Genomic DNA, 72089 nt, shown 5'->3' on the forward strand with positions numbered 1-72089 from the left:
CAGACATTCAAATAGAAACTATACTGGGAAAAAAATCATGAATAAGCACAAAAACAAATATCTTGAATTCTGTAGGGAGAAATAAGTTTTCGATTTTATAAAATTTGGAAATGTCACAATTATCTGACTTGTCCTACCTGCTACTCTTTGGCATAAGAATAAAGAAATCCCAGTATCTGGAAACATGTATATCTTTACATTAATGAGAAAATTATCTTCTAAATTACTGAATTCATGGCCTCTTGTGCTTTATATTAACTTGACTTTTTTTCTTGTTAAGTCATGGTTCTTTTTCTAGCATCTGAAAGTATGCCAAAGTAAATGTCAGTGACTCCATAAGGAAGATTTAGAGTTCCTTTTGGAGCAGAGAGAAGACTCAAATGACAAACATGCCCATTCTGAGTGCCCCTCCTCCAGGGGTGACTTACCTCCAGAGCAAGGTCATAGAAGCCAACAGAGGATAGCTAGGATTTATTTGTTTTAACCTTCCTTGTCATTTCCCTACATTATCTTGTATTATCCTTTTGTGACACAGAAAGAGAGGCAGGTACTTGCTTTCAGGTCTCTCTGACTGGTAGCCCTACATACCACAGAACTGTGAATTTTGCTGTGTGAAAAGCTTCCATGTGACTCAAATGCTGTGGAAACAGCGATGGGGCAAAATTGTTATCTGTATTCATGCAGTTAAACATCCAGCCTCATCCTACCTTTGTAAAAATCTTACAATCTAGCCTCAAAACTAAACTTCAGCAAACCACACACTATGGCAGAAGGACCGGTGTGGTCATTCCATTGTGTCCATTACTTCTTAGTCTAAAAGGTTAAAGGACACAGAGTCAGGCATGGGGTCCTTTTGTAATCAGCCAATGAACACGAAAAGTTTACCTATTAGAGGACAAAATTTCATTTGATTCTTTGGGGAATACCGAGTCATGAAATTGTGTTTCCAATCTTCAGTGTTTATAGACACAGAGTCATGGTCACGGCAATGCTACTAACTATTGGATTGACTTGCCTTTGGGATTACCTCCACTTAAGGACAAAGGGAACAAGAAACTTATCTCACTGAAAAGCCATTTCTTTCCTTCTTGAATTGTTGCCTCTTCTGCCTTATCTCAGATGGTGTTACATTGATGATATGGGGACATATCAAATATACCACTAGAGAACTTAAGAACATGATATCCAGATAGATACCTGTAATTCTAATAATATTTGTTTTCAATGAACTTAGCAGAAATTTGTGAGCCATTCACCCTATGCACATTTCTTTAATTTTATGAAATTCCTCTACTCTGGGAAAAATGATCAGCTCACTAACTGTAATGTCTCAGCAACAACACATGCCACCACAGAGAATTTATTGTTTTCCTCCTTTGTCCTCTTACATCTCCCCTCAAATTCTTTCTTGACAGTTTCATCATATAACTGGACGAACCATGGCTACACTACTTAAAGAGACATATACAATCACCAATTTAGGGAAGGAGGACTACTTTGACAAAGAGAGAGAAATGATCTATTTTAAACTAAAGTGTTGAAAATTTCTACTGATTTTTCACTCTACAGGGGAAATAACTGGAAAAAAATGAGTCATAAAGAAAATGAATGACCTCCTCTTATCACCTATCCATTAAAGGAATGGACAATACCTGGATAATGATATTCAATTTTTTCATAAAAAGACAAAAAGCCACTTTTCTACATGTTTTCTTTATGAGAAGCTCTCTGGAAACATGAGATATAAAAGCATGAAGAACAAAGGAAAATGCTATTTTTCCCTTTATTTTTTAATTTGGCTTTGATAGGGTTTGAACTCCAGACTTGGTACTTGTTAGGAGTCACTCTGCCACTTGTGTTACACCTCCAGATTCTGTTTGTTCTACTTCTCAGTTATGCTTTTACTTTTTCCCAGATAAGTGTTCCACCGTTATACTCCTTCCTATGCCTCCTCCACAACTGGAATTACATGCATGTGCCAACACACACTGAATTCTTTCTAATGTTTTCCTCAGGGTAGATTGAAACCACAATGTTCCTCTGCCTTTCAAGTAGCTAACGTGTGGTACCAGAAATGTCTTTTTGCTGGTTTGCAAGGTCAACTTTATTTTTTCTAGAATATGCACCCCCTCTTCTTTGCAGATGAGATGGATGTTTATATACATCTTTTTTCAAATATAAATGTGAAATTTTACCTAAATCTTATAGTCTCATATACCTGGTCTTTAACTGGCAAACAATGCTGAAACAAAAACTATCCATCAACTCCTGGCACCAATATGAAATGGAATTCATTTTCCATGAAGTTTATATGTAGAAATATTAATGGCAAGATGATAGATATATGAGCAGAGTTTCAGGAAGCATCACCTCTTAGATAGTATCACAACTTGAGTTAAAGGAACAAGGGAAAACAATCATCTCAACCAATACCCAATAAGAATAGTAACTATGAAGATGAGGTAGCTTCTGTAGGTTGTATTTTTGAAGGAACACAGACATTCCCCCAAGATGCAGTGCTAAAGCAGAAGTGGAGCAGAAAAGACATCTTGGCTGCTTACTTTTCCAGCATATTGTTCTGCCAGCATATTCTGTGGGGCAAATATAATCAGTAATTTGCCAGTAGAAAGAGGAATTGAAGAGGTTGGCTTTCTGAGCCACAAAGCTGGGAAGACATGGAAGAGAGGAATTTGGGATGGGAAAATAAAGAATGCCTAGCATCCATCTTACCCTTTGCATGTGTAAGGAATAGAATCTAACCAACCACAGAATTTAACTAATGTCCATTATTATCAATGAAACTACTCTGTAGCAGGCAAGTAATACACACTGAATTGTATTTTCCTCCTCACAAATTCTTACATGGAAATTAATTTCCAACATGATGGCCCCTAGAGACAGGGTGCACTATGGTTTTGAATATGGTCTGTTTCCTCCACATTTTGTGTTGGGGTTTAATCTACATGGTTAGGTATTACAAGGTAGAACTTACTTGCTCTATGTTGCTTAGAGTTGGGATCTTGGAAGCTGATAAAGAGTGGATAAGATCATAAGGATGAGTAAATGGAGGCCTTAATAGTTGAGTACTTGGAGAATAGTCGCCAGAGAATTCATGTGTGCACATGTATACTCTCCTGCTCTGTCATAACCTATACCACCTAGGAACTCTGCCAGCAAGAGGATTATCTCCAGACACAGATATCCTCAACACTGCACTTTCAGAACTATGAGCCAAGATTGATCTGTCTTTATAACTTATCAAGTCTGAAGCAATAGAAAGTACTAGCAATAAAAAAGAAAAGTAAAGTATTAGCAATAGAAAAAGTACTAAGACTGTCTAAAAGATAATTAAGATTAAACGGTTCTCAATGTTGGCCTTAATCCAATAGTACTGGACCTTATAAGAAAAGAAGGGAGGAGGGAAGATAACTTTTCTTTCTCCTCCATGTTAGTTTTTCCACCTACCTTTCCCTCCATTTTTCCCTTTGTCCTCTATATGATGACATAGTTAGAAAGTTCTATCAATAATCCCAAGACTGGGCCTTTACCAGAATCTGAATTGGCCAGAAATTTTATTGCATTTTCCAGCCTTTAGGCAATGGAAGAAAAAAATAAATGTATATTGTTTTATGGTATATTGTTACAGAGACTTAGGCAACAAAATTAAAACAACAGGCTTTGAGTCAATAAACCAAGATATTTAAACTTACTTCCTCTTTACTTATAGACTCAGAAAAACATTCTGAACTTTAGTTTTATGGTTTGGATGACAAATACAATCATTTTTGCATCATTTGCCTTATTACAAAAATCACAGTTCTTCTTACATATTTTGTTCCTACTATATTGTTTCTCTTCCTTGAAATGATATATCCTTTATAACATCTATATTGGACATTGCTTCTAAAAACTGCAATTCCACTAAAGTTCAATGCAATCTTCTGTACCTCCATACCTCTGTTATATGCATTCAAAATTATTTGTCAGCTATAACTTTCAATACTGGTATTTCCCCAGTTGCTGCAATGTCTTGTGGAATTATAGCCAACCTTCAAACTCTAATATTCCCTAAGCTCGAATTTGTGTTTCCAAAATATTTATTTCTTTTATATGCAGGGTTATTTCTGCTTCTCAGCTTTCCAATTATGAATTCTCTGTTCAGCCATGTCTGATTATATTTTTAATTTCTAGATGTTGTGTTTATTTTTCAATTTTTAAAATTAACTTTAGTGCTTTTATTTCCTGTTGCATTTTGCTATTTTCTCTTTGTTGTGAGGTTAGGCTTGATAAAAGATTTTCCCTGAGCTAATTTGTAGGGCATTCCTTCAAAAGATTTAAATTTCTTTATACCATCCACTAACTGGCACCAGTCAGTAATTTATAAAAATTGGGAACATAAGCTGATTTTAGGATGGATGTTGTTAATGATTTCCTAGTAGGGGACTTGTCTGTATGTGTGGTTTTTTGGTAATGATTTCAAGTTGAGGCAAAGTTTATAGACCGTAAGTGTAACTAAAGTGCTCATTTATTATCACTTAGTATATTCAAGATGTTATGATGCTGTCAGCTCTATCTAGTTTGTAAAAACATTTTTAAAACTCCAAAAGTAAATTCTACACATGGTATTAAGTAATTTCTTCTCATTACTTCCCCTGCCTGTTTTCTGGATTTTTGTCTTTACAGAATTGTCTATTTTCAATATGGAATATTCCATATGAATGGAATCATTCTGGGTGTAATATTTAGAATTCGACCTTTTCCATTTAGTATAAAATATTTTCATATTCATTAATTTTATAAGAGAATTGCATTTGTTTTACAAGCCATGTTTCTATCTATTTTCCATAAATGTTCATTTATTTTTGTTTTTATTTTCTGTAGTGCACCAGATTGAACTCAGCGGGCCTTGTGCCTGGTAGCAAGCATTCTACCATTGAGCTACCCCACAATTCTATTTCTATCCTTTGACTACTGTAAATAGTGATGCTCATAGTCAAATGCAAGCTTTTGTTAGAAATTACAGATCATCTTGGATTATAAGTGCTATCTTCACATTGAATTAATAAATTCCAGTTCATAGGATGTATCTCTATTTATTGAAATCTTGCTTAGTTTTTTTCTAGTAATATTTTACTTTTAGTAAACAGGTCTGGTACATCTTTATTTAAATTTATTACAACTTCATTGTTCTTAATGCTCTTATAAAAAGATTTCTTATTGATATTTGGACTGTTCCTTACAAGTGAATAGGAAGATAGGTAAGTTTTATGTGTTGATCTTGTCTCTTGCTACTTTTACTTTTGCCTTACATCAAGATAAAGAACGGAGTCAATTTTTCATCATAGCAACCTTTGTAAGACAAAGTTTGTTTTCTTTCTATCTAATCATTTCCCTGAGGATCCTTGGAAGTTCCAGTTTTATATGAATTTCTGGCACATATTTGGAGCCTGAAGCTTTATCTCTTCCAACCACATGTGGTCCATTAGTATCAAAACTCTTCTTCAGATAACTTTGGAAATCACCTGTACTTCAGCCAGCACTCCTTGTTCTGAGTTTACACTTCTGCTCAGCTTCACCTTTGTTGCCGGCTCAGCAACATGAGTGAATGAGTATATGTGTATTGTGTTTATGTATTTTACTCAGTATTTTAAATGTTTCTCAACAGAAAAGGTTTTACAGGATATTTTCTCCACTAAATTGCCAGAAACATACGAAATTCCCAGAAATAATACAGGAAATTCCTGTATTAATTTTGCTAGAATAATCACACTGGTATATTATTTTCTATCTATGTACTTCACTGTTGTCCATTAATTAACATCAAAGCAAAACTGATGAAAAGTAGCCTGAGGCTGTGTTCAAATACGTTCCTCTGTTGTATTCTTAGGTGTGAAAATATGGTGGCAATTAAAGAGCACAAATAAGGTTGAGGGAACTTTCCAGAGATTATCTAGTAACAGGCAAGCTTAGTATAAATCAACACAAAGTTCCATGGAAATGCACTATGACCTAGCAATCCCACTCCTGGGCATTTACCCAGATGACCACAAACAAGGCCATACTAAAGCAACCAGCACAACCATGTTCATTGCTGTATTTTTTTTTTTTTACCATAGCTAAGATATGGGACCAACCCAGATGCCCTCAGTAGATGGAGCTCTATACTTCCATGAGAAAGAATGACATTGTCCCATTCATAAAAAAAATGGAAAGACCTGGAAAAATTATATTAAGGTAAGGAAGCCAAGCTCAAAGAAAAGTAGATTACATGATTTCCTTCATTTGTAATAACTAGAATATGTTTATGATATTCTTAACAGGGGATTTTGATAGTCCAATTGCTAAGTGCATAGGATCATATATAATGAAGCAAATTAACATGAACTCCAAGAATTGAAAATAAATGGTTCTTATTATGCCCTGTATGCAGTTATTTCCTTCCACCACTCTGTTTTAGTTTTCTGTAACCTTTGTGTTGTATATAAGTTTATCTGGTCTTTAGAAGTAAAGAAAATCACAGAAACATCAAGATGAAGGCTAAACTAATGTAACAATGATACTAATTTGATACTCCATTGGAAATAAACTATGCAACTTGGAGGGGAGGGCTGTAGAGAAGAGTAAGCAGGAGAAAAGGAGGGAAGGGGGTAACAGTTAAAAAAGAAATGTATTCATTACTTATGAAATGGTAAACCCCCACTCTGCCTTCAAAATAAAGATTTTAAAAAGAAATGTACATTTTTTGCTAAAATAATTAAATCCAGACTTGAAGTAGATTGAACCTCTATTGTGGAACATAAAGGTGCTGTTGAAACAGACTCATTTACTAATTTACTTATTTACTCTTAAAACAGCCCGGTGTGTTTACTTACTGATCAAGACTAAGTATGGATCATCATGTGCCTACTTGCCTCAATATTCTAATTTTGAACTATTAAAAAATTAAGAAAAAAAACTATAGTTAATGTGCTTTCCATTCAGAATTGCTAGCTTTTTATCTATTTAATATACTTTTTAGAAAATATTTTAAATATGTCAAAAATACATTTATCAAACATCAACAGGCCATAATGTTGATCAATCACATGTACAATTATGCCATCTTGTGTAAGCAATTTTAGTTATGCATTTTCTGTCTACTTGCTACTTCTTTGTGTGTAAAGGCAGAAAGTGTTATTATGTGCCATTGAGTTTCAGACATTTGGGGCTTTATTTTGTTTTCAAATTTAGTCTTGTTAGAACTATTGTTTAGGTCAGGCTTGTTGTACATGAATATAGTACTGATATCATTATGCTATAAACAGTTAATTGTATTGCTTATCGCAATAAATTATTCATGCCATAATCACATAAATTCCCTGTATGCTGATACTTCATTCTGCATACTAATTTGAACATGGTACATCGTTCACATTTTGATCTAGAGATGATCTCAGATAATGATCTGTTTGTGGTTATAGAAGTTAACACTGACCTCAATATTCCTCTGTTCTCTAAACATTGCTTCATAATGTGTATATTTTACCAGGGTAATATAGGTCATTCAGAGTCAGGACCTTGCTAAGAATGTCTTTTAAGGCCCTCTAATTATTGCTTATTAATAAGATTTCCCAAAGACCTTTTTTTTTCAACACAAAGCAAGATCTCCCAAAAATAGCCATTCTGCCTTTTTTTGTTCTCTCTCTCTTTTTTAATTTAACAAGTGTTTATTATCTTTGATGATTTTCCTAGGACGACTAAGACTATTGTTGTTACTTGTTTATTATTTTTTGTGAAGGTGATGTACAGAGGATTTTTCATTGCATAAGTAAGGTAGTGTTTAATCCTTCTCTTTAGCTCATACTTCCCAAGCTCAACATCCTTCCACAGTTGTACTCAATTCTTTGCTCTTTTCTATCTTGTACTCTAATGCATTCATGACAATAAATCTCACAGATAATAGTGAAGTTTTAGACATGGGTAATGACTCATCCTTGATCAGTGGCTAGGTATCTTCATGGTCTCCCTGACTTGGCATTCTCACCTCAAGCCTTCAGAAGGTTGTCATATTAATTATTCTACTGCCACTGATTAAAGCACATACTTTCCTTTACTGTCATCTGCCTAAGCTTACTATTGACTGCCCATGAAACAGCTCTGCTTTGCTGTCAAACCTTCTTTAAGAACAAAACAACCATGACAAGACTATTTTTTTCGCTCTGCCTGCAGTTTCCTAAGTTAACTTGCACCTGTAACACACTTACCATTCTCTCAAATGTCAGCAAAAATGCAGGATGGCTTGTGAAATATTCTTAGCTTATCACAACTTTCAATCATTTCCCTTTAACACTTACCACCCTTCAGCACTTTCTTATATACTTCTTTGTATTTTTGTCTTATTTTGTTTGATTTGATTTTGCTTTTCTTACAAGATGATAGTTGTGGTTTTTGTGTTTTGGTTTTGGTTTTGGTTTTTTTTTTAAATCTGAATCATACTGTAATGTTACTTCTCCCTTGGATGGGATGAAACAATTCTTGTGGATTGGTAGAATCGAACACATCTTAAGGGCTCATAACTGTTTATTTTATGTGTTCCATTATTAACACTTGCCATGACAGGTGTTGACATGTACATTAGACCATTAACATAGATTCAAATGACCCAGCTATATTTCACGCTGTGGGTAGTCCTGTAAGAAAACAGTTATCATAAAAAGTAATCATGATTTTTATTTATGAGGGTCTACAGGTAGAAAATTACTTGACCTTTTTTGTGAATTGGAAATATTTATCATCCTTTTAAGATGTGAGGACATTGAAAGGCTAACACTCTCTGTTGTACACTTGAGTACTGCAGTAGATTCTCTTTATTGGGCTTGGCTGTTTAAATTTTGAAAAAATAAGAGGATGAGCAATTCATATGAAGGACCAATTCCATTGTTAAGAATATGAAAGGAGATATACCTTTTCACCACTATGTTTCAGGAGACAATCACAATTGCTATATAACTAAAACTTATATATAGGACAGACACTGGTAGCTCATTCCTATAATAGTAGCTAGTAGGGAGGCAGATAAGAGAAAGATCACAGTTCTATGCTACCTGGAACAAATCAGTTTGTAAGATCCCATTTCAAACTGAAAAAAAAAAACAGAGCAACAACAGGCATGCTGATGTGTATCTAGGGAAGCATAAATAAGAGGATCACCGAAAAGACCAACCTGGGAACAACAAGACCCTATCTCAAAAACAGTGAGAGTGAAAAAAGATTGGATCTGTGACTCAGTAGTACAGGGCCTGCCTGGTAAATATGAAGCCTTAAGTTCAAAATCATAGTACTGCTTTAAACAAAAACTAACAAAGGAAACAAGCATAAATCATTTGTCTATATATAACTATCACAGATATTAAAGATTTTCAATTTTAATTCCCTGGACTTGAATTCTTCCAAGTAATGAAAAGATTATTTTACCTTAAGTTTCTCTAGAGACATGCAAGAACTAAATTGAAATTTTCACTAAGGGAGACCAGAAGTCACATGTATCTTGTTTTCAACATATACTCAGGGCACAGCAGAATGTCAAGCACCTAGGAGATATTTAGTAAATGTCTCTTGGACACATCAGTGAATAAATATGGGAATCCTGAGTTCGAATATAAACAAAGTGTGGTGACATCTGCCTACCAGTGAAGTCAAAGACATTTCCATTTTCATTAAGATCCTATATATATTTTTGCCTGAGCCAATGTCTGATTTAACTGTAGAAAGTCCATAGTTTTCTATAAATATTTTGTCCAGATATTTCTGATGTCCCCAGGGACAAGTGTTAGTCTTTGATGCTTGCTGCCAGCTAAGCAAGACAGATATTTCCAATCTTTGACCTCTGGGATCCATAGAAGAAACTGTCTAAGATTGAAATATTGTTTCCATGGCTACTGCTGTCAAGGCCACAAGGAAAGTCTTCTACCAAAATTATGCTTGTGTCCCCATGATTAAGGGGGTGTGGGAGTGGGAGTAGGTCATTGAGTAATAAAAGAGATCTTTTCTAGGTCAGACTTAATTGGTATTTCTAGTGACAATTTTGCTTGAGCCCGAGGATTAGGGCATTTAGTATTCTACATTCTTATTCAGCTAGGGAGTCAGGATCCTAAATGTCTAGGCCCTAATACCAAGGCCACTTCTAGACTGAGCCTCTGCTGTCATCATCATTCTTCCTACCTCTACTATACGGGATCTTGACATAGCCGTGTCACTGAAACTGGAATTGGCACTAGAGTGAAAGTTATTCCTTCTGTCTGGCTGCAAAATTTGTCATGATTAGAATATGACTCAAGGACAGAATGCTAGCTTCCCCTTATGCAAGGTCAGAGGGCAATGTTCCTTTCCTGGAATACCCAGCCACTGTCCAAGAGTAAGGCTGCTTGAGTTCTCCTTTGTCCAACTGATCTGTATGATGGATCATTTCAGTTACATATGGATTAGGATTCCTGGTTCACTTCCTATAATAGCCTGACAAACTTCAAGCTATGTACTAAACACTTTCTTACTGAAGATCTACTGTAGACTCCAGACTACACTTCTTCCTAAAATGAGTTCTCTCTTATCCTTCCCTATCCTGTGGAGATTGATATTACTGTCTTTTGACAAGTTGTCTTTATTTAACCTATCAGAAATGGCTGAGCCCTTCTGATGGATGGATTTATAGTCTTCCTTTCCTCTTGCTGGGTTTTTAAGAACAAATAATAAACTCAAGTGAAAAAGTGATGCTATTATTTGAATGCTTGTGTCAGCTCAAGGTTTACGTTAGGACTTAAATCTCAATGTGAGTCTGTTACAAGGTTAACACATTTAATTAAGTCTGAGATCAGAGCCTTCACAAATGAGACTGGTGATCTTTAAAAGGAATATGAGGAAATGGCTAGTCTGCTTTTACACTTCTATCTCTCATGCTATCTATGCATGGTTCCAAGTGTTGTTCCCTTTGGTGTTTTCCCTTCTAGTGTGTCACCATGCAATTACAAAAAGACTGGGCTTCAGTGGATTCCAAATCTTCTGGCACTTTCATCTCAAACTTTTTGGTCTCCTGCACTGTGAGAAAATCAATTTCTCTAATTCATATATTACTTAGTCTCAGGTATTTGATACACTAACAAATGTACTAACACAGATGCTTATTATAAATGTCAAATTTATAATATTTTTTTCAGTCATGGGGCTTGAACTCAGGGCCTGGGCACTGTCCCTAAGCTCTTGCTCAAGGCTAGAGCTCTTCCACTTTGAACCACCGCTTCACTTCCAGTTTTCTGGTGGTCAATTGGAGATCAGAGTCTCACAGACTTCTTGCCAGGCCTGGCTTCGATCCACAATCCTCAGGTCTCAGCCTCCTGAGTTTCTAGGATTATAGCATGCATTACCAGGACCCAACTCAAATTTGTGGTAGTTTAAATGTAAGCATGAAAGAGAATGTAGAAAGCATTTTGTAATGTCTAGGTCTATGATTTGAGACTGTTGAGATGGGAGAGTGGTTCTGTTGAGAGCATGAATGTTCAATGCAGCTGGTCACTCAGATATGTGGCCTACAAGGTATTTGCATAGGGAAAAGGTGGCTGCTGACAGGGCCAGGTAGCTACCATGCTGCTCATTTCATGAGTGGATTCTTTTCAAATAAATCTTTAAAAAATATAGGCATGGGTGTGACTCAGATGGTAAAATGCTTGCTCTGAGTTCAAATCCCATAAGATCCAGACACATAAAAAAATGTCACTTTTTGAGTCAAAGCAATGGTTCATACCTGTGATTCCAGATACTTGGGGTATGAAGATTAGGAGGATCATGGTTTGAGGCCAGGCCAGGAATAAAACAACAGTCTCATCTTTAGATAAAAAATGATGGTGCTGCAAGCCAATAATCCAAGAAATACAGAAGGCCACAGATAGGAAGACCAAGTCCTAAGATGGTTTTGGGCAAAACTCAAGATTAATCGGCAGGGTAATGGGTGAGGAATAACTGAAGTTTAAAAAAACGTGATCTAATATTATACAATTATGACCCTGAATTTTCTAGATAAGGCAATAAGTTATCTTTCTAGAATTAAAACTACTTTATAAATTAAAACCATTCTGTCTAGTCCACGTTGGTCCATATTTATGCATAACTTATTTAGCATTCATGGAAATTTTTATTCAATTTAAACCATCTTGAATAGAAATCAAACAAAATTTGTACAATTGGCCAATGTTTAGTGTACCAAATCATAATATTTCCCTCCAAGAATGGAGAAAAATTAGTGCATACATATTTGTTAGAGAAAACATACAGCATGCAAGATACCTGAATGTGGGAACTTTATTATATTAGTTGCTAGGTAACCTATGAAAACAGAAAACAAAGAGAAAGACATTCTCCATATATGGCTTGGAGCATTTGTGAAGAAGTGAGAGGGACATTGTAAGATCAAGAATCATAGACTACCTCAAGATCCCTTGTGAAATCTAGAAGCAGGGGCAGGTGAGCAGGAAGGCTTGAATGATGAAGCCCAGGATGCCTTGCAAGAAGGAATGTCTGTTACTCACACTGTTCTAATTGTGAAATCCTTGGGTGACTAAGTACAGTTGCATCCCTGAATAACATTTTTGGGGCACCTATTGTGTAAGGACAGAATTCTCAGGTAAGTGACTTCATATCAGCTTTATCAATGCCCAAGTACTGTGAATTCCTCATTCACATACTAGAGCTGGAGTTTAGAACATTCAAGTGATTTTTTTCCACATCCTAAGAAATAAGTTAGAATTCTAATCAAAATTGTTTTAGCTTTTTATAAAAGAATAACTCAGAATTTCAAACATGTAGTAAGAATAAAAATCCTAAAGTCCCTAATTCTAAAAAAAAGGAAAAACAAGAACACCAAAGACTATTTTCTAAAAAGCAGCATTATCACTGTCATGATTAGCAAGGAAAGCCGATCAATCATCTCAATGCACTTGGCTTAGTGCTAACAGTAGCTTTAAAAGAATTAATAGATTAATGCCCTTGCCTCTGGTCTTAGGATCAGAGAAAAAAAATTAGGGAAAAAACACCACTTTTTAAGGTAGCTTTTTAAGTATGCACTATTTTGGTAGTCACAATTTGGATATTTAGTCTTTATTGGAGACTTGTACAATTTTTTTTGTTCAAATTCTTTACTTTCTTTTTTAAAGTTTTCATTGTAGAGGTGATATACAGAGGGGTTACAGTTACATCTGTCAGGTACTGAGTACAATTCTTTGTGAACAGTGTCATCCCCTCCCTTATTTTCTCCCAGTATTTCCTCTCCCAAACTCCCTCCCCTCCAAGTTGTATAGTTCATTTCCAAATTCTTATGATTTGGATAGTACTATTTAAATAGAAATGAAACTCTCTCAAAAAAGTCAATGGTTATGCTGTGTATCTAGACACTCACACATCACTTATTAACAAAGATACATTCTGAGAAATGTATTCTTAGGCAGTTTTGTCATTATATAATGCCATTGAGTATGCTTATCCAAGTTGTAATGGCTATGATGTCATTAGGAGACATAATTTTCTGGGACTACTGTCATATATGTGCTGTGTCATTGACCAAATATTCTTATGTGGTGCCTGTACTTGTGTGTCTATGTTGTACACATGTGTGTATGCATGGGTATGCATATATTAGCCTTAATTTAATTTGTATTTAATTTAATTTATATTGTCTATATTCATGTTAAGAATTTTTTTTTGGTTGGTCGTGGAGCTTGAACTCTGGGCCTGGGCACTGTCCCTCAGCTCTTCAGCTCAAGGCTAGCACTCTACTACTTGAGCCACAGTACCACTTCCAGTTTTCTGGTGGTTTACTGAAGAGTTTCACAGACTTTCCTGCCCAGGCTGGCTTTGAACCGTGATCCTCAGCTCTCAGCCTCCTTAGTAGCTCGGATTACAGGCTTGAGCCACCAGTGCCCCACCATGTTAAGAAATTAACTTAAAAGATATTGTTCCACTATCAACCAACCTTATGTTTAGATTATTTGGACAATGGCCCAGTATGAAAGGAATCTGCTATACTTAACTGAACCTTTCCAGGAACCTGCAGGTAAGAAGGAAAGAAAATAAAGAAAAGAAGAGGAGGCTTTAATTAAGATGGCCAAATATCTAGAAAAGAAGATTTAGAAACAAAATTACAGGACACACAATTAAATGTGAATTTCAGATAAATAAGGTATCACTTTCTTAGTACAAGCCTGTCTCCAATATTGTATCAGATGCACTTAAAAATTAGCCATTGTTTATTCAAATTCAAGCTTAACTGAGTGTCCTATATTTTATCTGGTAACCTTAGAAGAATACATTTACAGGACAAATATAACTAGTGTTGGGTTCCAATTGCCACGTGTCTTTCTTGAACAGATTGGCAAACTCCTCCTGGGCTGAAGAAGAGGCTGAAAATTGAGGCCACTTTTGCTCACTGCTTAATAGTGACAAGCTATTGATAGCCAGGCATTGCCAAATTCTCATTAGTTTCTAAAAGTCAGGAACTACATTTAGAAAAAAGCCACTCACTTATAGAGAGGTCATCTCTCCAATAACCTCAAGTACCAGGAACACAGCTGAAACCCAGGAAGCAAGAGGGGGAAAAAGGCCTCTAAGGATTCAAAATAGAAACCATGTGCTAAAACTCAGGCTCTTTCCTGTGAGAAGAGGCCCTCGGTCCTGCACTCTGTGTAACTTCTCTTTTTTTCCCTTTTACATCATCTAAACAAGTTCAGTTGTCTGATTTCTCAAGCAAGAGATAAAAAGAAGGAAGTTAGCAAGTGGCCAGCATGGCCAGATAGACCATAAGCTACATTGGCTGCTTCATGGCACACAGGCACTCATTGTATAAAATCATTTCCAGGCAACTTCTGTGTTTATAAACCTTAATAATAGGTTGATAAATGGTTTTCCTCCTTACACTTAATTAATACGTTTTTCTAAACTCTTTACAGGTATATTTGCAATCATATTTTTTTGCCAGTCCTAGGGCTTGAACTCAGGGCCTAGGCACTGTCTCTGAGCTTCTTTTGCTCAAGGCTAACACTCTACCACTTCCAGCTTTTTCCGTTTATGTGGTACTGAGGAATCAAACCAAAGGCTTCATGCATGCTAGGCAAGCACTCTATCTCTAAGCCACCTTCCCAGCCCTGCACTCATATTTTTTCATTAACAAAAAGTAAAACTTATTCCTCCCCTGAGAGAGCTCTGGACTCATAGTTATTAGGAATATTTCTGCTATAGTAATTATAAGGCAAATATCTCACCATAACTGAGCTGTAAACTTCAGAAAGAAAGGATTAGTATCTTTGTAATTCTTTTAAAAAGAAAACACTAAATTGGTGCTTGTACTGGGGCTTGAACTCAGGATCTCATGCTCTTGTTTACCTTTTCCACTCTGCCACTTGAACCATACCTCCACTTGTCAACTTTGCAATCTTGTAATCTCAGTTAGTAGCATAATGTGTAGCACACAATACTGAGTAGGTATTTGTTATGAAAATACTAGAAGTCAAAATGCGCAGTGTTTCTGTGGGCAGCCAGTGTGCATTCTCCACACCAGTCATCCATCATCCTGGACTGTGCTGTGCTTATATCATTGGCTGTTATGAAAGCCTACTATGAATCCACAAGACAAGTTAGACTTAAGGTTGGACTCTTAGTTTAAGAAAGCATAAGGGAGTATAATTCATTCTGTCAAGTTTCTATTTAAAAATGGTTAATATGTTTTAAAGCCTGGCATAGTTTTGAGAATTTTCTTATGTGGAGCCGCTCATTGGCTCAGAGTCCTAGTTTCATCTATCAATTGAGGGTGGTCACAAGGGGACTGGCTGGACACTGCTACTCAGAATGGTCTGCTAGACTTTGAAAGATGTATATGTTATGTGCTAGAAGAAGAAATGATAGGCATGACTTTATGTCATTGCTAGAAAGTATCAGCATCTTTGCAAATAAATATAAACATGAAAATACTTAAATTGTACTTTCTTTGAACTCAGTTTCCACAAAGGAAACCCAATGCTGCATAGAGAACTGAAGTATTAGAATTCTGCTGCTTTCAATTTTTCATTTGGGAATGCAATCCAGTCATTTTTCTTTCTTTCTAGTAAGTTGGGTTAATTGCTGTTTGTGTTAGAACTACATCCTTTTTGCCCACAAAAATATACTTGGAGCAGAATCCTGTGGGGTTCACAGTAGAGAAGGCTGACATGAGCACTGTGATGCAGCAGCTATACCTTTTGTCTTCCAGTGATTTTGAAGCACATTTAGTAACTTGGAAGGGATTCTTGATATGGGAAAATAGTGTTCTTTTCCCCCATCACCAGACAAGGGAAACAGCTGTCTGACTTGCCCACAAATGCACCAGAGCCAGCCAGCATAGTCTCCTAACCCCAAGAGGCAGCTTTTCAAAGCTAAACTGCACATTCAGACATTTTTCACTACAATCCAGTATTGGGCCTGATGAACAACAAGGCCAGCATGTGTAAATCAATCAGACATAATGTTCTATGTTAGCCTTAAATCTGAGTCCTTTTCTACTTGATTTTTCCTCGGTTCTTTTCCATTTCCACTCCACCCAATTGAAGCTGGAAACACACACACACACACACACACACACACACACACACACACACACACACACACACACACACACACACACACACAGAAGGGGGAGGGAGATGGAGAAGGAGGAGGAGAGAGAGGGAGAAGGAGAGAGAGAACAGTCAGAGAAAGAAGGAAAAAGTGATAGAAAAATTAGTAATTACCAGATAATTTAAATGTAGTGATGCATGGATGCCATTTTCAACAAATAAAAACACAATATACTGTAAGCAGAAGACTTTAGCTATTCAATATGCTAACAGTGGTAATTCTGAAAGCATAAATGACTTTAGAACAAGTATGGAATGTTTTCTCAATTGTTCCCGTGTGTTCTCGACTTTGACATAACATGATCCTCATGTCAAGGAAGAGATCCAGAAAGAGAGTTCAGACTTCCTAGACCATAACCCCTGTGTTACTCCCAAATAGTAAATCGTGCTCTTGTGTTCCTGAAAATCCTTAACTATGAACTACTGCAATGCTGTAATCCAAGTTATCCTTGAATAGGTTGGTGACGATTGCTCAAGACAGAGCAGTGTTGTTTCTATCATGGTACCCAAGGGGTTTTTTGGTTTGGGGTTTGGTTTGGGGGTTTGTTTTGGTTTTTGTTTTTTTGGTTGGTTATGAGGCTTGAACTCAGTGCCCTGGCACTGTCCCTGAACTCTTTTTGCTCAAGGCTAGCCACTGTGCCACTTCCAGTTTTCTGGAAGTTAATTGGAGATAAGAGTCTCAGATTTTCCTGCCCAAATTGCCTTTGAACCATGATTCTGAGATCTAAGCTTCCTGAGGAGCTAAGTTTCCAGTGTCAGCCACCAGTAATCGCTGTGTCCAAGGTATGGACTGACAAGAAACCTGTTTTCCCATTCCATTCTGAGTAGGAAGTAATTTTCTCCACCTTTTCACATAGCCTCATGGGTGAGAATTTTGTTTTTCTATAGGCATCAAACAAAGTATGTGTAAGCACTGAAAATGACATAACTTCATGCAGAACTCAAAAACATAGTGAGAGAATCCAAATTGGACAGCAAAGTCATTACACTGTGTATGGAATGTGTGCATATGAATTATAGGCTTAGTTACTAATTAAGTTATATTTTTAAGAAGCACATACTCCAAGGAAGCCTTTTCAAATCAAAGAAAAAGTATTTATTTATTTATTTATTTATTTATTGTTTTTACTATTCCTGAGCTTGAACTCTGGGCGTAGGCACTGTCCCCGAACTCCTTTTGCTCAAGGATAGCACCCTACCACTTGAACCACAGCACCACTTCCGGACTTTTCTATGATTTAATTGGAGATAAGACTCTCACAAACTTTCCTGCCCAGGCTAAGGCTTCAAACCATGGTCCTCAGATCCCAATCTCCTGAGTAGGTAGGATTACAAGCGTGATTCACTGGCGCCTGGCTGCAGAATATATTTCTTAACATCATTCCTTCAGAAATGCTGGTCAAAGATTATCATCAGCTTATTTGGAGGAAGTAGAAAAAATGATTTTAGTGTCTCTCGCAACAAATGGTTTGTCATTCTAAGAAATGATAGCCAACGTTACTTAACTCTGATGACTAATGCTTGTGTAAGTTACAAGTAACACATTCCTTTATCCTCTTTCTAATCCCGAGTTTAAGACCTTACTGTAGATTTTTGATAAACAGATATCTGTACCAACAGCCCCAATGAATATTTGTTGAGTGAATGAATGAATCTTGGATGTAGAGGGCTGCCTATTCGATTCAGAAAAGAGTAATCCTTATTCTCCTGAAATCAGTTATTTTTATCTGGTATATTATATATCCTATTATGTTCTCCACAATTAGGAAGAAATGAATGCTGTAGAATAAGTGTTCTGAAAAACTTTACCTCTCTGGGCTTGACCTTTCACATGTATGTTGATTCTGGTTTTGGCTTTGGGGTAAATGTCTACAGAACTCACCCCTCACTGACAGTTCAGGCTGGCTGCACATACTGTCCAGCAGAGGGCTCCCTGAGAAACTGATTTAGCTTGGGAGACCTTTTGACCTACTCTATTTTTTGTATATATGGTTTATTGTAAAAATACTGTACAGAGGGGTTACAGTTACATGAGTAAGGTAATGAGTACATTTCCTATAGAGCATTGTTACTCTCTACTTTGTTTTTCCCTTACCATTCCTTCCCTCCCACCTCCCCAACTCCTCTCTCCCCCCATGAAGTTTTGCAAAGTTCGTTTTCAACATAATGTGTTGTACATCTCATTGCTACAATGGGTCAGCCTGTATCCTTACTTCAGCATTTTGTTATTTCCCTTCCCCTCCCAATTAGAAAAATGTATATACAAGATTCAGGGCACCAGAATAAAACACAGTAAAAGCAGGAGTTATACCACAGGGGAAGAACATACAAAAGCAACAAAAAATCACATGGTACATTATAAGTACATTAAAAACAACATCAAGAAAGATGAAATCACTTATGCCTCTATCTTGGGGTTCATTTCGCTTAGCATCATTTCATATGGTCATACGTACATAACTTTTGACCTGTTCTGCTTGTCCTAGACATATACTAGTTATTGGAGATAAGGGAAACCATGGGACCTATGTTTCTTTGGGCCTGGATTACTTCACTTAATATAATTTTTTACAAGTCTTTCCATTTACTAACAAATGGGGCGATGTCATTTTTTCTGATGGAGGCATAGAATTCCATTATATATTTATACCACATTTTCTTGATCCATTCATCTATTTAGGGGCAGCTGGGTTGGTTCCATATCTTAGCTATGGTAAATAATGCTGTGATAAACAGAGTTGTTCTGGTAGCTTTAGTATAGTCTTGTTTGTGATCATTTGGGTAAATGGCCAAAAGTGGGATTGCTGGGTCATAGGGGAGCTCTATGTGGAGTCTTTTGAGGAACTTCCATACTGCTTTCCAAAATGGTTGAACAAGTTGACACTCCCACCAACAATGTAGTAGGGCTCTCTTTTGGTCAAATCCCCTCCAGCATCTGTTGTTAGTAGATTTCTTGATGATAGCCATTCTAACTGAGGTAAGGTATTCTATTGGCAGAGAATTAAAGAGTTAGATAGACCCATTCTGTTCTTTCCAACTATTCCAGAATCTAGTCCCTGAAGACTTCTTCTATCTTCTTTTCTGATGCCTTTAATAATAATAAAAAAGAATTCCATTAGTCAGAAAAAATCAGGATGTGTGTGTGGCTTTTCTAGGGCTCTGTGTTGAATTGCTACAGACAGGTGTTAAAACGAACAGAAAATGATCCTTTCATGGCTATGAAGGCCAACATCTTAGCAAAGATACTCCTTGTGAAGACTAGAGTGGCGAGCCCCTTGATTCTCTCCGCTGCTCATGCTCTTAGTGTTTCTTGACTTGTAGCTACCTAACTCCAAATTCTGCCTCTGTCTTCAAATGACCTTTGCCCTCTCTCCTCATCTGCATGTAACTAAGACATATGTCATGAAATTTAGGGCCAACCCACATAGCTCAGGATGATCTCCAGTGAAGACCTTTGACTTCATCACCTCTGCAAAGATCCTTTTTCACTTTCTTCAAAATCAAGTCCAGTTCGCAGGTTTGAAGTAGACATATTTCTGTGGGGACCACCAATGAACCAGTGAAATCAGTACAGTAGGTCAATAGCAATCACTGCATCTTGAATGCTGAAAATGTAAGTAATTTGTGATATGCTATTTGGAAAACCTTGCAAAGTTATTTTTATAAGCATTTGCTTTTATAAGTATTTGCTTCTGTGTCTGTCTCCTTACCAGTATTGAACTATTTTGCTCTCTTCATTAGAGATTCTTCTAGGCCAGGGTTGTCTGCTGCAACCCTGTTGACTTGTTGGGCTAGAAAATTTTTTAATGTAGGCTTCTGTCTTCTTACAGAGGCTGTTGCTTACCATCTCAGGCCTTAACCTGCTTAAGGCAATTGCACATCCTCTACCTATCACGTCTACAGATATTGCCAAATGTCCCTCAGATCAGAGCACTGATTTTCCTGGTCTACTTTAAATACAGGTCCACTACATAGAATTCTTAGAGATTGAATTAACACACAAAACTCATTTAAATAATATCTTTGATATATTTGGATAACATTATTGCCCTGAAAGTGTTCTAAAAAATGACTTGTTTCATTTTAGCTCAGAATAAAGGAAAAATGGAACAGTGTTCTAAAATATAAATAACTTTGTATAGTTCACTCTACATTCTCATATCAAGTGATAAGAGAAGCATCTAGTTCAGAATATGTTTTCCATTATCTGTTATTTAAGAACAGAAAGAAGTTGAACATTTCAACAAGAGTAGAAAATGAATTCTTTGAAATAGGGATTGGTAGAGTAATATATATGGTATCAATCAATTTTGTTAAAAAATTGCAGGGAAACTTCTTATGCTAAAGATTATAAAGTCAGCAATTAATTATTATGGTATTAGATTCAGTATGAAGCATTCAAATAGTGGTTCTTTTATTAAATCAGAAACAACAAGTTCATTTTTTATAATTAAGCCAAACTGTTGGGCACAATCTCTAAATTATTAATATTGTTGGTTTCAGATATCAGAACACACATTACCTAAAATTGCTTCTTTAGGTTGCAGTCACTTTAGTAACCTACAAAACTTAGTAAATTCCAGAACGAATCATTCCAAACATTGGAGACTTAGAATAAATGCTAGTTGGGACTCAACAAAAACACAGTTATTTATCTTTTTATTTAGTGGGTTTCATAAACCTTTCATAATCTTTCCACTCCTAGCCTCACAAGTTGCTAGGATTAGGGATGTGAGCCACCATTGCCCAGCTCATTTGCGCTGTTTGTAGAACTAAATTTTAGTTCTACCAATTAGTTCTACAAAAACGAATTGATAGATTACTTGTTCACTAAAAATTCCCTGAAGGCAAGAGAGAGAGATAGATAGATAGATAGAGAGAGAGAGAGAGAGAGAGAGAGAGAGAGAGAGAGAGAGAGAGAGAGAGAGAGGTAGAGAGAGAAAGAGACTTCTCCTGCAGTGACAGTTAAAAATATAAAATTCAAAATTGCAATAACTAGGTGTGAAATGTGACCTTTCAATCTACTGACTTAATTGAGAGATGTCATTATATGTTGGACAAAATTTTGAGCTCAGTAGCTCAACTGCCAGGATAAAATTCTGGCTCTGCTATTACACAGATGTATAATACTGGATTCTTAATCTAGAAAATGAGTCAACAATTTGAATCAACCTGGTTATTTTAAGGACAAAGTAGTAAATGGGTACCTAAAAGCATAAGGTAATTGTTCAATAATTGGTGATCATTACTGCTACTCATTTTTTCTCAAGCCCCTCCCATCCAGCCCTTTTTTTAAAAAATCTCATGTGATTCAATTATCTCCTTCAATGTACTGAGCCATAGGGGCTGCTTATAATCTTCTACTCTATTTAAGAAATGAAATGTCTGAACCCCAGAGATTCTCTGCAAGCCATGTGTTTATCTCTTAGGGTTTTTTAAATTGCCTTTAGGGATCATATCTTTATTCTACACTTTTATTCCACTATTATTTAATTTTCCTTATATATTTCCTTATATATTAAGGTATATTGGGAATGAATTTTGCTGGCACAGAATAAAGAATTCATTGTAGTGAATAATTTAAAGGTATATTGACAGATAATAGAAAGAAAAGGAAAATTATTTTGTGTCATAGAAGCAAGAAAAGTGTAAAGACTGCGATACTTCGTCATGGAAGGAGGCATTCATGAGAGACTTCACGGTTTTGTTGATTTGTTTTTCCTCAGCTTTTTGAGAGATGATCTCACTGTGAGGCTCAAACTGGCCTCCAACTTGCTATGTAGCCGAAGCAGGCCTTGAACTCACAATTCTCCTGTTTCAGTCTCCTGGAAGCTGGCTGAGACTATAGGCATGTAGGAACATGTCAGGCCAAGAAGATATCTGCATGCTCTAAGATATTCTTCACCGTAAAGTGTTATGTTTTAGTGCATAGCATTCATTTGAATATAATTTTAGGTGATTTATACCTTAATCGTAATATATATATTAACTCCAATAGTGGACACTCTTCTTACCACTAAATGTTCACAAGAAATTAATGCAATATAACAATTACATTGTAGGCATTATTTATGACACATTGAAATAAATTCAGAAGCTAGCTTTTCCTAATCTAAGAAAGACTTAGCAAAAGTACACCTATTTTATGGAAAAAAGTCACAATTCAAGTATTAGTCAGAACATTTGGCTATTTATTTGTGCGAGTGAAGGTAATTATTTTCAAACCTAGAAAACATATGTGACAGTTTTTGAAAAAAACCATTGAAGAAAATAAAGATACCAAAATGAGTAGAATGAATTTACAAAATATCCTGAGAAAGAAGTTAGAAGATTCTTATTTCTATTTACTAGAATATGGGGGTTGTTTTGGCAATGAATCCCTTTAATTCTAAGAATAACAACCAATTTCAATGACCATTATAAGAAAAATTTTCAGCATATAAGCAATTTCTCTAGTTACTTAGGTAGTCGCCTTGAAGATAAATTGCGATAAAATATAATTTTAGTAAATTTTTCATCTGGGAAAAATGTTCTGTCATACTCAGAGATATGCTGAAATCTTCAGATTTAAATACCTTTATACAAAATAATAGTTTTTTTAATTTAATTTTATTTGTGAACATACTGTACAGAGGAGTTACAATTACATGGGCAGGATAATGCGTACATTTCTTACCAAGCATTGCAGCCTCCTCCATTGTTTACCCTTCACATCCCTTCCCAGCCTCCCCCCTCCCCCCCAATCCCAATCCCAATCCTTCTCCTTCCCCAACCCCCCCCCCCCCGCACCGACGTTGTAAAGCTCGTTTTGGACAAGACAACTTGTACTTCTCATTGTTGCAACAGGCCCACCTGTATCCTTAAACAACTGGTTTTTCCCCATCTCCTCCACAAGTTATACTGACATCAAATATAGTGAAAGCAGGGGTTATACTGTGGGGGAGGGACATACAAAGCAACAAAGAGATAATCTTATAAATGCGTTAGAAACACATGCATAAAAGAAAAAAACATTAAAATACATATCTAAGGGTTCATTTTCCTGACATCACGTTATCTGACCTTTTCCACTTGACTCATACATCTACTAGATATTACAAATAAGGGAAACCAACTTGTTCAACCACTTTGGAAAGCAGTATGGAGGTTCCTCAAAAGACTTCACATAGAACTCCCCTATGACCCAGCAATCCCACTTTTGGGCATTTACCCAAATGTTTACAAACAAGACCACACTAAAGCTACCAGCACAACTATGTTTACTGCAGCATTATTTACCATAGCTAAGATATGGAACCAACCCACATGCCCCTCAGTAGATGAATGGATCAAGAAAATGTGGTATATATACACAATGGAATTCTATGCCTCCATCAGAAAGAATGACATTGCCCCATTTGTTAGGAAATGGAAAAACTTGGAAAAAATTATATTAAGTGAAGTAAGCCAGGCCCAAAATAATAGTTTTATCCAAATGATATTTTCTATCAAAATAATCTTGCTTCTTCCTCAAAATCAAGGTTTGAATCTGATAAGAAATGAATAATTTCCTGAAGGTTGCTACATGAATCAGGATGAATCAGTAAGCATGGTAGAACCCCCAAAGCCCAGTGGTTTCATACAGTGGACACTTATTTCTTGCTCCTGTAAATTCTGCCGTGGGTTTCTGGTAACCCTCTAGAATATGTGTTATCCATGCAGACACAGTTTAGGTCTGTGGAGTTGGATGGATTGGTCTCCACCACAGCTGTATCATCTGCAATAAGCACTTTGTCACTCGATGTAGCAGGATACTGAGAGGCTCACAAAAGCTGTTAAATCCTCGAGGCTAAAAACTACGGCACAGCACATAGCACATCATTTCACAATATGTTGCCATGGATAAATTGCACGGAGCAGCCTCATTGCAATGGCCCCTATGATGGCAGAAAGAAGAGTATAACTGGCTAGGGGTAAATATCAGAAGTCATTGCCATAATTCTTTTTTATTATGTATTTTATATTATTTCACTCTTGTTTATTTCACTATATGTCCTGTTGTTTCTTATTCAAGTAAATATTCATCCACATATTGTTCTTATCTGCACTAGGTAGGATATGTTACTAGATAGATATGAAATGTATGATATATATTGTTACTGAAAATTTCATCATTTGACCCTCAGTATTGTTGTAAGGAGCGAAGTAAGCCTTTCAAGGGCTTAATGTTTTCTCTTGGGACTTCCTGTCAAGTCCCGGTGTCTAGAGGCTGCTGGGAATTAGCTTTACAGGCTCCTGCTCAGTCTTCTTGCATTTGGGAATTTGGGAGCAGTTAATATCATCTTTTAATAACAGAAGGAATTATTTCTTTATGTTGGCTATGCTGATAGGATATATTTAAATGTTTAGATGTTAGCATGAACTTCTGAACTTTTGTAGGTCAAATACAAAGAGTGTGTGTGTGTGTGTGTGTGTGTGTGTGTGTGTGTGTGTGTGTAGTTAGTTTGATGGTGTTACTGTAGTTTGAATTCAGGGCTTCACACTTGCAAGGCAAGTGAGTGCTCTACCATATTTTCATTTTCTTTTTCTTGCTTTGGTTATTTTTGAGATATGGTCTTATATTTTAACCTGTGCTGGGCTGGACTATGAGTCTTCCTACCTCTGTCTCTCTAATAGCTAGGATAACAGGTGCATACCACTATGCCTTGCTTTTGGTTATGGTTGTTGTTGACTTATGAGTCTTGTCTACATTTTTCCCAGATTGGCCTCAAACCATGATCTATTCCAATCTCTGCCATATGTAATTCTGTAGAGATCCTTCAAGATACACAAGACAAAGAATTTTAAAAATACCCCCCTTCTTAAAGGACTCCCAGAAAGAGACCTGAAGTCATGATGGATTGAATCTGAAAATCTATTCAGACTATTCAGCAGATACACTGTGAGGAGATAAATTAAGGCGTATTCATTGGTGAAGTGGAAAGTTCTAATATGACAGATATTAAACAATATGAAAGTGGAAGAAAAGCTGCTAGGAAAGGGGGTAGTGGATCAAAATGGCAAGAGACAGATGTGAAACAAGACATTGATCTCAACCCCAATATAGCACTTTTGAAAGACAGTAAAAGTTCAGGAGTCCTTTAGTCATAAAAAGTGAGATAGCCATTTGTCTTCTGAATGCATTATACAGTGAGAGCAACAGATGTGGGTCAAGGAAGATTCCCTTCATGAAGACTGAATCATCATGTTTGTCTCCACAGTAATAGCTGTAGTTGAGACAAAAACAAGAAAAAGTGTGGGTACAAGTGTGTATGTGCATGCATCTGTGTGCAGAATCTGAGCAGTGCAACTTACAAATAACTAGGCACAAGATAGGTGACAAAGAAAAATACATTAGAGAAGCTAAGTATAGATTCTGTCCAACACAAGAAGAACTTACCATTGGAAATCTATAGATAAAGCAATTGTATGCAATGTTCATTTTACCCTCTTTCTTATGCTGTACCAATAGCAGATGCATTAATGTCACATAGCCCCCTGCCCCAAGGGACTCGGACCAGGCATCAACATTCTTTTAAACCCAGAACTAGAATGAGCTACTACATAAAAAAATAAATAATTGAAATTTGCACTCAATTTGAAAGCTACTTCCTTTCAAAAATTAGCCAATATATGTGTGAATATACATATATGTGTGTTTATGTATACACACACAAATATATAAATACATATATATATATATATATGAAAATACCCTCCTTTATGCAAGGAGCTAAGGATACATTGGAGATCAAAACGCACAGTAGGAAATCTCTAAGCAAGGTTCAGCACTCATAACTACCTCTCAGAGGACTTGTTTCACTTTACTGCAAGCTCGATCAACCTTATCTGGTCCTAGCATTCTGATAGGACCTACTTCATAACTCTTCCACCCCTCCATGCTCAGTTATAGGACCCTTGCCTTGCTTGTTGCTTAAGAATTCTTAGTAATCTCCACACTTACTCATAAAATTCATTCTCAGCACTGAAGAATTAGTGTGTGTGTGTGTGTGTGTGTGTGTGTGTGTGTGTGTGTGTGTGTGTGTGGTGTGTGTATGTGTACATGCATATGTGCATGGTATAGTTTTTGCTTTTGTCCTTTAATGATTGCTATGGCAGAATGTAAGTGCTAACACACACAAGATCCTCATCCCTCTGACCCATTAGATTTTGCTATTGGGGACCAAATGACTGCAGAGTCCCGGGGGAGAAGACAAATAGTTGTCACTACCATGAAAAAAAAAAAACGGAAGTCACAAAAAGCATTCAACAATGCCACACTGTTTTGGGCTCATTAGAGACACTAGCGACACTCATTAGTCACTAGAGACTTCATCTTCTTCATCTCCAGGAAAGGAAATTGAATATCGCTAAGAACTACAGACTTGCTCATTTCACCATTATGTCCTTATTTCCAGTCTATGTGTCCTTTCTTAAAGAACTAAAAATGCCCAACTGTATCTAGAAATAGTGTTTCTTACTTGCACAAACTTTTTTTCCCGCATCCTCTTGGGAAGAGTACTTTACTCTTTTTTAGTATTCTATGAATTAGAATTTCAGGGCTGTTTGACATTTCAGGATACAATGTAGATCACTAAGTTTAGTCTTTGTGAAAATCTCCTAATACATGTGAAAAATATGGGTCATCAGTTGAAAGTATAATAATAATTAATGACAAGTAGAATGTGCTATTTAGTGTGTGGTATGTAATTGGAGAGCATCATCAGTAAGTGCAGATGGAAATAGACTTGTTTTCCAAATAACTGCTTCTAATCCGTCTAGTTACATATCCCTAAATAAATCACTTGACAGCTCTGGCTATAGAAGTTATAGATGTAACACGGAAACAGCAGCCCAGATACCTAAATATCTCAATAAGTTGATGATACTTTAGTAATAATGGGGAAGGAACTTTAAGAAATTAATTGAACATGTTAGCCAACATCATCATAATTAGAAGCTACTAAATTAAGATTGTTTTTAGGCACATCTTTAGGTTTTTTTTTTCTTGAGTTTGGGGCATTTCGTGTTTGTTTGTTTTTTTTAAAACCGGCTTCCATTAGTACACGGCCTGCAGAAATGATAGTTTGCTGGAATACTGTTGTGTTTTTGCTGGGTTTGTTGTTGTTGTTGTTGTTTGTTTGTTTTTGGTTTTGCTTTTGGCCTTCATGCATTTGTGACACTTCATGCATTTGTGACTGACAGACTGCTCACTGGGTGACCTTGACTTGTGTAAAACAGCCTTGTGCTGCTATCAGATGATCTCAGAGCTTTCCTGCATGAAATTATTTTCCACTACTTTTTATCTTTGAACCCTTTTACCATAAACATCTTGTTGACCATCAAGGTACTTAGACCTGGGTGGGCCCAGCTCTTTGTGCAGGTGCATCACCGCCCTCTGCTGGACTACCACTGGTAGCCTCAGCGTTCCCTTCTCCAAAGTGGATTAGTTAGCACCATGCTCCTATGCATCAGACCTGAGTGGTCAAGTCCAGTTGTCTCCAGAGTTATTAGGGCAGGAAAGATATATGTTGAGCAACTGGATACACCAGCACTTGACTTATAACTTGGAAGCTTCAACTGTATTCATTCAAAACTCCGATTCATATTCTGGGACATTGCATTTCTCCATTGATTCAGTATACTTGTCTAGATAACTTCAGTTAGAAAATGATTTCATCACATGTGAATTAAAAGAAAGAGCCCCTCACAGCTTAGAATGATCTTCAAACGAGATGCAAACTCTCTGGAGTCCTTACTGACTAGTTGGTTATTATCAGTGATTCATTATTAAATATTTCTTGAAAATCTTCCATGCATCTAAAAGTCTTTTAGGCACTATGCATAGAGAAAGTAATAAAATACTTCTAAAAAGTAACATAACAAACACTTGGCATGCTTGTGACCCTCCTTGAATTAGGAGTGCAAATAGGAATGTAAGTTGCATGACCAACCATTGTGGTTGCAATATTTTCAGCTGTGAAACAAGTACCAAGTAAACCGAAACAAGAATATCACTACAAACACAGCAGGTCCTCACATACAAGATTGTAACTAGAAATAGCATTTATTGAAAAATAACCTTTCTATAGAGTGCATTTCACCAACCTTGTGCTATTATTCATTACAGTTTCTTCTCACTAAAGCTGTGTTCTAATTTATGTACTTAGTACTTACAAATCAGTCCATTGAATTACCACTTGCTAGGCATTTTCTTCTATACAAAAGAACTGAACAAACCTACAATTATAAACACAAATTTTCATGGTGAAAGCTAAGGAAAATAAACATGAGGAAAGCCAAGTATAACCTTGCAAAAAGCAGAAAGAGCTTAGGTTACCGATGCAGAAAAGCTTTAGAATAAAAAGGAAATTGAAACCAGAAAGAGATATGTATTAATAAAATCCATGAGAAAGACAAACAATATCCATCAGTCAGATGACTAAATCATCACAAAAAACTTATAGACGAAAGGATCTAAAACTCATCCAGCTCATTCTATCCAAATTAAAAAGAAAATTCCTTCCTTTTGATATCATTGACTACATCTTAAATAGATCCTTCTGACCTGTTAGTCCAAAAATTAATCTAAATTTCTCACTGGCAAAAGTTCTTGATATTTTATTCAAATAATGATCCTATTAATTCTTGTCATTTGCCTTTAGGATAAAAAGATAAGACCTCTTATATCCATGTGGCATTGAAGGCTAAAAATAAGGTTCAATGTTCTATGCAACTTAACGTCTGCTAAAACTGGAGGGTCTTGCAGGACCTAATTGTAATTTCCCTCTTCACTGCTTCCACGGCCAAGGTTCTCTCCTGAAGAACTTTTCTAAGGAGGGGCCTGGCCAGATCCTACTGAGCAAGAAGCACTGGTCTTTGTTTCTCACCATTCTATGGAAATTATTCAAATAATCCAATCACATTCTTTCTTCCACCATGACACAGTGGTGCCAAGACAGAATCAGGCAACCATGGACTCAAACCTCTGAAGCCCAGACTCAAAATAAGCCTGTCCTTTCTTTTTCTTTTTTTTGTACTTTTAAACTGGTCTCTTAAATGATAACTCTTTTGTAGAAATACTTAAAGATTATAAAAATCGAATTTAAATAAAAAGAAATAAGTGCGAACATAAACCTGTCCTTCTTGTAAGCTGATTACTAAGGTATTTTAGCTCAATAATGGAAGCTGGCTAACACATATCCATAGATAAGACCCCTTCTGTATTTTCTTTCATGGTTTTTAATTTCTTTTAGTCTGATCTAGTTTTATATTCCAGAAGTTATAATAATAAAAGAAAAAGAATAGACTAACTGAATTTTTAGATCCTTACTTTATGCTATTTCTAGAATAAAGAAATGTTAAGTGAGGTGTTGATTATAGGTAGGCATTAAGAGTGACTCATAGAGGATAGGATTTCCTACCCTAATCATCCAGCTCTCACTGGATTAATGAACGGGGAAATGAGCCTGGGGAAATGAGCCTCAGGGAAATGTCTGGTGACTGTTAGGTGTCAGTGTCAGGATTTCTGATTCTGAGGCTAATTCTCTTTCAGTCAGTCTACCACCACGCTTGATAAAATGAATTGAAGATGGACTCAGTATTTTTGCCACCTTTCTAATATGGTAGCCTAGTATATTCACTTAGTATCGATGGAATACACTAAGAAAACAGCTTCCATGTTACTCTGTGTCAGATAGTATTTCTTCAAGCATCTGAACAATCACTATAAGTAACAACTGTAAAGAAGCCTATGGTACAGGCTTAATAGGAAAGGAACTGATCAATAACCTTATTTTGAATCTTGTATGTTTGATAAAATTTGAAATGATCTCCAGTAACTATCAGAGAGGCATAACTTCATCAAATATCAAACTTCTGTCAGATCAGCCCAGAACAAAATTGGATATGTACATTTTCTGTGTGCATGCAATAGAGCAAACTACAAAGAAAAATAGTCACCAGTGGAGGCATGAGACAGAAATCAAAATTGAGCTGAAAATGGAGCTCTAGGACTGCAGAAGTAAGAAGTTATTTTGCAAGTGATCACAAGATGAGAAGGGGATTATTTACAAAGCTAAGCTACACCAGACCAAAGAGCTAAAAGAAGTTAGATTTAGATAGGACATGCCTACAGATGATGATACAAATCACTAGTAAAGTGCTTGCCTACCATGTACAAGGCCCTGGAGTCAGTCTACAATGCAATAGTAATGATAAAGAAAGAAGATGCCTAATAAACAGGAGAACTTCAAACACACATACATGCATGCACACACACACACACACACACACACACACACACCCCACACACACACACACACACACGCCTTTCTTAAAAACCCCACATTCACTTTTAAACTATAAGAAGAGGACACGCTTTAGTCAGCTCCTGACCACCACAAAAAATTGTTCAACAATGAAGTTAGGAAGTGCAGCTAGTTGCTATAATGCAGCTGTTTCCTTTTGCAAAAATCCACCTTAAGTCATGCAACTCAACTCTGGGAAACTATTCTCAAAAACATCATTAACATGTCAATGTATTCACACTAATACAACAATGCCTAAAATAAGCCAGCTAGTAATTCTAATATGTATACCTATAACTCTAAAGATTCTAACAATTCTCATAATTCTAATGATCATAATAATTCTAGTAGTAACAATTCTAGTGATAAGTGTAAGTCTACAGAGGAGCTGGCAAAAGTTAAAATTTTGTTGGGATTCTAAGTAAGGGGATTGAGACGGATTTTTGTATGCTTTCAACCCAGATGAAGCATCACCTTGAAAAACCTAAGAACAGTGGAGAAAATGATTGAGCAGACAGGCTTCCACAAGTGGAATATGTTCCCAGCCAAATTTCAGTGACAGCCAAAAAGACTAGGCTATTTAAAAAAAAACTCAAGAATTAATGGTGATTTATTACTCAGGGACCTGACATTAATTAAAGCAAATTTAGCAGTATCCTTATCACTTCAAGTTGATGTTATTGCAGTTGGCTGGGAAGAGAATACAAATTACTTAGGCAAGTCCTGCCAGTTCATCTCATCCTTCTAAACTGCCTTTCAACCCCAGAAGAGAGGTTTCTGGAACTGTAGAACCCCTAAATTAAATTAGGTTGGCGGGACTCAAGCCTGACTGTTCACTTAATCTTGGCTATCTCTATGTCTCCCAAATGTATGACTTAGCTCTTTTTTGAAACTCCATAAGAAATAGCATGATGAAATAATGATAAAAAAAAGATGTGAAATAAATGATAAAGAAAAGATTTGAAAGTAAGGAAATGTTTTAATTATTTAGATTGGTTTACAGAACTACTATACACATTATTTAGTGCAGAAAGAAATGAGTGTAAATATTAATGAGTACTATGCAGTTTATATATTACAGCCAGATAATAATCCAATAAATGCAATTAACTGGTGATTTCCCTTTTGTGACAAGCAACCCAATATTTAAATACCTAACTATTCCATAGTACAACGCTAACATTTGGGAAAGTTTCTTCTTTAAATTTACTAATTATCACCCATATTTATCATCAATTTCAACTTACCTTCAAAATGAGGGAGCCACATTTTAAGAGTTTAGTGTATTCTGTTCCTCCAGGATTTATTGGTATATTATATAAATTTGCAGTTCAATAATATTTAAATATTTTGTGTGAAATAAGAGGCCAAGTGCCCAATTGTAGTCTATACATTTTTCAGTTTATCTGAATCCATTACTTCAAGAGACCAGAGCAGATCCAACTGGCAGACTAATTGTTTTCACTGAGAAAGTGACTCCATTTTACTTAAAGACCTCACTTTCAGTCAAGCAGCAAGTAACAGTTGTTACATTGTGCTGTTTCTAATCTAGTGGTAATGAATTTAACACACACTCAGCTCCTTCTGCCTTTTCTTCTTTGGATTTACACACCATATTTATTTTCACAAGTAGACTTCTGATGTAGGTTCCACGTTTTTTTTTATTGTGAAAATACCATACAGAGGGGTGACAATTACATGGGCAAGGTAATGAGTACATTTCTTATCAAGCATTGTTGCCTCCTCCATTCTTACACCAAAGTTTATAAGTAACAAAAGGAGAGTATTGATTAAGTAGATGAATATTAGGAAACAGGATGGTTGGGAGCTGTATTAGAAACTGTCATACCTCATTGGGTTTGAGGTTTGTTTGTTTTTCTTTTAAATGAATTTCAAATTTTATTTTAAGGCTTAGGATGACATAAATTGACAAATCTGGTCTGGTGGTACGTTCCATCTAACCTTACTCCTTCTGACATCTTTGACTTGCCAGTCTGACACATAAACTTCTCTATATTTTAAATATTTGTGGATAATTAAAGATAAGCCTTTGCTATTCTCTAATTTAGTGGGACTTACAAATAACTACATTTAAATTCAATATTTAATGAGCTAACCCTTAGAAAAGCCATATATATATATATATATATATATATATATATATACATACATACATACATACCACATTTTCTTGATCCATTCATCTACTGAGGGGCATCTGGGTTGGTTCCATATCTTAGCTATGGTAAATAATGCTGCAATAAACATAGTTGTGCTGGTAGCTTTAGTATGGTCTTGTTTGTGATCATGTGGATAAATGCCCAAAAGTAGGATTCAGGAATCATAGGGGAGCTCTATGTGGAGTCTTTTGAGGAGCCTCCATACTACTTTCCAAAGTGGTTGAACAAGTTTACATTCCCACCAACAATGCAGTAAGGTTCCCTTCTGTCCACATCCCCTCCAGCATCTGTTGTCATTAGAGTTCTTGATTCTAGCCATTCTAACTGGGGTGAGGTGGTATCTCAATGTTGTTTTGATTTGCATTTATTTTATGGCTAGGGAGGTTGAGCATTTCTTCATGTGTCTATTGGCCATCTTTCTTTCGTCTTCAGGGAAGCTTCTTTTCAAGTCTTTAGCCCACTTATTTATTGGGCAGTTGTTAGAAAATGTGGTATATATACACAATGGAATTCTATGCCTCCATCAGAAAGAATGACATTGCTCCATTTGTTAGGAAATGGAAAGACTTGGAAAAAATTATATGAAGTGAAGTAAGCTAGGCCCAGAGTAATATAGGTCCCATGGTTTCCCTTATTTGCAATAACTAGTATATGTCTGAGACAAGCAGAAACTGTCAGATAAGTTGATGTTGGACAAAATGAACCCCAATATAAGGACTCAAATGTTTTTCTTTCTTACTATTGTTTCTAACATATTTATAAGATGATTTCTTTGTTGCTTTGTATGTCCCTCCCCCACGGTATAACCACTGTTTTCACTGTATTTGAGGTTGGTATAATTTGTGGAGGGGAAGGGAAAAACAAATTGTTTAAATAGGGATACAGGTGGACCCATTGCAACAATGAGATGTACAAGATGTTATGTTGAAAAACGAACTTTACAACTTTGGTGCGGGGGAGGGGGGGAGGGGAAGGAATGGTAGGAGAAACAAAGGAAGAGGCAATAATGCTTGATAAGAAATGTACTCCTTACCCTGCTCATGTAATTGTAACCCCCCTGTACGGTATTTTCACAATAAAAAAAAGAAAAAGCCATGTTTCCAGTCTACATTTACTCATTATAAAAAAAGTTTCAGGTTGTTACTGTGTCTTGTCACTGACATAAAAACACTTAATATTACAGGCCAGCAAACATATGAAGTGTTGCCTTTTTAATTTTATATAATATGAATATATTAAAAGCATGTTTTCATCAGGAGGATCAAAACTATAAAATGAGCTTGCTATGTTGTTCCTGTCTTTAGACACATCAATAAAAACATACTCAAACACAGGTGAATCTTTTCAGCTTGACAGGCCATTGAAGGAATTTCCACTGTATTTAAATATTCATGTAACTTATTATATAAATCCTAATGCAAATCAGTCTTCTCTAGACTGAGAGATAGCAAATCAGCACCTCTGAAACACTGGACAATGTTAATCTACTTTAGCCTCAAGTCTAATCATGTCTTCAGGAAGAGAGAAGGTGGTAATACTTACTGAACAAGAATTACTATCAACATTCAAAATGCTTGATCATATTCATTTAACTAGCAGCTAATTTTATTGAAATCATCCCTGTTTAACAAGAACCAGCTTGATCACAATATAAATTCTAGCTTATCAGAATATGGTGCCTGATTAACAAAAAGTCATTAGACATCTTTGTCCTGTGAGAAAAAAGGCAATAGCTATAACTTATTAGTTCTTTAAAAGATTAGCTATCAAAGTTGTGCTCTGTCTCTCTGTCTGTCTGTCTCTCTCTTCTAAACTGCAAATTAAGGTCGTACAGATTATTCCAAGAAAAGCCACTGCACCTAGTAAATGGATACAGAAAAAACTCAGCAGGACAAGTGACGTAGAGCTGACATTAAGATGTGGATCTATCTCCTTGAGCTCTCTCAGTGGAGCAGTATAGACTGCACCTGTTTTCTCCCAGCAATGATGTGTGACAATATGCATGGAGAATTGCCAGTCTTGTTGATGGGCATTTTATGGGGCTCAGTCATGTGGGAATGACTGCTTTCCCACATGGCTGATCTTACTCTCAGACTTTGCATCAACCACAGTGATAACGTGTTGTCTGTCGATCTTTATCATAAATCACTAGCATAGATGATCTGGTTTGGCACATAAAGCTTCTAGGTAAACAGATACTCATCTGAGGTAGGACAGTCTAAGGGCTTAAAAATTACTTCACAGAACACAGGCCAAACCTCTTTTTAAGAATAGTTCATTGTTTTCCCATTGCTATCTGAGATGAGTTTTGTTATAGGAATGTACTGTTTTAGATTCTCTAGCTCTTCTATTAATATTTCTAACAGAAGCCAAGGTCTTGGCTGTTATTAGCATCTGTGTAAAGGAATCTGAGGCTTGCCTGTCATTCTTTCAAACAATGCAGATTTGGTCCAGTTTTGTGCTGGTCTCCCTGTTTCATATGTGGCACTAGGCAAAGTTTTGAACACAAACTCTCCCCCTTTGCCTTTCTGAACACTGCCCTTATACCCTCTTTTCTAGTAGGACTACATGTTTTAAACTTAGAGCCTTATATGTGTTAGGGGGACAATCTACCACATAGGCCACATCCCTACCTTTTTTTTCTGCTTCAGTTATTTTATTCAGCTAGGATTTCATACTGATATTAGACTTGTTTTAAGATCAAGCCATGGTAGTGGCCAGATTACTCATTCATTATTATTTTTTTTCTTATTCAATGTGCCAAGATTTTTGCTTGAAAACTATCCACCCTATTCTTTCAGGGACTTGTTTTCAATCACCACATTGTCTTGGTTTGGATTATCTCATAAGTAGAACCTGAGGTAGGAGGTTGTTTGAAGTTGTTCATTTGGAAGACGATGCCAGGACTCAGGAATGAGTGTGCAGGAACTGTGAGTGGATGAGAGGGAATATTCAACAGGATGACATGTGTTCAGCTTTGTTGCTATGGAGACTGATGCATTATTCCACTGGCACCTGCTGAGAAATCCAAACACTGCCTCCTGCAATGTGAGATCATATAAGGGGCATGAATCCATTAGTTTGTTTTCCACATTGGTTAAACATGCCTTACTGGGCTCTCTTTGGACAGTCTTTGGCATCAGAGGAAATGTAGGATAGAAGGCAAGTACATTACTGTTAGAAGGCTGGTGGGTACTCTGGAACTCTCGACTTCAGATGGTTAGAGTCAGAGGAGGGGCTTCTGCCATGTCTACTATAACTATACTCCATAACACAGTGGCTCAGAATTAGAAAAATTATGAGAATCACCCTGCTGGCTGGCTTGTGAAAAATGCAGAGGTGCAGATTCATAGAAGAGAAAAAGGATGTATTTATAGTCTCATTAAGCAACTCTGAAGATTCTCATGCACCGTTGTACAATATGTACAGACCTGTTATCTAGACCTGTTAGGGGAAAGGAAGCCTAGCTGGGGAATAATATGACATTTTGTTGTTGTTTTCCTGAGTGTGTGGCAGGTCTCCAGGACAATACAGGTTCCCCACGTTTTCCTTGCCATTGCTCTCAGGATTCCGAGTGATGTTGCCTCCATCTGTGTAATTCTTGCTCGGATATTTTCTTGACACTCTCTTAGCTTTAACCTATGCTCTTCCTCAAAGGAAAGCATCATAATATTTAATGAACATTTGCAGTGAACGAGCCAACGTGGTACCTATTTTACACTTGATTGTCAATAGCAAAGCTTGTGTACTAGGTGATGTATTTCCTACTTTCCCAAAGATAACTATATATATATATAGTACAGAAATATCTGGGCTGGATTAGAAAGTTAGTCTACTGAATTGCAAAGCCTTCTCAGTGTGTCACATCTTGTCTTTGAAGAGACATTGTAAACATGACCTGTACAAGCTATACCTTAAAAATGCCTTTGCTGCCTTAAATCTGTCAAGAAAGGTAATGAACTGAGCAAACTTTTAACTTACATTTTTACAACTAATTACTCTATGTGAAATAGTACCTAATCACACTTTGGCCGAATGTCAGAGGTATTTATTGAGCACCTACTCTGCAGTAGGAATAGTGTCAGGGGCTCTGCAGGCACTGCTCCCTTCCTTTACTGGTTATAAGAACAGAACCTCAGCAGCCTCTTTTTGGTCTCATGTAAGAATGTTGGTAACTCACTCCAATAATGATCACTGCAAGTTGGCATGTCACTCAATTCTATTAAGGTATATATCAATCTTGTATCTTTCAATTCTTTTGAAGAATAAAATGTTATTTTTTTGGTATTTGAAAAGAAGGACTGAACTAGACTCATATTTTTATTACCAAATCTTGAGGGGATTTTTATTTATAAATTGAAATACCTTTTAAAGGGTTAAGGGAATTATGCTGTAACTTATTGTTTAATAGCAGTTTAGACAATATCTTGCAATGTTTACATTCATTCACTGTATGCTATCGGTCCTTTCTCAGTTTTATTAGCTTTATTAGTCTTCTAACAATAATGAAGAGTGTCTGCTCTGAGAGCTTTCTGTCATCTCACAGAAACAGTATTTCTATTCACTGGAGCACTAGAATGTCCATTCTAAGTTGTTAATCTTTATCAGAGCTGCTCCAGACACTCTTCAAAGCAAATGTATTTAGTATATTACTCTGTGTTCTTTGAGCAGACAGCAACATAGTTTTTGACAGCTTATTTTCAACAGCTAAGCATAAAGACTTTGTAAAACCGTCTAAAGGCATTTAGGCTGGTGTTAATGATCTGTTTTGACTCTCTCATGTCTTCAGTGTCTGGTGTTTCTGCTTCAGCTCCTGATGCGACAGATAAGATGACATTTGATAGTTGGGTTCATCGCATGAAAAGTTTAATTTAATTACAAATGGATCTGATTTTCTAGATTAAAAGGTCAAATATTATATAATTCATTTCTAGTGCGGAGACTTGAGAAGGCTGCATGGTGCAAAGTTCATGTGCTCAGATAGAACCAAGATACTTTATAAATGAGGGAAAGTAATGTCTGAGACTATTCTCATTAGAGGAGCAATGACACATTCCAATAAATGCAAAGGGCTCCATCATTTAATGTCAGTACTCATTGCTGTGTTTTAAGGGATTTCTTTAAAGAGTTTTGCATCAAGGTGATTTGAAAAAAATATATATATACCCAAACAAAAAGAAAGACTCTATAGGAAGCCAGAATAGAATCATGTTTAGTTGAAAAGATCACAAGCCTTCCAAAACATTAAAATAAAATTGCTCTTGGAACACAGAGGTAAGAGCTTCACCATTCCTCTCTCTCATCACAATTCACTTAAACCACCACACACAAAATCTGCTGAATTGTGATTGAGATGAAATGAATTCAGGCTTTAACAAAAATGCCAGTGGACTCCAGACAGCTCTGTTTGCTCTCAGCCCACAAGAGAAAATGAGAGACAATATGAGCCAACACTTCAGAGCAACTTTATTTAAGAACATGAAGTGCTTGAGTAATGAGGCCTGTGCCTCTGGCATCAGGGTCAACTTGACCAGATGACTTTAAAACAATCTGAACTAGCCGAGTGATGACTTTATACCGAAGCATAAGAGGTGCAGTGGGCTAGAAATGAGTTGAGAGCTGGAAGAGTTAATAACTGAGAGCCTACATAGGAGAGAGGGAAATGGAGCATAAGTGAGAGAACCTGATGGCCTCATCCCATAGATCAAATGTTGATCAAAGGATAAAAGAGGATCAGAAATGACTCAAAGATTCCTGGCTAGGGCTGCTGAAAAAGGGACCGCTTCATTAGACAATATGATGTGAGGAATGTGAGGAACAGCTGGCATTTCAGCTCTATTAAAAAAATCCTCTAAACCTGTGCCTGCATCAACACTTCTACACCAGTTTTCACTGGCTGGTTGGATGGCACAAAAGCCTCCTGCCCGTGAAAGCTAACCTCTCCATACTCATCCCGCCCTAGTTTAAAACTCCACAGAATTCCAAACTCACTGGATAGAAGGACCGCGTTGATGTCCTATACCTGGATGTGTGAATTGATTTGGACAGAAGAGCTGCCACATGCATGGAAAGCTGGCACCACGAGTGTAAACAAAGAGTAGCAACAAATGGCAGCATGACCAAGCATTCATCGCTGAGTTTTCCATAAGAGAGCAGTGACCTCCCCCGTAAGTCAGGATTTCATTCTGTTTTCATCAGTCCATTCATGACCTGCAACCCAGGAATGATGAGCACATGACAGATACAACAGCAGAATGTCAGTAGAAATTAAGGCAAATAGTAATGAGAGCCACCAACCAAAAGAATTCTAGAACTGAGGAGGCCTCTTTACCTGTGATTTTACTTTCTGAGTTCTCAGTAACTGCAGGCAATTGTAGTCTGAAATTATTCAAGGGAAGAGTCCAAAAACAAATAATCTGCATGTTTTAACTTCAGGATATTCTAAGTAGAGAATCTTGTATTTTCCTATGCCATCATGCCCCACATCCATTTGCTCAGTGTGTCTTGTGCAGTATCCTACCTACCCATGAGTCACTTGGAAGCCGACTTAGTTATCAGATTGGCATAGTACTGATGCTGGCAATTGCACTACAGTCTGCTATTTTAATTCTTGCCTTTTATTATTAGTGCTATTAATCTTCTATTGTGTGTAATTTGTAAATGAAATTTCACAGAAGTGTATTTATAACAAGAGAGTTTATATAATATAGACCATAAAAATTCACCACTGTTTTAAGCATTGCTAGAAACTTTCGGAACAAATTCTTCCAACAGAAAAAGAGTGCTGGGAAAAACAAGTAAACAGTTACAGACATAAATATAAGATAATTCCAAGTAGATATTCTTCCCAAACTCAAAGATTTAGAGCATACCTTCAGACAGACATTTACTGGCAGCTTATCATCTTTCCTTGTTTTCTGTTGATGTTCTAATATTTGAATCAAATTATGATACAATTCAGGGCAATGAGTATTCTCAAATTTGAAAGGCTTTATGACATATTGATTCACCACAATTCTTTTGCTTTGAGTACCCAGATCTTTGGGTATGGATACATTTGCATACATGTGTGCTCACTCACAATCACAAAGATCAGGACGGTTTGTACCCAGGAAACTAAAGTGGAGCATAAGGAGAGAGGGAAAAAAAAGACAATTAAAATAGCTTTTATTTGTACACAGAATTTATAATAACTGATTATCTTTTTAATGTGACAACAATTTCCTGTCATGATGAAAATCATTTAATTATGTATTGATTGCATTTCTGTTATGCATGGAGCCATCGCTAAAGACCGTATTGGTTTGTGAAGGGGGTTGCTCCAAAGTAACACTAGAGAAATAAAGTGCATTTCTTTCTCTCAGCAAGTTCTGCTCACAGGACATGCATAAAGGTTTGGAGCTTAGACAGACCTAAGAGGTCATTGAGTCTAACACTTCATGTTAGACAAAAGCCAGGTTCCACAGGAAAGCAAGCCTCCTCCCATCCAGCGTGCTGTGGCCTGCCTTTGGCCCTCTGACCGTGTGTGTATGTGTGTGTGTGTGTGTGTGTGTGTGTGTGTGTGTGTGTGTGTGTGTGTGTGTGTGTGTGTGTGTGTGTGTGTGCGCGCAGACATCTACTCAAGAGACCCCATGGAATCTTTCACTTCCCGAATGCTTCCCACATGCCTGAGGTCTCACCTCATCGCTGTCCTTCCAGCCAAGCTGGATCCAGCTCCAAAGAGCCCCGATGGACTTTTCACAGGCAACCATTCTGGAAGCCTGACTGAGCCTGCTGACTGGGCTGGGTGCACCTGCCAACCACTCTCTGCGCCAGGGTGAACAGCACTCCAAGCCAGAGTCTTTCAGAACTGTGGGGCCACTTAATCCCACGGAGCTTTCATTCCTACCATCCTTGGCCTCCACCCCAAAATGCGCACTGTCTCAGTGCCTGTCCTTTCACGTCCTCAGCCCCACTCCGCTAGTGTCCTCTCCTGTGACTCATCTTCCCGTCCTCATCAGGTTCTCCTGCCAGCCTCCCAGCCCGTGCTCACACTGCTCTCTTTGCCTATTGCCTATAAGTGCCACCTGGGAAAACCCATTCTCCTCTTAAGAATCATGGCAATCACCCTCCCTTCTCACATAGGAGAGCCGCCACCCACTTCCTCCTAGGTGAGTGGCTCACCTTACGGAATGTCCACGCCTTCCATCGTCATTACATTATGGCGTTTAGAACGGGATGAAACGATCCATTCACAGGTTAGTGCAGCTATTATAGTTATTTGAAAAGATATAGAATTTTTTCTCCTTATTTTAGACTCCTAACTCAACTGCTTTTATTTGTTTATTCCTATTAGCACAAATAAATTGTTAAAAAAAAAAAAAAGGGTTTCACGGAGATATTTCCACACATGTGTATAATCTGTTTCAATCAAAATCACCCCCTCTTGTACTTGCTTATTTTCCATTTCTTCTTTCTTTTAAACAATATGTAATGGATTTTTTACTCTATTTCCATAAATAAATATAGAATGTCTTGATTATATGACACGCCCCTTTCACCTTGCCCACCCTCTGGCTTCTACTCCAAAACAATCTACATAGCATTTTTTTGGCAAGTTTTAGATTCTGACCTCATATGAGAGAGAACATGTGATATTTGTTTCTTTCTCTTTCCCATTTATTTTACTAAACACGTTGATAAAGAATCTTTTTGTTTAAATGGTTACCACCACAAAAGTGAAATCTCACTTGTTTGCCAACACACCATAGGCTCTTTCTAAATAATTCCTAACTATGACTATCTCTGTGGAGCCCAGAGCTTCGCAAGACAGGAACAATGATTTCTTCCCCCATCACTCCATAGTTTATTTTCTACAACAGCTTCTGGAACCCTTATTTCACAGTAAATGAAGAACACTCAAGCACTTTGCTTAGCTCTCTACCCATCTAATCCTTTTATTTCAACCCAATTCTCCTTTAAATAAGACCTTCAGTTTGACATTTTGAAATGCGATTGCTCATTCTTGAACCTTCTCATACCTGGTACCAAAGTCAGCCTCGTTCTCAGATGCACATTTGTCTGATCTCTTTTTTCACAGACAGGACAATTGCAAGAGTAGTTGACATTACTGCCCTCATCAATTACCAGTTTTTATTCCCACTCCAGTGGCTCTTCCTGGGGTCCAATGCAGTGGATAATTGTTCAGTCTGTATCTGGTTCCTCATAGTTTCCTCTTCGCATGTTTCTCCATGTCCTTGTATAGTATTTTGCATCATGTGAAGTGCTTTTCTCCTTTTCTGCACTACATCTTCTTTGGAAATTCCTGTGTTCTGTGTTATTCTTTTATTTAGAATTTTGGCCACAGGCCTATGTACTCTGTTCTGTTTCAAAGATCACCTTTCTTCAGTGTGGACCCAACAATTAGATCTTAAAAAAAAGACTAAACCATTTGAGTATCTTTTTTTTCTATTTAGTTATTCATTTATTTAGCCAGTCCTGGGTTTGAACTCGGGGACTGGGCTTGAACTCAGGGCCTGGGCACTGTCCCTGAGCTTCTTTTGCTCTAGACTAGCACTCTACCACTTAAGCCACAGTTCCACTTCTGGCTTTTTCTGTTTATGTGGTACTGAGGAATTGAACCCAGGGCTTCATGCATGCTAGGCAAACACTCTACCACTAAGCCACATTCCCAGACCAGGTTGAGTATCTTTTTAAAAAGACAGATAAAGTTTATGTTTTTAAAACATAAGGTTTTAAACTTTATTTTTAGTTAAAATGTGGGGTGCTTTGCTTTGCATTTAGCTATGTCATGATAAAAATAACAAAAGAACTGTTTCTTTAGTAGTAAAATTGACAGAAATCCATGTAAGGGAGCTGGGAAGGTGGTTCAGGGGTACAGTGGTTGCCTTGCATGCATGAGGCCCTGGGCTCGATTCCTCAGCACCACATAAGCAGAAAAAATCAGAAGTAGCACTGTGGCTCAAGCGGTAGAGCACTAGCCTTGAGCTGAAGAGCTGAGGGACAGTTCAGGCCCCACATCCGACAAAAAATAAAAAATAAAAAAACAAGAATCAATTAAAAAAATAAATCCGTGTAAGTCATTAATATTATCTTTTAATGTTGGGCTATGACATTTACCTTGAATATTTTAGGAGAATACAAACTATTTTAGTTATGAATATTTCTATCTTGGAACTTTGTAGTTACTGCCAATTTTTTTCCTAGTATTTCTTCCTAATCCTTATAACTTGTAAAAACAAGTTTTTTTTTTAATATCTGACTTTCAATGTATACAAAAGCATTTGGTTTCCTTTCTGTAAAGAATACATGGAAACCAATTCAGTGGATAAGTAACCCAACCACTATCCAAGAAGAAAGGATCAATGAAGGGAACAAGGCAAAGCTAGGTGAACACTTCCATTAAAGATACACTCAAGGAACATGCATGCACAATAAGCACCTTTTTCGCTTAGAAAATATTTACAGAAAAATACAAATGTGAGGTATATCTAGCCTGCAGGCTAAGGTAAGCAATAGAGATGGTATCCAATTGTAAATTCCATTTACAATGTGTGTGTGTGTGTGTGTGTGTGTGTGTGTGTGTGTGTGTGTGTGTGTGTGTGTGTGTTATTAGGGTTTGAATTCAGAACCTCAGACTTGGTTAGCTGACACTCTACTATTTAAATCATAGTCAGTCTGATCTCTTTCTGTGAAGTAGCCAAAATTATAAATTTATGTCACCATGACCCCTTGACTTAAGATCTTTACCAAAGAAGCCATACACATTCAAAAGAAAAATGTAATTGCTTAAATTTTTATTTTGATCTTATTCTGCACTTTATTTGTAATGGGAAGCAGTGGTAGCAAGACATAATTTCCAGTCATTGGGGTAAACAACCAACAAAATGGCAATATGCTGTTTTAGTAAGCTATATGTTCTATAAAGTTAGGTTTGCTGAATTCATTTTTGACTTACAACACTTCCCATTAGAACGAATTGATCTGAACATAAACTGTGGTCAGTCATGGGTTATGTGCAGATAAATTGGAACGTTGGTAATTTTGTCTTGTCCTGGTTAATTCCTAGTAACTACGTAGCACCTGAAACTCTGAAATTCCCCAAATCTCCCATCCATCTGAAATAGTAGATGTGAACATGGAGGTTAACTTCAGTGTCATGAGATTTAAAGACTGCTTTATTTGTCTAGAATAATAGCAAATTTCTTCTCAATAGGGTCAGGTAGTTCATGTTAGGTTTGTAGGTCATCCAGAGTTGCACAGATACTCAATTATGCTGTTGTAACATGAATGCAGCCACAGTCTATACAAAAGAATGGCCATATATTTGTTTCAATAAAACTTTATCAATAAGAAGAGACAAATACCTTGTATAAGATTGGGTTGTAATAGAGAGCATTCCTTGGAAAGATTATATCAATCTAGATTTGGGAAATATTTTTATTATCAATAATTTTTATTATAAAGGTATTTTTGAGAAAGAATTGACCTAGAATGCCTTAGTAACATTTTACCAATATTAAGTCCAAAGAATTTGAATTTGATTTAAACTGTACTCTCATTTAAAATTAGAGACCTACTGTGTCTCTTCTATTTCAAATCTGTGACTTATACTCATGTGTACGATGAGCAGCAATAGGAAATATATGTTGAAAGCATTTTCCATGAGACAAAGATCAGTGGCATATATATCGTTTAAAAAGTGATGTGGGAAAGTGCCTTTTGTTGGCCGTCTGTTCCTCTTGCACTGTAGCCAAAGTAAGAAGCATTTTTTTCTTTTCAGTGTGTAGTTTCCAGTAAGAAATCACTCACAAATTCCATCATTCCACTCAGGATGTTAAGTAAACCTGTAAAAACATACTGTCCATGAAGAAGTTCAAGAAGCCAAGTGATCAATTATTTGCCAAAGAAATAGAATATTGCTTACTTGTCTACAGTCCTATAAAGAAAACAAGAAAAATTAACAAGGGAAGAACGGGGAAGAAATTGAAAAGGTCTCAAAGTGTATCAAGCATCTACAAAACAATTTAATTTTCTCAGTCAAGATGTGATGAGTGGTCAGGAATAAATCATGCCCCCATTTTGTTAATGTACTCCATCAGGACACTTATTTGAAGGAAAACAAGGACTCTCCTGCCAGTGTTTTTCCATACCCTACGGCTATCACTTCTCTGGAATTTCTATTTATTTACCATCAATGCTTGGTTTTCCCCTTTTTACATTTCCAAAGCTAACAAAAAAGCAGATCAAGGAAAATCAGTTCACAATTCAGTTCAATGTATATTCACTGAAGACGACTATGTGGCTGGTAATTGGTGAGGTGATATACTGTGGGAAACATCTGCTGATTCTAATTTGAATTTTTTCAAGAAACCACCCAATTATTCTCCCCAGTGATTCTATCTACTATTGTATATCATTACCAAGAGTGCACAGGGGCTCCAATTTCTCTACCTTTTATTTAGATGTGATTTAAGTATTGCCCCTCTCCCAGCGGTAGCAGCACTGGACAACAGCAAGCCTGCTAGGAAATCCTTAGGTCATTTGTGATACTTTTCTCAGAAGACGATTCTGCTCTCCTGGAGTGAGTTCTCAGGAGAGCAAATTGTTAAAAAAAAAAAAAAAGCCTGATATTTATCCCTGAATCTTCTAGGTCAAAATGTGATTCTTCCGACCATTCAATCACATGCTATTGCATTCTTGCTGGAACTACTATTATGCTCTTTATATCCCTACCCTTCAAAAGTGAAATAAACTTTTTTCTTTATAACTAACCTGCTTCAGGCATTTTGTGATAGTGACGATACTTAGTCAATTCAACATCATTATCGATATTTATTAATTTGGCCCTTTGAGTCAATATTGAGATTTGATCACAAATTTTTCTAAGGAATTCTGGTTTTATTTAGCATGCATAATGTTATAAATGATATAGGAAAAGTATACACACGTACATACACACACACACACACACACACACACACGTACATACACACACACACACACACACACACACACACACACACACACACACATATTTCTAGTCAGACCAAAGTTTGACAAGGTATGCTTGATGAACATCATGAAAACACCACTTACAAAAATATGCAGATGAACTGATAGGGACTAAGACAAATGGAAAAGATATGGTTAAGTGGCCCAAGTAATTCATGACATAAATTTGATTTTGGGGTCCTCTTACAACCAGAAAACCTAAGGAAGTCTATCTCTAACTATGCTGAGTCTTTTTTCCTAAGTTCTTGACTTGGCTTCTATACTAAGTTGAATCTCCTTTGTTCCTTTCCTCTTTTAGCTTTATTCTGCCAGTATTATCCTATTCTCTTCCTCTTAATTCATGACTTGAATAATTATGAGAACTTCCTATGTGCCAAGAACATTATAGTCAAAACAAACAAACTATTCTTGCCCCAGTGAGTCTGAAAGGCTAATGGGGGACAATAATGTAAAAATAGAAAAGTACAATAGACTGTGACAAGTATTATATAAATGAGATATTAATTGCTGTAGACGTACAAAAGTACACAAACCTGCTACATGGAATCAAGTAAAGCTTCTAAAAAGAAGTTATGTCTGAGACTTAGAGGTATGCATCAATTATTTTAGAAAAAATATATGGTGGGTTGTGTATGTGTGAATGTGTGTTTGTGTAATGGAAAAAATTTACTGAAAGAAGAAGCTTCACAAAGCTGTTAAAGTTGGAGAGAAAGGGAAGAAATAATGTGGTAGGAATAATGGCATCCTGAAAGGTACAATCACTATTATGAAGAGAGTCCAAAAGACAAAGGAAGGTGGAAGAACTGTTTAAAAGTTTTAAATTTACCCTTCATGTAAAGAATTGTTGACTAAATATGATAGCAATGCAAGAAATAATAACAGTTTAGGAAACCAGTCACTGTCTGCCTGGTGGAAAATAAGTGAAAGAGAGATTCGAGGACTTTTAGATGCTTAAAACAAAATGATGGGCTGAGTGAAGTGATCAATAGAAGAGAGAAAAGGTGGAGGAATGCCTCAGTCCATTTCTAGGAACCTGAAGTACAATATAGAAGACTTGTCAAAGATGATGCTCAGAGTGCCAGGCAGGACAAGAGGTGAAATGGTAGGTTGATAAGAAAGAGGAGCTCAGGCATACAACTGTTGACTTGATAGGCTATTTAACATCAGGACACATCTCATAGGATAACAGGTTTTCAGATGTTAAATGAAGGAGAGAGATTGTCCCTGGAGAAATGAATTTTAGGGTTTGCTAGTGTAATAGATACAAAGTTATTAACACTACCAAAGGAATTTCAAAGATGTATATTCTAGAAAATGTGCCAATTGAAATAAAACAATCTAAGGCAGAAACCTGAGCAGTGCACTTCTGTGGCTCCAATGTCCTAAGGAAGGGAATGTCAGAGGGTGGTGTTAAGGAACAAAAGAAAGTCAGCAGTGGAAAGAGAGGTAGAAATAGTTGATTAACTTAGCAGCAAGGACGTTTCTGCTGGCTTTGGCAAGTACAGTTGCCAAGGAAAGAACAAGAGCTAAATTTTTAAAGGCTGAAGAGTTTGTGAAGCCGAGCACTAAAGGCACGGAACATCGACAGCTCTCTCAAAAGATTTAGTCGGAAAGGATTTAGTTAGAAAATAGAGAAGCTACAAAGTTTTGGTATGTGACAGCACTTAATCTGTTTGGAGACTGATGGAAAGAAGAATGAAAAGAAAACTTGAAGACAGAAGAAAGGATTCGCTGGAAGATGGGAGATCATGCTGGAGGATAAACACAGGAATGGATCTTCACACAGGAAAATAACTTTTCTTTCCTGAGATTTCTGTTTGTTGATTGAGAGCAAGAAATTGGCATTTTTTTTTGCTATGTTGACTCTGAACAAATAGAAATGTGGGTCAGTGAAGAGTGAGCAGAGCAGAATGAAAGCAGAGAACACTGCTAGGTACTGCATGAAGGTCTCCTCCAAAATTCATATTAAAATTTAATTAGCCTGCGACACTACTGGGAGGCAGGATGTGTAAGAAGTGAGCACCATCACATGAATGGAATTAGGTCATTATGATTGGAATGGGTTAGTTCTTGCCCAGAATGGGTTCATTTTATGCTTTGAAATTAAACCAGATATGATTTCCTTAATGTGTTCTTCAGCAACACTCTAGCTATCTCAGATGGTCTTGTGCCGTAAAAGAACTTCTCCAGGATATCACCCAACAAGAAAACTGTGACCACATACAGTACTTCTAAGGTTTTTCTTAAGATATATTACTTTGGAAAATGCCAGAGAAGAAGATGCCAGATACATGGAAATAGGAATTGAGAGGATCACAATTTGAGTCCAGCTTAGGTAAATATCTCTCAAAATTCAATGTCAGCCAAGAACCCAGAATCCAGAATCTCAGAGACATAGGAAGGTGCATAGCAGTTCATACTGGCCTATGCAAAAAAAAAAAATATGACCCTCTCTAAAAAATAATTAAAGTAGAAATGGTTAAGGGCAGGGCTCAGATGGTAGGTGTTTTCCTGTCTAGAATAATACCCTAATTTCAAACTTCCATATCAACAAAAAGAAACATAGGTCCCATGGTTTCCCTTATTTGCAATCACTAGTACATGTGTAGGACAAGCAGAAAAGGCCAAAAGCTATGTACATATGACCATATAAGATGATGTTAAGTGAAATGAACCCCAAGATAAGGGCACAAGTGGTTTTGTCTTTCTTACTATTGTTTCTAACGTATTTATAATGTACCATGTGATTTTTTGTTGTTGTTTTGTATGTTCCTACCCCACGGTATAACCCCTATTTTCACTGTATTAATGTCAATGCCCTGTATCTTGTGTATATACTTCTCTAATTTAGGGAAGGGAAGGAAAACAACAAAAATGCTTAAATAAGAATACAGGTTGACCCATTGTAACAATGAGATACACAAAACACTATGTTGAAAACAAACTTTACAATTTGGGGGGGACAGAGAGGGAGTAGTTGTGGAGGTGGAAGGGAAGGGATGGTAGGGGGAAAACAAAGGAGGAGGCAATAATGCTCAATAGGAAATGTACTCATTACCTTGCTCATGTAACTGTAACCTCTCTGTACAGCATCTTTACAATAAAAAACGTACAAAAAAGAAATAAAAATGAAATGCCAGAGAAAGCATAAACAAATTAAAATACCTAGAGTCCAATATATATTGGAAGATCCAAAGGAAGGTCTGAAAGTATGAGAGAAACCCTTCCCCCCACCCAAGAAGTATTTGTGTTAATCAGCTTTCTTCATGCTGTGATGTGATGAAATGTCTAAAATGATCAACTTAAAAGGCACAAGGTTTACTTTGGCTTAGAATGTCAAAGGCTTCAGGCTCCGATCAATTGACCTATTTCTTTGGTCCTGTCCTGAGGCTGTCTATCATAACTGGGAACTTTGTGGAAGAAAGCATTTATCTTATGGTGGCAGGAAAGCAGAGAGAAAGACAGGAAGAAATTAGGGTCCCTAGATTCTTTTCAACAAAACACATGTCCAGTGACCACACTTCTTTGTTGCATCATGTCCTGACTCTTAACAGTTCCACCAACACCCAACACCAACAGAAGGTGGGAACCAACGTCATGCTTTATCAGCTTTTGGGAGTCATTTATTTAAACCATAGCAGTAATGTGGTCCCTTATTAATCAAACTACCCGTAGCGACATTTTTAGTTTCTTATCCACAGATAGCTAAGTAAGAATCTACTGTTTATGCAAATAGAATACTTGAATAAAATAAAACCCATTCCAAAAATAAGACTCCATTCTTTTCTGTACATTTTTATTGTAAAAATACTGTAGAGGGGACTTCATTCTTTTTTGATATTAAATTCAACATATCAAAAACTTTCTCTGGCCAGGAGCTAGTGGCTCATGCCTATAATCCTGGCTACTCAGGAGGCTGAAATCTAAGCATCAAGTTTGAAAGCCAGACAGGGTAGGAAAATCCATGAGACTCTTATCTCCAAAAAACTATCCAGAAAAAGCTGGAACGGACACTGTGGCTTAAATGGTAGAGTTAGTCTTGAGCAAAAGCAGCTCAGGGACAGCACCCAGGCTCAGAGTTCAAGCCCTAGGACCAGAAAAAAATTACTCTAACATTGCTACAAAATTTACTAAGTATTCATCTTAATATCAGTATTCATTTCATTGGAACCTGGGGCATGCAAAAGGCTATAGATCTCATTTAACATTGGCTTAGTGATCTTCATCCAACGTAATCTAGAGATTCGCAACAAATTTCTTTAGAGACCTTTGTTTTCCAGAAAGAAAATTAAGCAAGATACAGGGGGGAAAATCAATACATCTCTCTTTTTAAAAAATGCATTATATGCATCTTGCCTTTGTATTACATTATCTTCTTATACCAAATAGTTTCTCCTGGTCTCCAACAGAAGAAAGGACAAGTAACGACAGAATGAAGAAGAAAGGAGTCCCAGGAGATATGCTGTATCATTGATTTTTAGTCACATGTAATATTTACATCCCATTTTCTATCTATTCATTCTAAGAAAGCACAGTTCTTACTAGTAATCAGTGTTCTGATGCCACAAATTGTTGGTAAGATTTCCTTAGGAGCTGGTGTATTCTTTTTCTCCTATTTCAAATTATGGACCATTGTTTCTCTAAGGAATGTTAAGAATCTATCACAGATTCTGAGATGAACCTAGTAGTGTGGACAATAAATGTGAGATGAGTTTAGTAATTTCTTCTAAAACTGGAGATTGATGTGATTTTTTTTCACCATATTAAAACAGGCTAAATTGGCTTATGGTGGAGGCCCATGATGGCCTTTTAATATTTTAAAACTTTAGTGGGAGTTTTTACCTGAGGATATTGAGGATGCTGTTGGTTCATATACCTAATTATTGCAGTGTCATAGGGTTCACTTGCTCTCTGTCGTGCCCTGCAAGCCCCCTCTCTTGGCAGTAGTCCTTCTGTGTATACAGCTGTGATGGCTTGGAATTCTTCCCTTTGCTCTTGCCCTCTGAATCACTTGTTATGTTCCTAATTACAGCACCTCTTTCATTAGCTTATGATGAACTGTGCAGAGTACTCTAGGGCGCTTTGTATTAAAAGCCCCATTAATGGTAATCTTATTAGCATAAGCAAGATTCTCTCTCCCAGTACCAATCTATCTCCCTCTGCTTCTGTGACTCATAATCAAGCTCTCTAGCCTTCATTCTTTCTATTTCTTGAAAATATTTTTGGGGAACTCAGCTTTTACATGCATAGTTACCTTGCAATATGGAAGTAAGTTACAAAAAAATGAAACCATTAAATTGTTAATAATTTTCTAATACTAGGCTTTAAGCAACTTGAATGCCTTGTGCTAATCAATGCAAAAAATAAATCTTTTTAAAGGTCATGTTATCATATAGTTTTCATTTTATAGCAATAAAGAAACAAATGTAAGTTAAAAAGCACAAAACACATTTTAAAAATATACAAAGTATGATCAAGAAACACTCCAACCAAAGCTAGATGACAATTAATGTTGTTTATGCCTTCAAATTTTACACTGACTTGGGAAGCTGAGATTTTAGTATCGTGGTTTGAAGCCAGCCCAGATAGGAAAAACCTCGAGACTCTTATCTCTAATTACCCACCAAAAAAGACAAAAGTGGCCCTAGTGGTAGCATTCTAGCCTTAAAGCAGAAAGCTGAGGGACAGCACCTGGGCCCTGAGTTCAAGGCACAGGATCGAAACACACACACATGAAATATGTATTGATTATTCAGTATGGGAAACAGAGTGAACAAAACAGAGTAGAAAGGAATGATATAGAGCATTATTAATTCAACGTAATACTTAAGAGTTCAATAATATAATTTTAGATCTAATGTATTAAAAATATTTTGTAAAACAACCTTAATGTTACTTGGGTTCCATGAACTGGAGAGTTTCTGCTTAAAACATAAGAGTTATGATATTCTGAAGTATGCTAGCTTGCTTCCTATTGGGGTAAAGACTATAATTCAACAATATTGCAAATTAATATTTTCAGAAATTTATTCTCCCTTTAATCCTCACAATGTGCTTCTGAGCAAATCATATCAGAAAAACAGTGGAATTTGAACATGGTATAATAATTACTTTTAATCTACATTTTTATGCTTTTAAAAGACTTAGTCCTTGAGGAAGAGTTTATTAACAAAGACTTCCTGGTAAGTACAATACAACCACAAATTAAGATGTAGTGGTTTTAATCACGTATGAGTCTATTTTATTATGCCTATTAGATAATCACTACTCCATATTTCACCAACAGGAATGCATGAATATTATGCAAATGAGGATTTTATTTCTGATTTGAAGCAGCCAAATTTTATATCAGGGATTGTATTCTTCTGGCCACCTAGGGAAATAAGCAGCCAGAAAAATCTGGCTTGGGCTGGAAGAAGACTAATGCACTAATATTTATTTATGAAAGCATCATATATTCTGCTCTTCCAGGAATTATTGCAGGCAGAGTTTCACTGCAGTGAAGATCAGGTGAAAATAGAAGCTGGAATGCTTTACTACATTGAAAAGTTAAACCTCCTGCTAAAGAAAGGTTAAGGATTTTTCTATGATTTCTAAAAAATTTTAGACAATTTTATGACAGTCTTGTGTACTTTTTATTAAGTTAAGGGAAAAGCCTTTTGCAGGGTAATATGTTCTTACATAAGCAATTTTTAATAGGCTATAAGCACATTTACTGGATTTTTAAAGAGATTAATCAGGACTCGGGAGAGAGAGTAGATTAACAGTTTTCAAATGCACTAGTAAGGGAAAGGCTAAGATACTTTAATACTTCTCATCTTCCAAAGATTATTTATGTGAATATCCTTGGTGAACTCATTGTTATCTGCAAAGAAGGCCTGCATTTTCCTTTAGAGCTATGTAATCAAATGACCCATCAAATTAATTAATGGGATTTTAATCTAGTGCAGCTAGCATGCTAATTAACTTGTCAAGTATTTACACAACGTCTCCATACAAGTTATTTTTAAAAGTCTTTGCTGGTGTATATGTAGCATCGCAAATACACAAACTATCTCTGAAGTAGAGCACAAAAGCTTTGGAAAGAATGGCTCACTCTGTGGAGGGAGGAGAACTGGGCAGAGGAGGAACATTAATTGCACGAAGAGACACTTTTTATTACGTACCTTTTATGTTTTGACTTCTCTACCACAGCAGAGCTATTAAAAATTTTTAATTAAGTCTTTACCCAGGAAACAAAAATGGCAACAATGAAGAAGGTAAGAGATGGACAGAAAGGAAAATAGAATGGAGAAATCTGGAGTTGAGAGACAAAGAAGACAGAAAAATAGTACAAGGCAAGTACAAGGCAAGTATTCCATTTTGTATTTTTGCTGCAAAACTAACCTGGTCTAAGATCTCCTTTCCTTCCTTTCTGACTTTGAACCAAAGAGTCTGGCTCCAGAATACTTTTTTAACAGCCCTGCCTTAGTTGACAGCCACAGACTTCCCTCTTCCTTAACTCTATTGTTAGTCTCAACTTATGCATCCAGCCCTCCCACCTCAAATCCCTTCCATTGCTCTCTACCATCCACAGAACAAAGCATCCCGCCTGCATTTCCAGCCCTTCTCTCCTTTCCTCCTATCTTGTACTTGACTCATCAGAGACAAGAAACTTACCATTCTTTTGGTACTATCTGTCATTTCTTGTTCATCATGCTATTGCCTGTGTTCTTAACACCACATTAAACATTCTATGGTCCTCCCCTCCACTTATGGTATTTTTCTGTAATTATCTGTGTAACTCTTTTCCTCCCTGGACTGCAATGTGCATCATTAACATTATCATGATGAGCATTCACTATTTGAAGATGCTCGGTACATATTGATTAAATGAAAGAGAGAATGCTCTCCATGTAACTTTCTGTGATCCTAAGAATGGCATTTCACCTTCGACCTTCCCGTTTTTAAAGTAAAAGAGCACAATGTAGCTCACGAATTTACCTCTTATTAAATGAGCAAAATGTTCATGTTTCTATTGTATCTAGAATTTGAAGATGCTACTATCAACAAACTATCCACTGACTTCCTACCATCAACCGACTTCCTCACATTTTTAGTATGGAAACTTCAAATGCAGTCAAAATGTAGAAAAAATTGTTAATAAAATCCATTTGTCAACATCCTCTTTCTTTTATTTCCTATTCCCCCCAGCTAATGACACATGTGACTATAACACTTCATCTATAAACATCATATTATCTGAATCTAACATTTCAGGATTTTTTACATAACAATCCTCATGATGACATATTGCACTTTTGTCTATTGTAATCTATTTTAACTTTGTAAAAGAGATTTGTACTATACAGGGGTAGTAACTATACAAGGATATCTGATTTCCAAGATCATTTTATATATGTTTTATAATCATGGCATCATTCTTTTATGGATATTTCCTTCTTTTGTCCATATTTATCAGCAAATATCAATTTGTATAAATAATATCCTAATAAGTTATTAGCATATATTTCATTGTGATATTTCCACATGTGCAGATATTGTACTTTTTTCAACCTCACCTGCAGGACTTTTTCTTATGTGGATATTTTTCTTGACATTAGAAAGCAAAGGTTAGGTGAAAAGTAACAGTCTATATATTCTTGCAGATAGTTAAGTACTCCATGTTGAGTTCAGGCCTGAAGGCTATCAACAGTAGTTTCAGGAAAATGTGTCAGACTTTGTGGTTATATCACTTGAACCATTATGCATATTCATTAAATTTCCACTTTACATTCTTTGCAGAAAGCATTGGTCTTTTGCATTAACAATCACAGATAACTACAGAGCATGAAACTCTCCCAGGATTTTCACACTTGCTGTAATTGCCACAATGCTCTTTTCCTAAATGTATAAGTTGGTTGGCTCAAACCTCTTGGAGTCATTAGTTCAATTCACGATTTTTTTTAAAGAAAGAGAAGTTGAAGTCAATACATTTAAGCACAGACAACCTATTTCTTGACATGCACAGGGAACACAATGCAGATTCTCTCTTCAAGCTACGTGTAACTGTCTGGATGAATATTTGTGAGTGTCATAGGAATACTAGCTACAGCTATCAAATAGTGAAAGTTCTGTTGAGAGAGACATAAGTTTCCTTAGAGGGGTAAAATAATAGGTCACATCAAAGAAAATATTTCATTCATCTCCCTAAAACAATAAATGGTAAGTGTGTATATTTATATATTGAATACTTATGAGAAAAAGCCAATAATCTAAATTCATGAATCATCACGCAGTTATCCAATGTTTTAAATGTTCTGATGATGAAATAGTATGCTTATTCATGTTCTTCCTGGACAATCTTTTTAAGTGTGGTTAGGCTGACAATTAACCTTTGGGGATTAAAAAAATACCCATAATGAAATAAATATGGTTGTGATATGATAATTATCTCTAAGGAAAATGATAACAACTAATTTGTCTTGTTTTACTTTGGTTCCTTTCTATTGCAAAGTGAATATATACAAATCATTAGCCACCAATGGGTGCTACACATTTTCAATTTCCCAATGCTATTTTATGCACATATATAAATATATATACAAGTTGACATGATAAGAGGAGAGGTAGTGATTAAATAAGTTGAACTGGCTCTACTTAAATATAAGTAAAACATTAATGAGCTCTATGCCCATGGCAGTAATTTTCACTGCTTGTACATCCTCTTCAAATTTGCCTTTTGAAAAACTGGCTTTGAAAGATTTAATCTGCTGAGAGCTAAGCTGTCAGACTTATATATAATAAGAGAGACAAAGTGTGAAGGAATGATCTCTAGGTTAGAAGAAATCTCAGTATTACAAAGCTTTTCCTTTTAGTGGGACTTTATAGTTTCCCAGTGATATATTAACTTACTCCATTTGACTTCAAAATAGCCTAGGAATTAGGCAAAGCCCATTATTACCTGTTATTGTCAGAAGTTCAAAAGAATTGTAAAAGAGGTGAAGTTTCTAAAAAAAATTTATATACTTTCTCAAGGTTGTGGTTTTATTTGTATAATTTTATGAAGCTATGCACTTACAATTTATGCAGGCTACATCTCAGTATGAAAGTGTCAATTTCATGAAAGTTGAATTAGACCGACATTTGTATTCGGTGTAAAAATGTGTCAATCCTATTAAGAACATAGTTAATAGAAGCGCCTTCTTAAAATAATATGGCTAGTCAGTTGGATGGATAAATGAAATTTCCCAAAATAGTAGGATAATTTACTAAACCAAATGTAGACTAATATCTTACTCTAATAGCCAATATCGACATGTCTTTTAGTAATAGATAAAACAGAAGATTACTTTATTTTATTTTATTGTAAAGATGCTGTACAGAAGGGTTATGGTAATATGAGTAAGGTAATGAGGACATTTCTTATCTGAGCATTGTTAGCCCCTCCACTGTCCCTTTCCTATCCCATCTCCCTCACTCCTCCCCCATACCCAAAGCTGTGAAGTTCATCTCCAATATAATGTCTTGTGGATATCATTGTTGCAATGGGTCATCCTGTGCCCTTGTTTCAGCATTTTGTTATTCCCCTTCCTCTCCCCAAATTGGACAAATGTATATACAAGATAAAGGGTACCAAAATCCATTACAGTGACAACAGGGGGAAGAGCATGCAAAGGAAACAAAAAAAATCACATAGTACATTAAAAACAATAACAAAGAAAGACCTCTTGTGTCCAAATCATTTCACTTAACATCACCTTATATGGTCATATGTACATAGCTTTTGAAACTTTCTGCTCAGCTGATAAAATTATACTAGACATCTAGGAATTATTGCAAATGAGGAAAACCATGGGACCTATATTTCTTTGGGTCTGGCTTACTTTACTTCATATGATTTTTTCCAAGTCTTTCCATCTCCTAAAATCATTGATTCATGAGCATCCTTATCAATGATAGTGATGAATTAATTACTTTCCTGCTTAAATTTTGTGAATTTACCCCCATGATTACCACAATTTAATCCAGGGAAGTTTGAATAGTATGGCTCACAGTATGCCATAGCCACAGATTTTTGGTGGTGGGATTAGAATGGGGAGATTTGAGGGCCTTTCAGTGTTGACTTCTCTGTAACGTGTGAGGCAGAGGATACAGATAATTCAACTCCATTTTCTAGGGGGAAAAAGTATATGTGCGTGTACAACATATATATATTTTTTTCTTTAGAGAGTGCATGAATATACACATTTGTATATATATACACATATATGTACATATATATATAAGAATATATATAATGCTAAAGTTAGAATATTTTCCTTTTTTTCTTTTTGGTTCATTGTGGGGCCTGAAATCTGGGCCTGGGCGCTTCCTCTCAGCTCTTCAGCTCAAGGCTAGCACTCAGCACTCTACCACTTGAGCTCCAGTACCACTTCCAGCTTTTTCTGCTTATGTGGTGCTGAGGAATCAAACCCAGGGCCTCATGCATGCAAGGCAAGCACTCTATCACTGAGATACCTTCCCAGCCCCCAAAGTTAAAGTATTTTCTACAACTCTACTTTGAAATCATTCCATGAGTAATGACCATATAGAAAGATCTCAAATCTTACAAAGGTATTGGTGATAGTTGACATTCCTTATAATGCCAGAGTGTGTTATAGACATATCTAGAAGAGTTACACAAAATCATACCAAGATAATGAATCAGGAAGTAGCCACCCTGGGTTTGAACAAGCATTATTGATCCAAATGACTTCTTGTTCTTATAAGTAAAGAGTTAAAACTCTGTCAAGGTGATGAACATCTAGAATTGTCTATTGACTCTTCACTGATATTTTATTAGGAATTTCTCATAGGCCAAATTTAGTGTCTCAAAATTATTGGGTTTATTGATTTAAAAAATTCCAAATATCAACAGAAAGATAGTTAAAACTATTTTTAATAGTTTATACATATTGTCAGTTTAATGCATGTTGTTGTTATCTAAAATAATTTTTAATGAACAGAGAAGGGGATAACAATGCTCAATTACCTTAACAATACTCATTACCTTACTCATGCAACTGTAACCCTTTTGTACAGTAGCTTTACAATAAAAATATATTTAAAAACCCATTTTGATTCACAACACTTGTTTCTTAACACAACAAAAATAAAGGTTTTTGTACTCGTTATTTCTTTGTGGAATGGAGGAGATAGTAGAATCTCTCTCTCTCTCTCTAAATATATATGAGTTGTGCTAGACAGGAAAAGCAGAACAGAATGATAGTCACAGAGCTATGAGCCATTACTGAGGTCCTGACTATTTTGATATAGAGTAGCTGTTTGATTTGTAGGACAATTTTCTTTTTTTCTTATTATTAAAATAACGAATTCACCATGTATATGTATGCATGTGAGTGCGTGTGTGAGCAAGTATGTGAACAAGTACATGCATATATATGCACAGTAGAGTTATTTCTCAAAGCAATCAATTATCCTGTTTTTAGTCTTGCTGAATTTTGTAGAGACACCCATACAGCTCAAGGATGTCAAAGCTAAAAGAGAATTATATGGCAATCCTGAGTTGAATTAAATGTAAGTTGTGATAGTGTTGGCATAGGAATTAAGTTTCTCAAACATTTATTTTTCACCGATATTGTGATTATAGCCTCTGTTTAGATTTTCACTGCATATATATATATATATATACACACACACATATACATATATATATATATATATACACACTTACCAGAGGTATACCATTAATAAATAACACTTTCTAACTTAACCATCAGATTAATAAAAATCAGAATATACAGTGGAAAATATTTTTCACTCGGGCAGACAAAAACCTTCTGGCACAAGCTCAAAAGCTGAATTTCTTTAGCTTTTGCCTTAAAGTAGAACTGACAGCCATGAGTTAAGGAAATAATTACAGGAAGGAATGCAGAGGGAAGTAAACGAGGAGAGAAGAGACATGCAATACTTATGAATTATAACTTTCTATGCTCAGCATTTTATTTGTAGAGATAGTCTGACTATGTATTATCTATACATAAATAAATACGGTCGCAGTATATGTGAAATATTTATAAATTTCTTGTCAGGTGCAAGCAGTTATTTATATTTGATGTTTATTGCTCCTATCACTACACAATTGAGGCACTTTAGGGAAATTAAAAATACAAGTTAGTTCAAGCAGTGCTGATAATAAATTCAACTTTATAAAAATAGTCCTACATCTGAAACGCAATTTTGGTAGCTTGACTTCTTTTACTTAGTAATGAACAAAGGATAATAGTAAAATACTGTTTTTAAACTCCAGGTTAAATGTATTTGATTTTGAAATTTAATATCCTTTCCATAAAATTTAACAAAATGAAGAAAGGGAAAAATACAATATACAAATAAACCATGTCTTCCCTTATAATTTCATTAATCTTCACAGAAGCTGAGCAAAAAGTTTCAATAAATAGTTATTAATACTTGGATGAATCAGAGCCTATCCTCTGTCACGAATTATACTGTCTTGAGGAAAAAAAGTGGAATTAGTAAAGGATGTTTTTACTTAATTAAGTCTTAAATCCAATTAATAGCATATAGTTCCTAATCAGATTGTGTAATTTGAAAGAAATTTGTAGATGTGATGGGCCAATTCAATATTTATGATGAATTTCACTGTGACTAAAGAGATACCTGTTAATGCCTTTCTACAAATTACAATCAGTAATTATCAGATAAACAACTCATTATCTATATCAGACTTTCGTCAGTTAAGCTCATTGTCATTTGTAATTCAAAATTAGAGAAGAGCGAAGAAAAGTTACACTCAAAACTCTTTTCGTAATAGCATCCCACTACCCTACAAACAGATTTCCAAAAATATAATGGCATAAAGATAGATTTTTTTGTTTTTGCAAAAAGAAGACTGTTTAAATTACCTAAGCTAGTATCAATTTTTTTCAATTCTATTTCAGTTCTTTCTCCACCCTCAGCTGCCACCTCATTGTTTTACAAGTAATGATAAATGTGATAATGAGTCATGACATCTATTCATGGAAAATGTGAAAGGCCTGCAGTTACAGTACTTTTCATTAGGAAAATGTGTTTCTAGCAAAGTCAGACACCTTGACTTAATCAGACAAGCTCCCATTCTGTAATACACAAACTATCCTCAAGTTTCCGAGTTCCCACTTCTTCTCAACTCCTACTTCACTCCCATTAATTACACAGTTTTTTCTTTTTTCTTTTTCTTTTTGGTCATGGTGCTTGACCTCTGGGACTGGGCGCTGTCCCTCAGCTCTTCAGCTCAAGGCTAGCACTCTACCACTTGAGCCACAGCACCACTTCTGGCTTTTTCTGTTTATGTGGTGCTGAGGATTTGAACCCAGGGCCTCATACATATGAGGCAAGCACTCTACCACTAAGCCACCTTCCCAGCCCTACACAGTTTTTTCATGGTAGTTTTGGTATAAAGTTTTGTTTCCACTCATAGTTTGTCTATCAAAATGCAAATGATGTAGAGCTTTCTGGTTGCTAAATCCTTTCTGGATAAGCAACATTGAGTACTATTTTCAGAGTGAATTCTTATATATCCCTTATAATCTCTCTCTAATTAATATCAGTACATGAGACATAATTAGTGTTAACCCAGGGAAGCAAGATGGGGAGAGTAAAAATTACCTTGCTTTCTTGGTCTCCACATAAGGCCAACAGTTGATGCACATTGGCCATGTTAAAATCTTGAGGTTGTACTTGTTCTTTCTTTTTTAAAAAATTTTGTTGTAAAAGTGATAGGCAGAGGGGTTACTGATATGTGAATCAGGTAATAGTACTTTTCTTTTTTTAACAGTTACTTCCTCGTTAATTTTCTCCCAGTTTTCCCCCTCCCACCTCCAAGTTGTAAAATTTATTTACAACATAATGTCTAGTAAGCATTACTGTTGAATTGTTTCACTCTGTGTCTAACCATTTCTGTGCTTCACCTTCCCTTCCTCAAATCAGATAAACTTGTATACTAGACAAAGGGTACAGAAATAACAAAGAGTGTCAAAAGGGAATAAACCAAAGGAAATAAAAATAATTGTAAATCATACAATAGAAAAATATCTTTTTTATTTCTTAGAGTTCATTTTGATAAGCAAAAATTTATATGATCATATGCAAATAGCTATTGAGCCCTTGTGATCCTCTCTTAAGAATATCCTTTGTTCTCATTGTGTGAATGTTTAGAGTGCTGCTTAATTAATTATGCTCCTGTGTAATTATTTATCTTTTACTATCCATTGGCACCAGACAAGGGCCTCATATGAAAATATAATTAGAACTCAAAAAAAAAATAATCCCCCCAATAACAAATGCTCAAAGAAACAACACCACCATCAAAAAATAAGTGGGCTGCAGACTGAAAAAGAGACTTCTCCAAAGAAGAAATAAAAATTTCCAATAGCACGTGAAAAAAATGTTCAGCATCTCTGTCCATAAAAGAAATGCAAATCAAAACAACACCCCAGTTAGAATGTCATTATCGAGAAAACTAACAATTACAGATGCTGGCAGAGATGTGGCCAAAAGCAAATGCTGCTACACTGTTGTGGGAATGTAAACTTGTTCAACCACCATGGAAAACAGTATGGAGGTTCCTCAAAAGACTAAACATAGAGCTTCTCTATGACCCAGCAATCCCATTCTTGGGCATTTACTCAAATGACCACAAACCAGCCTGCACTGAAGCCACCAGCACAACCATGTTCATCACAATTTCATTTATCATAGCTAAGATATGGAACCAGCCCAAATGCCCCACAGAGGGTGAATGGATCAAGAAAATGTGGTATATACATAATGGAATTTTATGTTTCCATCAGAAAGAGTCATATTGTCCCTTTTGTAAGAAAATGGAAAGATTTAGAAAAAATTATATTAAGCAAAATAAGCCAGACCCAAGGAAACATAGGCTATTTGGTTTCCCTCATGTGTAATAATTAGACTATGCATTTGCTATTTGTATAGCTCTTTTATGTCAGGGTTTCAAAGCTATCTATCCTTAAATCACCATTGGGAAATATCTGAACCAAATAAATCAGTAATTTTGAGATTAATGTAAGAAACAAGATCCACATCAGGAAACATAAATGTGGGCTTTTATTTTTATATGTTTTTATTGTAAAAATACTGCACAGAGGGGTTACAGTTACATGAGTAAGGTAATGAGTACATTTCCTATTGAGTATTGTTACCTCTTCCTTTGTTTTTTCCCTACCATCCCTTCCCTCCCCACCTCCCCAACTCCTTCCAACCCCCACCCCCACCAAAATATAAACTTTTAAAATTAGAGGTCTATTTGAAGAATTGTTAAATTTTGAATACCATACATCAATGTTTTTACCTTTATAAATGTAATAGGACTACATACATACTACCAAATATGTGTATGTGTATGTACATATCAGCTCCATTACATATATATTTTATATAAGATACATAGATCTATTAATAATGCTGAAATAAAATATGACACAAAATGCATTACATTAATTTTGCTATAGCAGAGAAGGTATGGTTTTAAGTTACACACATACACATTTGTTTTATTAACTCCTTAGCTTTCACTGAGTGATAGCAAGATGCATCTTTAATTTAATGCACTGTTATCCTTTTCTCCAGACTGAACACAAAAAGTATGACATTTAGATTCATTATCTTTCTTTTTCATCTTCCTCCCTCAGATTTTTTACCACTCACCTGAGAGTATGTTACCAAAATAATTTCAAGCTTCAGCAAATTTTACCTGTATTGTATTACAGATATTTCCTCCTTTCCCCAATCAACCTAATACATGAATCTGCTCATCCCCTTGTCTTCACAAAGACACGTATATTACATGTTGTATTTGTAGTGAAAAGGAATTAAAAATACATCTTGTAGAAAAATCAGACAGGGTACTACACCAGGTAGTGATGTCTAGAATCTTCACAAACTCTCGTTTCACTTCTAGAATTTTACAGTGAAATTATAGTTTTATTCTGCTAAAAAGTAAGGTCCATTTTCATGTTTGAATGTTCAGAAACCTTGTTCCTAAAGCAATGATCAAAGCCAAATCAAGAGGCACAATAATAATTTATCACTATTTCATAAAAAGCAAACATAGTTTCTTGGATCTGCTTAAATATATTTCCTTTCCCTGATTTTATTTTTAACTATCAATTATTGTTTTTAAAGTTTTACCTAAATTAGTTTTAATCATAATATTTGTTTTGAGCTCCTGATAAGTAATCTTTAGTTGTAATCTCTATGAACTCCTCTTTCAGATTATAGAAAATTATTTTAATTTCAAACATATGACTGTCTTGCAATCATTTTATTTCCTGGGAAATAAAAATTAGTTTCAGTAAGTGTTTACCTACATAAGTTTGTGGCCATTTGAAGAACCTATTATTTATTCTTCTTCTTCACAATTGTTGCCTAAATTATATACTTCAAATAAGGTTTCAGGTCTGATACCTCCATTGGATGCACTGTATTTCCACTTCTACCTTAAATATCTCCCATTCTTTGTATATAGAGAGAGGAAGATATGATGGTTTCCTTCCATTTCTACAAAGCAAAATATTTATTGGACTATTTTCTAAAGACAGTGGAGTATTGTCTTTTGACTCTTGGTCCCCCAAATACGGAGGAAGTTCACAAGAATGTTTCAAAGTAAATATTTTAGTCTGAAAATATTTTATTCAAATAAACTAATTGAGTAAATAACACAATTCTTATATATCTAACTCTAACACTTCTAGAGTTTGAAAAGCATAGTTTTTATAATATGCTAAATACTTCCAGCCATTCAAAGGCTTTAAGCAAAAAGTAAGTGGAGTATATCTGTACAAGTAGTAAGTGCCTTTGAATATGTTTGGTATAAAACAAAATAATGGTATAGACTTTAATTTAACCAAAAACTCAAATTTTCAGGAAAATTATAATTTTAATAATCTATTTTATATAATTTATCAATGTATAGTTTTGTTAGAATTACAGTTTAATTTTATGCCAGTAAGATTTTGTTACAAAAAGTAGGTTCCCTAGAGCAAATAAGCAGAAGATGGAGTTCTTTATAGTATATACAAACAAGAATTTGTATAATATACTGGAACACTGGAAAAATAATTGGAACATTTATACAGAGATGCAGATATAAAGAGAGCCCCAATACTTCCTAAAATGTAGTTGTTGTGTCTTTGTATACCTGGAAATGTTGATAATATGTTATCTAAAGAGATTTACAAGCCGGGCACCAGTGGCTTATGTCTGTAATCCTAGCTACTCAGGAGGCTGAGATCTGAGGATCGCGGTTCAAAGCCAGCCCAAGCAAGAAAGTCCGTGAGACTCTTATCTCCAATAAACCACTAGAAAACCGGAAGTGGTGTTGACGCTCAAGTGGTAGAGCGCTCGCCTTGAGCTGACAGCGCCCAACCCCAGAGTTCAAGCCCCACGACTTACTAAAGAGAGAGAGAGAGAGAGAGAGAGAGAGAGAGAGACAGACAGACAGACAGACAGACAGACAGACAGAGAGACAGACAGAGAGACAGAGAGACAGAGAGACAGAGAGACAGAGAGAGACAGAGAGAGATTTGCAGATGATTTGTAATAGGATACTGAAAGGCAACCACTTGAAAAACTTAATTTCCAAATTTTGGATGTGGAGTAGTTTCAGAAACCCTTCAGAACCCAGTGCTACTGGAGTCAGAGGAATCTGATATTTAGCTATAGCCTCGTGGAACTGAAATGTCTGAAGTGCAAAAAGACAAACATGGCAGAACAGCTGATGTTAGAGACATCCCTTGAGACAAGAAATCTACGGGGACGGTGATTCTAATGTCTGCTTAACTCATCTTTGCTCAAAGGCAGTGATAGGGGAATCTAATAGTGTATTGGCTAAGGTAGATAGGCTATCTAACAGTTGCCAGAAGAGATGAGAAGGTAGAAAGATGGGCACCCATATACTGCAGGGGATGAGTGGTGAGCAAAACTTATAGACTGATTCCAGGTAAATTGACATTTAAAGGAAACTAAATTCAATCCTCAGAAGAATATGGTACTACAGATTTATAATGTCTAGAATTTAAACCAAAAGAAAAAAAGGACAAATAAGAAAGTATAAATCTATATTTATATTCAGTGTAATAAAATATATAATAGATTAAATTTCCTGTAATTTACTTAAAATAATCCGTTAACTCTAGGTAATTGTAATAAGCAAACAGATTTCCACAATGCATTAGAATTTCAACACTACGTATAACTATAACTTGAAGAGCTGTTACTATGTAGTTATGTAGAAGTTTCAAAGTTTGAGAGGTTATATTCAGATATTTGTTGTATTCTGAATTATAGCATGATAGGAAAGAGTCCTGTTTTAGTCCTCTATGTTTGAATTTCTAGTTTTCCCAACACTGTTTATTGAAGAGATTGACTTTTCTCTAACATGTTTTAGTGCACATGAACACGACGCACAAATACATGTGTAAGCACACACATGAACATCTGATAAGATCTCAAAATACTGTAGTCATTAGCTCAAAGTATCTCAATCACAAATATAACTGATTTTATCTTTTTGTTCTTGGTCTGTCATGGGTGCTGGCCCTGACATTTTTCACTCAATGCTAACACTCTACCACTTGAGCCACAACACCACTTCCAGTTTTCTGGGGCTTAGTTGTAGATCAATCTCACAGATTTCCTTTCCTGGGCTGGCTTCAAACTTCAGTCCTCAGATCTCTACTTCCTGAGTAGCTGAGATTATAGGCATGAGCTACCAGCACCTGGCTATAATTTACTTTGGTTTTAATACTTTTATAATGTGATATGTAAAAGAATATAGCCACTTCAAGAAACTGACACTTATTCAAAATGTGGGGCAGATACTCTTGTTGTTTCTAACCTCATTATTTATGTGGGTGGTCTTTCTCTCAGAGAGAAACGTTTAGTTTGTGGCATTCTTGGGTAAATTCCATTGTGTTGGGTATTACATTGTCTCACCTTGTAAGATTCCAAGTATCTTTGAAGACCATAACACCATTCATTGTGTGACTTTATGTTCCTTGAAACATTTCAATTTTTTATTTTAATGTGAGCTCAAGAAACAATACGTCTCATTCCTCAATTCACTGACCATCAAACTTGAACGTGGTATTAATAAGAGGGATTCCTCTGTCTACAGAACCCACTAGTTGTCTTGAGCACCTTATAGCTGTTGTTGAGAGACAGCCTTGAAAAGACTTCTATGGCAATATAGCATCTCACTTCTCCACTCACAGCTAACTATTCTGTGGGGGGCCCTAGACTCAGAGACAGCCATTCCAAAGTCTGGCCAGAGAATGACCTACAATAAAAGTTTGATCAATAGGTTATTTACAAAAGAAAAATGATCAAAATTATTAACCAAATAAGAAAATGCTGAAACAAGGATACAGGTTGACCCATTGTAACAATGAGATGTACAAGACACTATGTTGAAAATGAACTTTACAACTTTGGCAAGAGGTTGGGAGGAGGGATGTTGGTGGGGAGAGAAGAGATGGTAGGGGAAAAACAAAGGAGGGGGTAACAATGCTTGATAGGAAATGTACTTGCCTTACTCCTGTAACTGTAACCCCTCTGTACAGTATCTTTACAATAAAAATATATTAAACATACATACCATAAAAAGAAAATAAAGTAAAAATAAAAAATAAAATAAAAAATTATTAACCAGTAGAAAAAGTCACCTTCACCTTTATTAATAATAGTGACGATGCAAAGTAAAAAGAAAGACAAAAATTAAATTATTTAAAATAAGAAAATGACAATGTCTAGTACTGAAAAGATCAAGACAAAATTGTCACTCTTACACCAAGGATGGTAATTATAAAGTATTGAAACACTGTGACAACATCTATAAACACATTGCGATCCCATTTTGGCTTAAGCTGTCCTGGGTCAGATCTTCTACTAACATATTCACATGTGAATATTGCTGAGAGAGGAATGTTTGTTGTGACATTCACAAGAGATACATTCGAAAATTTTCCATCATTAGGAAAAATTATGCTATCTGTATTTCAAATAAAGAGGCAGACATTCAAATGTTGAAAATCAAATCTTGGATCTGCTTAAATATATTTCACACTCATATAATCCTCATTGTTTGGAGGACCACCATTTAAGGCCAACCCTGGAAGAAAAGGTCACAAGACCCCTTTTCAAGCCAAAGTTGAAGACAGTGGTGTTTGCCTATCATCTTAAGCTATGTGAAAGCCTGCCGATAATAGATCCAAGCCATCATAAGCAAAAATGTTCATTAGCCTCCACCTCCACAGTGATGGTACGCACCTGTTATTCCACATGACATGCAAACAAGTAGGTTCACCTGGGTGAGAAGTGAGAGCTGATCCTAAAAACAATTCTGAAAACCAGGGCTGGAGGCATGCTCTGATATTTTCCCAGCCCATAAAGAGCAAGGCCCCGAGTTTAAACGCTAAACTGGCAAAAACAAAAACAAAGTAAAATAAAATGTCTTTGCCATAAATGATGGTCTTGTGTAATCCAGCCCTGGCTTCTGAATTTATATCCTCTTTAAATCATTTAAGCTGTCTCAAATAAAAAAATCACAAACTTTTGCATGGTGGCATGTATCTGTAATCCTAACTCCTAAGGAGGCAGACATAAAAGGATCACAATCTGGTTAGGGCAAATGTAGAAAACCTTACCTGAAATTAAAAGCAAACAGACTGCAGGCTCAAGTCGTAGAGCACTTTAAGTTACTATGTTTACCTCCTAAATCACACACACACCTAAAAATAATGGGCATTGGGTTTTGTTGAACTTCTGCTTGTATAGGTCTTTCTGTAGACATTCTCCAAGGCGTTGCTGCTTAAAGGCCAAACTCACAGAGGTCTTTCCAGACCATCCCTACATTAGGCCTCTCTACAACTTACGCTCCCTAAGCAAGTAGTTTTAGTAAGGAGTTTCAATTCAGCATGTCAATTCATGAGTACAGTGTGTCTTAATCAATGTGTCTCCTTCCATTATCTCTCCCTCACCTATCTCAACCATATCCATTCCCTCAAGTTACCTGGTAGAACTGAATTCTGTTAACATAGAAATACATATAATGTAGGTCAGAAGTAGAGCACGTGCATAATATGTGTGAAGCCCTGATTTTAATCCCAAAATATCTATCTATATATCACCCTTATCTTACTGTTGCCAAGAAATGTAAATATGTGGTCAAGTTATATTAAGAATGTTTCTGTGAATATAGATGTGTGTTTACATATAAGTATGTGTGTTTAATACAAAATACATGTAAATTTCTAGACAAAGAACAAAAATTATACACATGAAATTGTTACCTCAATTAGGAGTATCTCATGGGAAGAAATGATTGGTGACATTTAATTCTTTATATTTCTATATTCAGCTAATGCTGAATATAACATAGTTACATATACTTCTCAAGAAAGACAAAAAGAAGGAAAAAGTAATGAATAAAAAAGACATTTTAAACAAAGGAGGAGGTAACAATGCTCAATAGGAAATGTACTCATTACCTTACTCATGTAACTGTAACCCCTCTGTATACTATTTTTACAATAAAAACATTTTTAAAAGACATTTTTCAAGTCTCCTGAACAGTGTAGATGTATTAACTCATTCCATCATTACCACAACTCTAACAGACAAATTTTGTCTTACTAAGTAAGACAAAACAATAAGAGAGCTGCATTGCCTATTAAAACTGAAACATAGCAAAACCAAGCAAGGAAATGAGGAAAGAAAAGAGGAGGGAAGGTTGAGGAAATAGCAGAATTAATTCATCAATTTCTGTACAAATGTCTATATAAAAATAGAAAGTGGTTCAAGCTGTCGATGTCTACTATGCAAAATTCCAGATTACTTGAAAGAGAAAGTAAAATCTTTTTTACTATTCAGGGTCTTTTATTGTTCCATATGAATTTTTGGATTGCTTCTTCTATTTCCTTGAAGAATGAGGTTGGAATATTGATAGGTAATGCATTGAATTTGTAGATAGCCTTGGGAAGCATTGCCATTTTCATGGCGTTGATCCTTCCAATCCAGGAGCATGGGAGGTTTTTCTTTTTTTTATTTCCTTTTCCAAGCTTTTAAATATTTCATCATAGAGGTCTTTCACTTCTTTGGTTAACCTAATTCCTAGGTATTTTATTTTTGGTGGGGCTATTACAAATGGAGTTGCTTTCCTAATTTCAGCCATGCTCTCCTCATTGTTGGCATACAGAAAAGCCATTGATTTTTGAGGGTTAATTTTATACCCTGCTACTTGGCCAAAGTTTTGAATCACCTTAAGTAATCTGGGAGTGAAGTTCATGGGATTCTTCTTCAATGCTGGAGGAATATCAATACCAAATTACTAACTACTACAAAGCCATAGTAATCAAAATAGCTTGGTACCTCAGGACCAATGGAATAGAATTGAAAACCCAGAAATTAACCCACAGACCTTTAGCCACCTAAAGTTTAATAAGAGAGCTAAAAAAATAGAATGGAATAAAAACAGCCTCTTCAGTAAATGGTGCTGGCAAAATTGCTTAATCACTTGTAGAAAACTAAAGCTAGATCATTATATATCACCCTGCACCAGAATCAACGCCAAATGGATCAAAGATCTTGGAGTCAAAGCAGACACTGAAAACATTACAGGATGAAATAGGAGAAACTTTAGGTCTCCTTGGCACAGGCCGAAATTTTCTTAATAGAGACCCAGAAACATAAGAAATCAAAGAAAGGTTGGACAAATGGGATTGCATGAAATTGCAGAGCTTCTGCATGGCAAAGGACATAGCTGGCAAGATCAATAGAAAGCCCACAGATTGGGAGAAGATCTTCACTAGCCATACAACAAACAAGGCTCTCATATCTAAAATATACCTGAAACTCAAAAGATTAAATCCCAGGCTGGAAAGGTGGCTCAGTGGTAGAGCGCTTGCCTTGCATGCATGAGGCCCTGGGTTCAATTCTTCAGCACCACATAAGCAAAAAGAAAAAAAGCCGGAAGTGGTGCTGTGGCTCAAGTGGTAGAGCACTAGCCTTGAGCCGAAGAGCTGAGGGGCAGCGCCCAGACCAAGAGTTCTGGCCCCATGTCCAGAACTGCCCCCCCAAAAATTAAATCCCATAACAACAAATCCTCAAAGAAACAACTGCCCAATAAATAAGTGGGCTAAAGACTTAAAGAGAAACTTCTCTGAAGAGGAAAGAAGGATGGCCAACGGACACATGAAGAAATTCTCAACCTCTCTAGCCATAAAAAAAAATGCAAATCAAACCAACATTGAGATACCACCTCACTCCAGTTAGAATGGCTATCATCAAGAACTCTAATAACAACAGATGCTGGAGGGGATGTGGATAGAAGGGAACCCTACTTCATTGTTGGTAGGAGTGTAAATTTGTTCAACCACTTTGGAAATCAGTATGGTGGTTCCTCAAAAGACTCCCCATGGAGCTTCCCTATGGCCCAGCAATCCCACTTTTAGGCATTTACCCAAATGTTTTCAAAAAAGACCACACTAAAGCTACCAGCACAACTATGTTTATAGCAGCATTATTTACCATAGCTAAAATATGGAACCAACCCAGTAGATGAATGGATTAAGAAAATGTGGTATATATATACACAATGGAATTCTATGCTTCCATCAGAAAGAATGACATTTCCCCATTTGTTAGGAAATGGAGACTAGGAAAAAATTATATTAAGTGAAGTAAGCCAGGCCCAAAGAAACATAGGTCCCATAGTTTCCCTTATTTACATTTAACTAGTATATGTCCAAGACAAGCAGAAAAGCCCAAATAAGATGATGTTAAGTGAAATGAACCCCAAGATAGGAACACAAGTGTACCATGTGATTTTTTTTGTTGCTTTGTATGTCCCTCCCCCATGGTATAACTCTGTTTTCACTGTACTTGTCTAATTTGGGGAGGGGAAGGGAAAAAACAAAATGTTTCAATAGGGATACATATTGACCCATTGCAACAATGAGGTGTTCAAGATGCTGTGTTAAAAAACAAACTTTACAATTTAGGTGAGGAGGGGCCATGTAGTTGAGATGATGGGAGGGATGGGATAGTAGGGGAAAAACAAAGCAGGAGGCAACAATGCTGGATAAGAAATGTACTCATTACCTTGCTCATGTAACTGTAACCCCTCTGTACAGTATTTTCATAATAAAAAACTTATTTAATAAATTTTAAAAAATCTTCTGAGTTGAAAAAAAAGAGAAAGTAGAGATGACTTTTTGTTCCAGTCCTGCAGTGCTTGGCTCTTCCATAGTTCCAGAGATTCCACAACCAGACTGTCCAATCCTACATCTGTCCTGGCAAAAGTCCTATGTCTCACATCACTTGGGTGAAGCTGGGGTCTTTTCCTAAGTCACATAAGTTCTATTCTAAAAACTTATCCTCTCGGGGGCTGGGAAGGTGGCTCAGTGGTAGAGCGCTTGCCTTGCATGCCTGAGGCCCTGGGTTCGATTCCTCAGCACCACATAAGAAAAAAGAAAAAAGCTGGAAGTGGCGCTGTGGCTCAAATGGTAGAGTGCTAGCCTTGAGCTGAAGAACTGAGGGACAGCGCCCAGACCCAGAGTTCAGGCCCCACGACCAGACCCCCAAAAAAATTATCCTCTGGGCATAGTGAAATAAGTCTCATGTTTAATAAAGATAGCTTATGCACCCAATTTGTGAAAAGAGGGACAATATTCAAATGAAGCTCAAATTGGACAAGAAATAGTGGACATTTTAGAAATTCTTCAAGGGATGACCAAAACAATCTACATGTGTTTGAGTATAGTCTTTAATTAGAACTGTGGTATTTTTTCTTACTTTTTATTTTTGTTAAGTGAGATGCTTTCTAATTAGCAGAATTATATAAG

General features: G+C 36.1%; 1 long non-coding RNA gene across 2 annotated transcripts; it reads left to right on the forward strand.

Moving 5' to 3' along the window:
* Positions 1-12405: 12405 nt before the first annotated feature.
* Positions 12406-53527, forward strand: LOC138831735 (uncharacterized). 2 transcript variants are annotated; one of them, XR_011373438.1, is made up of 3 exons: positions 12406-12649; positions 52657-52756; positions 53407-53527. It is a non-coding gene; the product is annotated as an uncharacterized lncRNA (long non-coding RNA). The 2 variants fall into 2 exon arrangements; XR_011373437.1 differs by lacking the exon at positions 12406-12649 and adding an exon at positions 41378-41408.
* Positions 53528-72089: the final 18562 nt, after the last annotated feature.

Source organism: Dipodomys merriami, unplaced genomic scaffold (assembly GCF_024711535.1).
Source record: "Dipodomys merriami isolate MVZ:Mamm:240054 unplaced genomic scaffold, mDipMer1.0.p SCAF_2, whole genome shotgun sequence".
Classification (NCBI taxonomy): Eukaryota; Metazoa; Chordata; class Mammalia; order Rodentia; family Heteromyidae; genus Dipodomys; species Dipodomys merriami.